Source organism: Amblyomma maculatum, chromosome 2 (assembly GCF_055883805.1).
Source record: "Amblyomma maculatum isolate TAMU_Amacu chromosome 2, ASM5588380v1, whole genome shotgun sequence".
NCBI lineage: Eukaryota > Metazoa > Arthropoda > Arachnida > Ixodida > Ixodidae > Amblyomma > Amblyomma maculatum.
Genome location: NC_139345.1, coordinates 48,574,503 through 48,646,591, shown reverse-complemented (window position 1 = coordinate 48,646,591; position 72,089 = coordinate 48,574,503). Strand labels below are relative to the sequence as shown.

Sequence of the window (72,089 nt, the reverse complement as noted above, 5' to 3'; positions counted from 1 at the left end):
ATATGCACACTGCGTATCTTACACTGATCTGTAATAAATAAAAAAGGAACGTGGTGACCACGACTAGGTGGATGTTTGTGCAACAACCTTAATGTGGGAGGATTCGAGAGAAAATAGCAGGGCATACGCTTCACGGGGTATAATATGACTGTTCAGTAACGGCCATATTAGCTTTGCAGATTGAAGCTTGCTTACGCTCACTTTGGAATAACAGGGAGGTCTGCGCAGCAGGCTTTCTCCACCGAGGACGTTTCGAATCTGATGCCGGAGGTGTGTTCTGCAGTAACTGGGGGCAAGGCTGGCGGAACGCAACCGTTTCCCAAGGAGTCGCTGTCATTGCTTACGGGCACCCGATCGACGAAGATGCAGCCAAGAAGCATGTTTAGTTCCAGGGCGCCCAATATGAGTAGCACCGTTTGGAATTCGATGGCTTTCCGCAGTGCTTCGATGATCAGCGGAAACACGAAGCCCGATGAGGCGGCAGCCACAAAGACCAGTCCTAGGGCCACACCCCGGTAGCGGACGAAGTGGCGGGCCACGATCGTGAATGGCAACAGTTCCGCGCAGGCCAGGCCAAAGCCTGCGCTCAGAAAAAATCATCAGAGACAGCAGCTGTGGCCGCCAGCGTTGGGAACCTGACGACCTGACGAATATACCAAGCGTTTCAAGGAATGCGAAGCAGAATTTTCAAAAACAAGCTATTAGAGCGATATATATATATATATATATATATATATATATATATATATATATATATATATATATATATATATATATATATATATATATATATATATATATATATATATATATATATGGGTTCTTGAATAGGAATACCATTCCTAGTTGACATCGTAGGCGCATGATTGCAATAAATGTTTTTTTCAGTCATTGGTAAGACAAGCATATTTTTAGAATTTCAAAAATGCGGTTATCTTGGGCGCCGTGGCGGGGGATTTTTTTCGCCCCCAACACGAGCCTTAAAAACAAAAACAAATAACAGACGGGCCCTTTAGATGTGACGAAAAACGACGTCATTCACGTCATGTCACTGCGTAGCGAATTTGTAAAGTAGTCACATTTAAGGTCCACAAGGACCGTCTGATCCGCACTGGCTGCTACCAGTCATTAGTCTGGGTGGCGTCTTGTGCGGCATGGAATTCTTCGGGTTTATTATGCAGCCCCAACTGCAAAAGTCATACCTGTATACAAAAGCAAGTTATATCGCCTGAGTGGTCAGACTCCTTCATAGCGAATCCCCTACACCGCAATATACATCCTCTGTTTCATCAAGGGCGCCGGATGGCGCGAACCAAATATATCTAGGAAAAATACGGGCAAGACAGTGAGGCAGATGCCGCACATCCAGAGACGGGGTACACGGTGGAGGTAGTTATTCGGCAACAGCAAATTGCTGAAGTCCTCACCGTCTGCGAGGACAATATAAAAGCGGCGGAGGAAGTAAACATAGATTTATCCACCACGCATGCATCCTGCGCCTGTATAATCACATATTCTATGGCTGCCTTCCACAAGTATTTCAAAAAAAGAAATTCTCTCCCTGGCTGCCAGAACATTAAGGAATCATGGCCCCCTCGACACAGATAAATGCCTTGTATGGAAACTAGGTCATCAAGGCGTGGAAGCGAAAGGTTGCGCCTGTGCCGCTGCCCGAGCTCTCCTCCGTCGGCAATGCGACCCCATCATCCCTCCCCACACTCTATATCCAGGCCCCCTGACGTAGAAGGAGAGGCGCCAATACTGCAGACTCTCTTGTAGAAAATATCCGCCTCCAGCTAAGGAAATCTCAAAAGCGGAGAAGTTATATGGCGATGCCTACTAGCAGGTACATACAACTCCCCAGTCCGTTTATTCACAATACACGGCGGTCCTGCTACCCGAAATGTAAATACCCCTCAACAGCGGCACAATGAAGAGAAACATGTAGAGAGAAACACAACACAGGTGCACAGTACGAACTGTAATGCAAAACGGAACCCGAACTTCCTCTTTCAAACCCAAGCATGAAATGAAGCTAAATTTCTGAGAAGGCGCTTTAACTTTGACGGCGTTTGAAGCTGTGGCAAGATGTCGAACTGTACTGCAGCGTCATCACTGTAAAGTAAACCAGAATCAGTTGAAGGAGAGGTTACCTTGTCACGCTGACCCTTTTTAAGACAGGAAGCCAAGGCATCTACGGCGTTTCTTGACATTTGACACGCCTTTTAATATTTTAGCGACTCGTGCACATAGCTTCGCGACATGCATTTTGAACGGAAATGGCAAAACATTGAAATACCTTTCAGAGTGCATGCTGTAGGTGTAAATAAATATTATAGATATTTTTGGCTGCACATTTTTTAAATAACTTTATTTTTTCTTTTACTTTTTGGTTGTGCTTTCCATTGACAGGAGCGTTTGCGTCATTAGACTTACCGTAGAGGACGCCGTAGAGGAATGTGACCACACCGAGGCTTTGCGTGAGCGCGCAGAGCATAACTGGTAGGGCGCACAGCATGGCTCCGGCCACAAGTAGAACACGATCCGAGACCCAAATGCCCAAAACGCCGCACAGGGGGCCTGCGGCAAGCATAGTAAAACAGAGCTTTGTGCATTGATGAGCTCTATCCAGCGTCCTTCTTTTTCGAGAGGGATTTCGTCCGAAGCGCTGGTCTAGGTATAAGATCCCGCACTGCGAGAGTGCACTCATGTTTAAAGCCGGCCGGCCTTCAAGCTTTCAAAGCTTTTTAACGAGATTTATTTCTATTATGATCTCTGCCCTCGCCCCTCTTTCCTTCGCCGTTTACTTTGCTCTAGTGCTCTAACTGTCTCGTTATTTATGATGCCAACATTCGCGTTTTAACATTTTTCTGTGTGTGTTTTTTTTTTTTTTTTTTTTTTTTGTGGCAAGAACAGATTCGTTGGCTACGAAGGGTTTCACTGCCCAAAACTACTGAGACTTTACGATGCAAAAGTCTCCGGATAGTTCAAATCGCCAGTGGATAGTTTGCGATGCATTACTATAGGGTGGGGTTGTGGGTGGTTCCTGCCTTTTAATGAACCTTTGTTTTTATCTGTATTTTTTTTTGTTTGGTGCGAATCGAGTCACTAGGCTGCTAGAGTTTGTTGGCGTCGACGCTGCCATTTTGCTTCACCAACTTACACATCTGGATTTTGGCGGTACAGACACTTAGCTCCAACATGGGAGACACCTTTACGATTGCGTTCTCCGAATATCGTACTCGTCCGTGAGTATGGTTCATTTTGCACACTGTATACGCACTTAACCGGCGCGTGCTCTGTGGTAAGCATGCCCGATCCAGGCAGGTTGCGTCTCACGCTTTGTCGCCTGCGAGAAATGGTGATACGCCCTATCCGATGCAACCATGGGCCAGGTAAACTGTGTATGTGATACTCCATTAGCCTGCTGAAAGGCTACATCATATACGGGTACAAACCTGAGAGTTGCGATACGATGACAGCGACCGTTGGTGGCCACGAGGCTTTCTCCCGGTTGACCTTGAGCATGTCCATGAAGCCGACATACATGATCGGTTCTGCTCTTGGTAGCATCGTGCCGAAGAAGATGTACAAAGCTGCGGATGCCGCCACCAGCCAGCAGGCCCGAGAGTCCGGCAGCGCCATTGTGCACGTTGACTGCGGTGTCCACGCACAACCAAAGGTGGTGCTCACGCGGCAGAGGGAACGAGGTCTACTAGATAGAAGACGCCACAGACGGAGTTTTAAATGATAAAATGATGTCTACTTTTCATAGCGGATTCATCATGCCGCAATTTACGACACCTGTCATACAAAGAAACGCCAAGATGCCCAGCTAGGTAGGCAAGCACGATGTGCTGTCGCAGAACATCCTGTGAGGACCTACTTTACGTTGTTAGAGTCAGACATTTAGGCATATATTTTTCGAAAATTCGGCTAATTTGTGTTTGTTATTGCAGGAAGGAATCAATTTCTTTCCTTTCCAACAGGTAGTATTTAGTTCAGCTTTAAAATCTTTGTTCCCATGCTTTGGTTGCGCTCTGGGCAGAACGAGAGGACCGTACATGATATGGTTCACATGGAGACTCACGGCTGAACTCGTGGTTTAGTCTGCTGAATTATCGCTGATTTCATAAAATGTATTAGGAGTACATTTATCTGTGTTCCAGTCGCTACAAATACTCAATCCTATGTGGTCAAGTAAGCAGCATTCACTGTACACCATTATCCACTCACTAGTAAACGCATCCACCTAGCTTACATTCATTTGCCATCCAAGACTTGATTGGCCCTGTTTTTTTACATACTGGCACGACGCGCGGAATAGTCACATTTTCTGCCTTCGCTGAACCTCTGACGGCCTCCGTGATCATTAAAGACTACCCGATGCCTCCGAGCGGCATCTAACAATCCTGAAAAACGGATGCTTCGCGAGAACGCTTTGCGAGTGGATCGGGAAGACAAGCGTGTCCGCCGAGAAGACGGAACTGGGGAGCAGCATGCTGCTCGACTCGAGTAGAGACCGCACGAGGAAATGTGTGCAAAAGAAATCGAAGAGGAAGGGATGGCTAAGTGTGTTGAATAAAGTGTGAATCGATCGAAGCAAAGTGTGTTATTAATTTTTAATATTTTTTTTTTTTTTTGGCAACACCGCCAATCTCAATCGAGCTGAAGCTCTTAATCGTACGCCTGCGGCGGTCGAACTCAGTTTTTCGCTTCGACGCTGCTCTGACACACACTGTTTTTGTGTGCTGTTTTGCTGCTTTTTTTTTCTTGCAGTTTCTTCGTACTGCCGTCATTGCGTGCTCTTCTGTAGTGTGCCGTTCTTCCTCGAGACGATACGAATCGAGGACACGAAGAAAAATATCTCTTTTTTCTTGCGTCCTAGATTCTTACAGTCTCAAAATATGGTACCTGAACTCCTTTAAGATATATTACAAATGTTTATTGCTTCATTGTGAGTGACGCAGTGTTAACGTAAATGTAGTTCATGTTTCGCTTGTTGGTTGTACGTAAATGGTTATTGTAGTTTTAAGCATAATAAATAAATAAGAACAAATGATAAAATGGCGAATGTTAAACTGCGAGGACCGCTTCGGCCCAAATAGCGCCATGACAAAATGTATTAAGATACTCCCGACGGGGTGGAGGAACCATTACCCAAACATCTCAACCTAGATAAGCCGAGCACCAAGACAGAAGAAAGCTTGCTCATGTTGTATCACCCGTCGACGCTGGTGACAGTAGGGATCGAACCCTTCATCTTAAGTAAAAAACAGTCGTGGTATCGGCGGGACGGCTTCACTCGGTTAATGTTCTGCCAAGAGTATAGGTTGGACAAACGTTTGTCTGGCGGCCATCCAACAGCACGTTTCATCCGTATGGCTGTCCTCAACACCGGATCACTGCAACGATATCCGGTCTTCAGGCATGCTGGAGTCGTCATCGGTCTATTATTATTATTATTATCGACCAGGGCGTCATGGAAGGAAATATTCCGTGTGCAATTAGAAGAGGAGTGGGGATTAGAGCTAGCCATAAAACACTCGCTTCTAAGCCGATCTTAATGGTGCCAATAATATGAAATAAAAAGATCGCATGCACCATTGTTACCTATGCAATAGGCACGTCATATTCTGCAATATATCTGTCATGCGTGCGCAGCATACCTTGCGAATGCAGACGCGTTAGGTTGCTGTTGCGGGGAGCAGGCACTTCGTTTCGTCGTATAGCAATGGCTCACCTAGGAGTTCCGGCAGCCCAGCGGTTGGGGAATGAGGGCAAGCTGCGCAGGGTCAATCAGCGGTGCATCAGTGTCCAATCAGCTGGTTGTAGATCTTCTCCGATGGGGTTGCCTCAGTCTTTTGGAGAACCTGTTATAGCGTGTCCTTGCAGTAAAGTGTCCTAATTAGCTAGGCGCGTTGTCTATTGAAACAGTGCTCAAATAGCTTTCGCCGTGTCTTAATCTCAGCTAGTCATGCTCAGTTGTCTTTTAGTGACATGATCGCGACGTTTTCACGGTTCTTCTAGCACGAGGCTCAGTTCAGATTCTGAGCAGATACGACCGAGTAAAAGGATACAGCGCAGCCCAAACATCGCGGCCAATTTATGTCACGGCCGCAATCTATCGCTGCCTCCCATGGGTTGAAACCTGTCATCGTAGTCCACAATTGTTCACTATACGGACTAGCTCTCGTGTGTTATCTGTAAGGAATCTCCGATAACAACTTAGGACGAAAGAAATGCGTTCGAGGTCAGGCCAACACTGGCAACGACAGTACAAGATATGAAATGGCACTAGATGAAGCGGTGCCAAAGGCAGGGTTACTATATCAGGTGGATATGAAATGGCACTAGATAAAGAGGTGCCAAAGGCCGGGATATTATACTAGGTGTTTCGGCGAAGCCCGATAATAATATTTTAAAATGTACTTTTGCAAGCCGTTTTCTAAAACAGACATCCCGCCCATCGCTGCTAGTCCTTCCACGGCGCGCATTCAACTTGACTAATCCCAATCTCGACAGAACATAAACAGAAATCGTGTGAATATGTTGGTCAAATATTTAGTGGAATCCCCAAAGGTGGAGCAGATTTGTAATAAGGGAGTAATTAAGGGGCCAGGTGAAAGTTTTTCTTTAACTACGAAGTTTCTGAGAAAGCTGTTAGCTTTCCTTTGTAGCAGTATGGCTGCGCTTGGGTAGATGTCAATGAGTAATTACTCCTTTATTACCTGCAAATATGTATATAAATACATCTTCCCTTGCTTATATAACAAATGTTCTCGGGAAAACCAAACCTGTACCAAATCTAGCGCTTTGATCTTGGTAAATGCGGGGTGTCACGGTATACATGGCGAGCCACTGGTATCCCTTCGCTACTGACGACATCTTCGTTACCTGAGTAGTGTGCGGTTAAGTTGGGGAAGGCCCTGCAGCTGAGTCATCGCTAGGCGCGAAAGTTGCGATTTTTAAATATCTTGTATAAATTAGCAGCTCGTATTTTGAGGCTTTGTATACGGCACGGTCTCTTAATATATCTCGCTGTGGCAAACTCAGGTGAGCAATGTGCCGAATTTCCGAAGGCAGTGATACAGAAGTCTAATATAAAATCGAACCTGAAGCTGAATCTTCTCATAACACTGCAATTATGCCGTTTCCAGCCGTATCCAGGAGAAATATAAACTTTAGGTGCCCAGTACATTGTTGCGCCTGAGTAAGCGTTGGCAGTATAATGTTTCCTGGGCAGGGCAAGCTCGCGCTGATACCACGAAAACGGCTGGCGCGATCTATATCAATCACTGCATAATATATGCCTTCTCCCGTTCCATTGACCCCGTCCCTCCCCAGTCCGTCGCCTCCCACCGTCGCTCCGTCCCCCATCTCCCACTTTGCACCATACCATTCAGCTCCAAAATGAAAGCCGAGAGAAGGATATCCAATTATCCGCCTTGCCGCCTGCAGGTCGAGGCTTCGTACGAACGGACGGGCAAACGGGAAATATTTTTCAACCTGGTCTCCCGATTGCTAACGTTTCAAAAACCGTCCCCGTCCCAACGCCTTGAGCGATGTTCCAGCCATCCGTTAGCTGTCTTAAAACACAGTAAGCTTTTCTAGGAATTGTTTTCTTGCACAAACCTACGGCTTTGACTACGACAGACACTGCAATCACCTCATAATAATTATTAGTATCCGGGCTCATGCTTGATGTCTGTTAGCAGAAGGACAATCGCAAAGATAAGCATTCCTCGGCTGCAGGTATCACGAAACGCGACTATGACATTGCAGAACTCAATATACTCGGACTTCACTCCAGCAAACGAAAGTCACCAGGTTGGCCAAACCGGGTCTTTCAAAGACGCGACGGGACGATAAGTATTCGTTGTTAAAGGGACGGTCAACGCCTGATGAGCGACTTCCTTTACAGACGGGAACAAAAGAGCGGTGTCGTTGTGCCTCGCTAGTGAGCTCGAGATAACGAGGATAAAGAGCCGAAAACGGTACGTTTATCATCGCTATGTAAAAAAATATACAAACAAGTTACGGTCTGGCCTTAGACATGTAGCAATGCCATTGACATTTTCCTCTATAGCGGATGAAGGTGAAAAGCCAAGAATGCGGTCGATGACGGCTGCAGTATTGTATAGTTGAGGTAAGGACATAATGGAGAGACCTAATGAAGCGACACCGCACGCACATTAGATGATTTGTCTGGCGCGGCCCTGTGTGTGTAATGAACAACGAAAACAGGCGTCACTTGGTGCTAAATGTAAGCAACTACACAGAACGAGCAGACGAACCGGACACGAATTCCTTCGTGTACGCTACGCAGTAATTCATTAAATCTTGTTCCTTGGAGGCGCTGTTATATATTGTGGATGTCTAATTAGATCCCTCCGCGTCCTGTGTTCGCATGCAGCCCGATAGTGGGTCTCTCTGCGTATCCCGGCGCCGTGCAGGGAGGGAGACCCACAGCAGGGTTCGAGCACCCAGCCGAAAGAGGTCCGGTTTGCTCTTGCCGCGCCATTGCACTCTCACTCTGAGGATATCAGCGACGTTCACGGCAGAGACATTAATTCGCCAAGAGCTACGGTACAAAACACTGCGCTGTAACACACTCCTATGCAACTCTTCCCAGGCGCCCACCACAGCCCGAAAACGGACCACCGCGACAGCGCGCCCCGGCAAAGGTTGGAGGCTGCAGGCTGGTGCGGCGGGAAAACCCTTCGCCGGGCCGCTCAGCAGCGGAGGCGACACGGCAGATATGAGGGAAGAAACCAGCTTGATAAAGTACGCGAATGGCCGTCGGCACTGACCTTTGGGACAGCGGAAAATGGTCGCTCACGTACCATGCCGATGCGGTTGGCTGCCATTACCCATGATACGAGCTCGTCGCCTCCACATCCGAGCTCCCCGCGCGCCCGCAACCCGGCTCCCCAGGACGTCACGTTAACGGTGCCCAATGAGAGGCCGGCATAGAGTGGCGCCCCGGAGAGCGCATATCCTGTAGGAGTACTCGAGCTGATGACGCCCTGGCGCGTTGGATGGATGGAATATAGGAGCGTCCCCTTTGAAACGGGGTGATAGCAGTTGCTATCATGCTCATTTTTCTCCCCATATCTTAATTATTGTTTTAGATTGGTTAACTATACAATCATTCTATTTATTGAATTTTTGTTTCTACATTACTAACATTATGTAAATTTTCTGCTTTTAAGCCACCAATCTTCCAGTCGTTTTTTGCTACCTTCCACCACCGGTTTATTCACCCGGCCACTGGTATCTCTAAACCCCAGAGCTTCAGGAAGAGTGACTGCGCCTGCATCGACTGCCGGATGGATACCATTACATTCGAGTATAATATGGTCAATTGTTTCACTGGAATTATCACATACAGCATATGCGTCATCTTCATTGTCCAATTTCTTTTTGTAGCGGCGTGTTTTAAGGCACACTGAGCTAGCTTCAAAAAGTAGGGCACTGCCTCTTGAGTTATCAAAGAAAGCTTCCTTCCTTATCTGCCTTTTCCACTTTCGGTATAATTCCACACTCTGTTTCTTTTCCATCGAATTTATGCAATTTTTACCTTCTGTGTTTTTCACCTGTTGCTTAACGCTCTTTATTCCTTTGTCCTTGTCACCAGCATGCTTACTGGTTAGTTTCCTAGTTCTTTTCCTCTATAGTGAGTCAACGCTTTTTAGGTGATTCCCTGAGGAGCGTCGCCTGGCGGCAAATAGTAGAAATATTGACAAAACGAATAAGACTGCATTTAAAGGCTGCCGGTCCCGTTGGTTTGCAGCGCAACGGATTAACACTGTTCATCACAACACTGATGCCACTAAAAAAATCTTGTCGAATCCTGTATTGCACTTCTTTTCTTTTGTTTACATTCATAACGTTAAAAATAACTTATCAACAACTTTCTTGACACCTTTCAGCAAGAATCGCCGCTTTCAGTGAGTGTATTTTACCTTTAGGTTGCGTTCACAGACACCTTGCAGCAAAAAATCGCCGCTTTCAGTGAGTGTATGGCGCCTGTAGGTTGCGTTCACAGACACCTTTCAGCAAGAATCGCCACTTTTAGTGAGTGTATGTCACCTTTCAAAGACGGGACGGGACAATAAGTATCCAGACGCACCTTTCAGCAACAATCGCCGTTTAAATCGCTGAGTGCGTCGTCTGTTTGAGTGCTCCTACGGGATATGGTTTGGCAATACGCGTCCGGGCAGCCGGGTAGAGACCAAACGGTGGGGGGTGGCAAAGTACTCCCGCTCCTCACGAACCAGGGTTCGCTTGTGCAGCAAGAACCGCACAGGCTGCGCCTGCAGGTGCCGCGTAACCCCACATCCCTCTCTGTTCAAATACATTGGTCGGTCTGGAAAGCCAGCCGTCTGTTCGCTCCAAAGAAGCAGTGGGCATTGTGAGGAGACCTAACTGCCAGCCTCAATTTCATCCCTTCTACCAACGCACAACAACAAAAAATGCTAATAAAAAAATCATAACGCAAAGATATTACATTAAAAAAACTGCTACTAGCACAAGACCTTCCTAGAGAAATTAACATCTTTCATATCGTATATAAAAACTAAAGGGAGGCATGCTACGAGTCATACGCTCTATTACAAAGCGGGAAAGTTATGTACGCAGGACGAATACACACACGCACAAAACTAATCAGCGTCAGTAATCGTGGCGCGGGGTGATGAAGTCACAAATGTCTCATGCACATCACTCGCGCCGTCCGCCCTGGGTAGGCAATTTTTCGGGATGAAGAGATGATCCCCGTTGAAATAGCTGTCTTCTCGACGATCTTGCGGAGACCCTACGTCTAGCCCTGGCAGGCGGGCCCATCTACCGTTGCACACTGCTCTGCAAGGGCATACTACATACTACATACATAAAGAACCATATCCAAAAGGCTCTTCGTAAGGATAGATTTAGTTTAGGTGATCAAGATAATGTGGAAATGTACATAGAGTAGCTGGCAAAGAAAGCACCAGGAACAAGATGTTGTTTTTTCGAGCCTACCATGTGAAGTCGGTGGAAAATGGTTTGGAAGGGAAAGGGCAACCACAGGCCGAGCTACCCGACTGTGATACTTTGGAAAGTGTGGCAAAGGAATGTGCGGAGACGCTGCTACTTTGCGTTCAGACTGAATTCAAGAGGAAGCTAATGCAGAGGTATAGCAATATGTGGTATGGCTTGATGCTGCCTACAAAAAGACTGATTACACCCTTCCACTCTTCCTGATAGTGGTCAAGACTGCAAGGTCTAGCGCTATTGCAGGTGCCTTTATTGTTCAATTTGAAACTGCTCACTGCTTTGAAGAGGCACTAAACATCTTCAATAATTGGAACCCAACTCCGAGTCCGAAGTATTGGATGGTGGACTATAGCCAGGCAGATTAGTGCACTTTCTGCTGCCTTCTCGAATAGCCGCCAGTCCTGTGTGGCTTTCACAGGAAACAATCTTGGCACAGGCGGCTTTCAAAAAAAAAAAAAAAAAGAAAATGAAGTGGAAGATATTCACGTTGTTAAGAAAATTCTGAGGCAAGTAGCAGTCATCACGAATGAAAATGACGGAATATAAGCAATTGAAACCTCGAAGGAGTTGCCACAATGGAAGAAAAATACGAAGTTGCAAGCCTATGTAAGCACTAAATGGCTTTCAGAAAAATAAATTTGCGTGGTCCTACCTTCCCTTCGACACAAACAACGGAACAGAATAAAACAACAAGGACCTCAAGACCTACTTAGCTGGAACTAGCGGTCGCCTAGCCTGCAAAATCTTTTGAGAGGGTCGATCGAAAAAGATTTTCCGGCTCGCACGAGCATCTGATTACAGATCTGAAAATGTGAAAGTTGCAGTGAAGAAGGAACTTTTCTCATTCGTTCTGTCAATCAGAGTAGGGGATTTCATGAAGTTAACTTCAGTACCTCAAGCCGTACATGCTTCGAAATTATAAAGTCGAAATTACCATGTAAGCACTTTGCTGCTGCTTTCCTGCTTGTTGAAGAGTGGGACTTCTCACGTCTGCCTGAGGGATACAAGGAAGGGCCGAAAATGACGGCCCATGCTGCCATAGGATGCACACTTGCTGACACAGAAGACACTGAAGCGCCAACTGATGTAGCCAATGAACAGCTTCAGTGTAGTTTGCAGAAAGCATCTGCACAAAGTAGGCGCCATTTCAAATCGAAGATAAAGGCTGAAACCGAGCGCATATTGTCTTCCTTTCACTACATTCATGATGGCACAGTGTTGCAGCAAGTATTTGGCACATTACATGAGGTAAGAATCCTCGCTGAAGAAAATGTTAGCACAAGCAATGGAATTGCTGTCAGAGGCTCACCAACAAAAGGGTGCTCTGGAGATAAAGCAAAAAAAAAAAAAAAGAAAAAGAGCTTCGGCACCACCAAGAAATGGAGTTGAACTGAAGAAACTGCTATTGCACAAGGACCATCTACCCCAGAAGGAACACTGGTCCTCACGGGGAAGGGTGTGCAGAAAGGCAGAAATTATGAGGAAAAGTTACAAATCAAATTACCCTTGTTGTGATTTGTAAGCCTACGGAAAATGTTTGATGATCTTGAGGAAAAATGCCAAAATAAATAAACCTCTATTTTGAAGATGCACCCTTCATAGTTCCTACATGCTAGTGTTTTTACATTTTGTTAGAACTTCTGTCTAATATTCTTAGCTTCAATTAAGTTTATGTGATATCTTTTGTTGGCTCGGCCGATTAGAATTTGTAAAATATGTTCTGGCAGGCAGCAAGCCTTTTGGTATGTGGCTGTTCTCATTCTCGTTCGTGCTCCATTTACTATGTTCACTCGCATCTAGCTGTCACACCATGCATTGCTTGATCCCATGATTTTGTTTTTCTTCACCTTTGTGCAATATTATTTGCTGTAAATAGTGTGCAATATTCTTTGTTGGTGCGAACTGCTAGAGTCTGTGAAATATTGTAACGGGGGTACCTCTCGCAATATTGTGAAATATTGCGAGAGGTACGAGGATCCATACCCCGTACCTCCACCAGATTTGTAACGTAACGTTACACAGAAGGCGCTCTGGCACTCTGGCACCGAAGAACACCAACAACCAGTCAGATCAGCACGAAAGCGGAGCACCGTTTCGCTCCGTCGTCTTCTCCGAATCGTCCGTTCAAATCTTCGTCGTCTATGAATGGCATGTGTCATTATTACGTGCTAGCGGTCTGCATAGTCCTCGAAAGGATAGGGAGACACAACTTTTAGTTTGTAATAGAGGAGTTATTACTCTGGCACCACCCAAGCGCTGCCATGCGGCAACAAAGGAAAGCTAAGCTATACAGCTTTCTTAGAAACTTTGTAGTTAAAGAAAAAAAGTAAGGAGTAATTACTCCCCTCTTAGAACTCTCCACCTTGGGGGTTTCCCCTAAATATTCGATCAGCTTTTTATTTTCTTTCTTTCCGTGCACTCCATTAACCCTTTGAGGGTCGAATGTTTTGAAAAACAGTTTCCCAGATAGTCAAATTACTTTATTGCGGATTTTTAAAGTTAAATATGAGTAAATTCAAGGAAAAGTTGTAGAAAAATATTAGGAAATTATTAGGAATATTAGGAGCCAACGTTGCTCCACAATGCAGACACAGGAACCTCAGGAAACCCAGTAAACAAGGAGAGCAGGAATACCTCGAGAGCGTCAATAATAAACAAGCTAACAGCAGCCCCAATAAAATGAAAATCGGTTTCTGTGGCCCCTGCACGGGAGTGGCCATAAAGATAATAATCACGTTTTGAGCGCCTCCGTTACGATCGCGAGGGAGGGGGTAACCTAAACCATGCAAGGGCGTTGCCGCAGACCGGGCCACACGCTGCAGCTAAGAATCACTTCTGTTTATCCCTTGTACGCTCTCAAGAAATCAAGTTTGGCGCCTCCGTTACGATCGCGTGGCGAAACCGAAACCGCGATAGGAAGGCAGCATGGGGCGGCAGCGTTGCCACAGACCGGGCGACACGTTGCAACTAGAAATCGCTTGCGTTTATCTTCGTAAGAAGGCAATGCAATATTTCAAGCACTTCTTGTAAGTCCTAGGAGGTGACAGCCCCTCCCATTAAGCATGCATCGTCATTAGGGCGCGAAATTTCAAACGGAGGATTGACCGGGGAAGGAAAACCGCGGCTGTACATTTACGACAAAAACCCTCAAAGTGTTAACAGTGTCGCTTGAAGTCAACTGCCGTTTTGCGTTGCAATTCCCTGGCACTGCCACACATGCCAGTATTTAATTTTCTTTTGTTTTTTCCGTGTAATTTTGTGGTATAAGTAGCTGTAATGTTTGTGTCATGTATTCTTTTATTGCTGTACCACCAGTGCATATTTTACCTTATGTATATTACTCATTGCTTTCAGATATTAATTTTCAAGCTGACTGAACAATTCCTGACATTCATATGCGGCACTGAAAAGTATTGTGTAAACTTTGCCTTGATGCAGCTTTCTGTCTTGCTGAGTTTGCTGACTGCTGACACCATGTCCTTGAATATGAGACCTTAAGTGCGTAGTGATGTGTTCGCAAGAAATAAAACTAGAGATATACTCTGCATCCTTATACTCAATGTGCAGCAGCCTGCCCACATTATATTGCACACCCGTTACCACTATAAAGAAATAAGTCTCTAAACAGCCGAAGCGCCAGTAGATTTGGTAAGGAAACTGGCCAGTTTGCTTTAGGTCTGCCAGTGTTCATTAAATGATCAGCGCGGCTTCTGGTGCTGTCTTAATTTTTTTCTCTTGTTCGAGTTGTTTTGCGTGCTCACGCTGAACGCGTCTTGGGTGAACTGGAGCCGTACCCGCGCTATACATACGCGCCTGCGGTCGCTACTTTGAGGAGACGCAGCGGCTCTCGTCTCTTTTAATTCTAGAACACTACACCTCCACAGCCGGATTCAAGCGCTCAAGCGATGCCGCCCCGCGCGGATCGCCGCCGCTGTCGAGTCCGGCAATGCTCTCCTGTACTTCGTTTTGCGCCAGGAGGAAAGATGAGAACGAGAGAGAACAACAGCGCGCGTCTCCGTTGCTAGGCAACGGCCAGGCATGCGCAGAGCAGACCCATGTGACACGTACTGCTGATAACCTCTCCCCGTTGTCGAGGCGGCAATGCGACGACTAGGACGAAGGCACCCACAAGAGATGCATGTCGTCGCATGCATGATATGGGAAGGCGCCTCACCCTTGTTTTCGCCTCTGACGCCATTTTCTCGCAAGGTTCACTAACGAAGCGCCACATGGTGCCAAATTTCGCCTCTCTCGTATCAAAATTGTAACGCAAACTTTCTTCGTGTAGTATTATGGTGGTGTCATACAATATAGCTGCCTAATGACGTGCGTCGGCTAGTCTATAGTTTGCGATGGGGACTCGAACCGAATTATGCACCTTCAATTCCCTAATCACTCACTGTACCATGTGACATTTGAAATCTGTCGCTATCTTGTGACGCCACCCCTGTTTGGTTCCGCGTCCATGCTTGCGCCCACCGTCTAGCGCCGTGAATCCTTTTTGGTGCCGGCTCATCACATTCACGCGCCACCCCTGTTTGGTTCCGCGTCCATGCTTGCGCCCACCGTCTAGCGCCGTGAATCCTTTTTGGTGCCGGCTCATCACATTCACGCTTCCTTGCTTGCGACCTTCAAGTACGCTGGGGTTCGTTCTCCACCCATGGATACGTGAGGCAACAAAAGTGGGCGCTGACCCGCACCTTTTTAGACTTCCTGACACTGCGGCAAGGCAGTGTTTCGCTTTGGATGACACCACCTGTGCATCGCCTAATCGGAAACTTGTTCGAATACGACTTAGATCGACAAAGGAATCAAATGCGATATGCAGAACATCCGACACTTTATGGGAGGCAGTGGATCGAGCACAATGAGAGGAGGGCACTTGGTGCTCTCCTCTCACGTGGTGGTTTGGTTTCAGGAATGTCGCGTTATTTTTAGAACACATTCAATTCACGTGTGAATTTTCAGTAAGAGAGATGCAAATATTCATTCACGTATTTGCGCACTCTCCTAACGCTGCGGTGAACACTGTTCACGAGGTTACATTCACTGCGCGCGTATGAGCGGGAGCGCACGCAAGATTCCTTTGATGCACTTTTTCACCTATTTTGCCATTGCTGCTGCGAGCTGGTCTCGCTCGACGTAAACAGTGTTTGGTTGTGTTTGGTGGATGTGTGCTTTCCGAATGTATCACGCCATGCGCGTGAGTGAGCTGCCTTTAATGTACTTTTTCGCCTACTCTGTCATTGCTGTTGATGGCTGGTCACGCTTGACGTGAACAGTGTTTGGTTGCTGTGTGCTTCCGAATGTCGCACGCCATGCGTGCGAGCGAGCTGCATTTAATGAAATTTTTCGCCTACTCTGTCATTCCTTCTGGGAGCTGGTCGCACTCGACGTGCGTTGTTCACGTCTAGCAGCATTCAAAGTCAGCGGGTTTGATACGGTGGGCCCATGTTTGAGACACTTAGGTCGCCCTATTTAACCTCATTAGATTTTTAAAGCGAAACCTTTACTAACCTTGCACTCGTCTCAATGAAAACATGAGTCTCTCACTGACATGGCGCCTATTTAGACTCCTTCTAGACCCCAGAAAATCCAAAACAACACAGAGTCCCAACCTCACTAAACTCATTTACGCTAGCACAGTCAAACCACAAGACCTCCTACAAGAAATTGAAGACCTCTACCTTCCACCATTCCCATCTCAAACGCATACCGGCTACCCCAGACTGGCAATTAGACCAGCCCATTGCGGAGGCTGAAGTATGGACGGAACTTCAAAATTTGAATACATCCATCCCCGAACTGGATAGGATAACGAACAGGGCACTACGAAATCTGACTGCCTCTCTTTCAAGCCCTGACAACCTACTTTAATGACTGCTGGCAAAATGGCACCCTACCTCCTCAGTGGAAAACAGCGAAAGTTATTTTATTCCAAAGCCAGGAAAGCCGCTCCACCAGACTAATATCCGACCCATCTCACTTCATGCATAGCCAAACTCTTCGAGCATGTTGTTCAGACACGACTGAGCAACTACTTGGAAGATAATGAGCTCCTGCCTACCAGGATGTTCGGTTCCAGACCAGGTTTGGCTGCACAGGACGTATTCCTGCAATTTCAACATTATATACTAGAATCCAAAACGAAGGGCATCAAAGCCATATTGGCGGTATACATCAATACGGTCTTTGATCAAATTACCCAAGCAGCTATCTTATGAACCTTCAATCCCTTGGTGTCGGAAGACGTATGTAAAATTTAATTCATTCGTGATTTCCTCAGTAACCGTGCCGTGCCGCTCATCTTTCATTCGGCCTGCACTCCCCCAGCGACAGTTTTCTCGGTGCACGAGGAACGGTCCACAGGGAGCGGTCCCCTCTCCGGCCCTCTTTAATATAGACATTTTGGGGTTACCCAAATAATTTGATTCGATACCCAACCTGCACTACCGCTTTTATGTCGATGACATTACGCTCTGGACATGCCGAGGTAGTGACGCGGAGATAGAGCAGCATTTACAAGCAGCGCTAAATATAATTTCCACCCATGTAAATGAGAGAGGGTTGTTATTCTCCCCCACGAAATCGGCACTTTTCATATACAAACCTCACCGAACGTCTGGCACACCACCCAATATTCAGCTAAATTTGGGCACAGGATTAGTTCCCACAGTCCCAAACATTCACATACTTGGCATGTTTCTCACAACCCACGGATCTCACACTGACAGAATTCACACAATCCAAAAGCACCTCCAACAGACAATCAGGCTGATCACACGCATGGCACACCGAAAAAAGGCTTACGGGAACCAAACACGCTTCGACTTACACAGGCTTACATATCACCAGCAGAATCACATACGCACTACCATACCTCCTCCTCCTAGCGAAAGATAAGGAACGCTTAGAAGGCCTGATTAGGAGCAGCACGCGTGCCGCTTTATGCTTTCCCCCCGAGCGCTTCCACAGAGCGCCTCCTACGACTAGTAATGCACAACACTTTCGAACTCTGTGAAGCGACAAAAACGGCACAACTAGCCAGACTCACGGAACCCCTGCGAGACGAGCTGTTTTGCAGTCGCTTCACCTATAGCTTGTTGGTGGAATATCCGGCACTGACCTAATTCCCATTACAAGACGAGCTGCACACCAGATACCCCCCCCTTCCAATACACAATCATACAGAACGCGATGAAAAACGCAGGAAGGTCCGGGCCTTGTCACAGCACAGACTGTATGTAGAGGATCCCAATGTTGTATACACTGATGCCTCGCTATATACATCAGGCGCACAGGCGGCGCTAGTGGTTATTCGCAGCGACGGCTGCCCTTTCACGCACAGCAGGAACGATTTACATCTCATCTATAACCACAGCTGAGGAGGCGGCTATCACTATAGCCATCTCTTCATCGGGCGCCACCAAAATTATATCTGACTCTCAAACAGCCATCCTAAATTTTAGCGCTGGATGCATCTCTCGGCAAGCCAGCGCCATACTCAGGCGCTGGACCCGAACCAGAAACGTAACGCTCATCTGGGCGCCAGCCCATGCGGGACTACCCGGAATCGAAGAGGCACATGCCCTCGCCCGAGACCTTACCCTCCGGGCGGGAGAGCGCCCCGTCGCCTCCGTCGATGTGGAGTGTCTGCTAAACTTCAGAGACATTCTTGAATACTATCACTTTAGCAGACAGATATACGCACCTTCTCACCCATTGCTATCTAGCATGCAATCAACTTTCTGACGGCAGCTACAAACACGTACACCCCCATGCCCAATAGTCATGCACGGACGCTTCCCTGAGCTTTTCTTCGCCTCTTGCCGACGATGAGGCAACCGGCCAATTTCCTTCATGTACTACTCACCTGTTCCCATACCCTCATCTTCCCTCCCCAGAGGTGGCACTCGCTTACTGGGAACAGCTCATGTCGAGCTCATTGCTACGAGATCCAAGATTCGCGATCGCCAGTGCCACTAACAGGCTGGCCCTCCAGGGGCTGGCACATCATTTGTAAGGGAGGACCCGTTGCACGGGCCCCTCCCATAGGCCATGACCTGCATTTTTTTATGGCCAATAAAGTTGCAGTTTAGTAGTGTCTGTTTCAGGTTTGAGGCATATCAGACAGTGACTAAATTAAATTGGTTCACAGGAAGGGAAAGGCGCAGTAACTGTCACACTTGCTCTGTGGACACCCGAACCGCGCCGTAAGGGAAGGGAGGAAGGTGGGAATGAAAGTGGAAAGAGAGAAAGAGGAGCCGTAGTGGAGGGCTACGGGGTAATTTCGACCACCTGGGGATCTTTAACGTGCGCTGACATCGCACAGCACACGACGCCTCTTCGTTTCGCCTCCATCGAAACGCAGCCGCCGCGGTCGGGTTCGAACCCGGGAACTCCGGCACAGTAGTCGGGCGTCTTGTCTGCTTCCTGAATGCATTTTGTTTTTAAGACCATCAACCGCAAAGAAAGGAAGAAACGGAAGAAGACGCAAATTTCAATATCAGTGACGAATGAACAGCGCGCGCTGCCCACGACAGCGGAGTGGATGCACGCCGTCGAACGTGTATCGGCCGCACTCACAGCAGGCATCGGTGAATTGCAGGTACGCAAGATCGTCACGAGCAACTGTCATGCCATTATGGTGTGTTGTGGGCGGGGTTTTGGGAGTACACTGATCTTCTAGTTTCGGAATGAGATGACAAAGCCTGAAATTTGATCTTCGAATGTCTAAAATATTATTGCACTTAGGCATGTGCTGTACCTGGGCTGTCTCTTATCTTCTTTAATATTTTTGGAATAACCTTTAGGCTTTTCAAACTATCGATTGCAACATGCAAGCAAAATGAACAATTACATGATAACGTCACATTGAAGCTTGTTAGCTGGATAATAATGACGAATACATCTTGATATTATGTCTGCCGACCTTAACACGTGTTCCGTGTCGGCCGCATCCAAGATATGATCATCTATATTTTATTATACATCAAGCGTCTAAACATCACTTTGTGTAACGACGGATAATTTAAGATATGTGTTCTACCAAGAATGGGTTGTGCGAGAAGTTAGGTAACGAGGTCAAGCAGCTAGTCAGAAGCAAGTTGTGTAATCAAATGGTTTTGATGGAATCTATAGATATCACATTGTCGTCATATCCAGAACTCAATACATCCGTAAGGGAGCAGTTGACAAAGAACCATTGTCATTGCGATTCATTTCTCGAGGTCGTATTTTTCAAAATAATTTATTGTTCGGAATAATAAATTAATTAATTTATTGCTTCCTGAATATGGAGTGCAACTGTATAAATAGTAATGCATTTTAGTAATCTGCTCTGCTATTGCTGAACAACCTTTCAGTCAGAAATTCACCCAAGGCACTATGAATGACCAGGATGGGGCGAAAAAAGAATAAAGTGTTAATTAATCGCCAATGTTCGGTGTTCTGATGCCACGGATACTTGCTTCTCATCTTCGCGTGCCCCTATCAGGTCGACCTGAAAGAAAAAATAGATTAGCTTTAACTACTGTCCACAACTTTCAAAGTGGAATGTAACTTTATAACATCGTACCAGTTTAGAAATTGCACCCCGAAAACCCATTTTAAATTAACAATTTCGCCAAAACAACCTCACAACTGAATCAGCGAAGCTGAGTCCAGTAGTGCATATTTACTTGCGCGAACTATCGGGATCATTCCGTGCCGCACCCCAGCAATGTCAACAATTTTTGATGTTGCTAATAAAATTCGTTGCAGTAGATGGTATGTCTATGCATTGAAGTCCGGCCCTAGGTTACCACAAATGCGCAGTTTTAGTTGGTGGAGGTCAACTGGAAGCTCTGTTTCCCAACAATTCTAATTTTGCGTAGAGATAGTTCTGGTGCATTGACCCTAAGACACAGGTTCGAGTAGAGGACATAGATGATTACGTAAACCGACCCCCGCACATGAGCATGAACATGTATGAGGTTTAAGCGTAAGTAACTAAGTTATCGAGATGTCTTATCCTTCATGTAAATGATATATTGAGACTAGGAAAGGTTTGGTGTTAAATTAATGTCCATATGTACGAGGAAGTCTCAGGCACAGGCGCATTATAAACAGGAAACAGAACTTAGCATTGTGAAGTTTACGACAGAAAGTCAGTATTTACCTTCTAAGGTGTTAAGCATAAACAGTCAGTTTCAACACCACTGACGATTGTTTGTAGGATCCCGTTGAAGGTTGGGACCATCTCCAGGAGATTTTATTTTACGGGACATTATGCGATAATCAGCAAGCATAACCCACGCGGGGTGATATATCAGTTGGCAGGTAAGTAACGCAAATCATGAAAAGAGCCGAGAACACAATCTTGTAAAACATTTGAGGTGCCTAAGCAAATGGCGAGAAGTAATTATCAACGAAGCAAAAGAAAGTGTTGAGGCTATGATAATGTTTGGGAATCTAAGGGCTCATGATATGGAGATTAGCGGCAATTGGTTACGTGATCTGGGTCCAATTCACTGATTTCACCGATATGTGTCGACTGGAAGCTAATGGCAGTACCTATCAACTTAGGCAACATCCTTGAGATGTGGATATAACCAATTAGTGCTGTTGGCTCCCCGCTCAAACACGCTCCCCTTAAGGCCGTGCAGGCACGCTCGTATGGCTTGGCTAAAGCCGGACTTCATATCCATGTCGGGTGGTATTTCCGGGTGGTATTGACAGCTCATGGAGATCCCAGATCAGCGATATGAGTTGCATTTTGTGGCGAAGTTTAGGTTTGGCGCAGTTGCAGCCATGTTTATTTTATTTATTTCTGTAGACCTTGCTGGATTCATATGCGCAAAAGACTTACCTTCGGATTGCGAGGTCTAATGCTAATGAACTAATTTATTTCTATCCTCAGATGGAGAAGGATAGGCCATGCGATTTACCTGTCAATCCTCTGAATCTGTTCCTTGTTGACTTTTCTGACATCGCCGCAAGCACATACTGACCGCCCATGTGACAGTGAAAGCCGCAGTGATGACGGCGAACACCGCGTACAGCATGCTGTACGAGCCGAGGACATCTCGTGCGTGACCTGCAAGCATGTCAAATGCGGAAAGGCCTGTAATCCAATCGCTGCTTATTTAGAGTTGTTAGACTTATAAGAGTGTTTACAATTCATTAAAAGCAGCACGAGGATTGTATATTGGTAGCGGGAAGTGTCACGTGAGACAAACCCATGCTTCTGCACGGCCTTCTTACATGCTGCAGAGGCTGGTAGCCGCACTTCTTTCTTGAGAAGCAGGCACATTTTTTAGCAGGACAGCGCGCTTTGCTTCGTTTGCTCTGGCCATTCGCCTGGCCAGAGCAATAAACGTGCCGAATAAGTGGCCAGAGCTCTGTCGCACACTGCCGCACTCTACCGTTGAAACTATTCGAACATCCGCATACTATTTGCTCTCGTACAGTAGACAGCAGCCCCTTTCTGACGGGGCACACTTGTCATTAAACCAAATAAAGAAAGATTATTACCATTATCTACCGCAATGTTTAGCTCCCGATGGCACCTCTTTGCACCTGTGCGGCGCGGACATCGGCGACGCGAGTTGCTACAGCGCGGTAGCGCGCTCGCGTGTTCTTCAGCAGCCCTCGCAAACATTCGTGGGGCCGAACGACTGGATGTCATGTTGTGAAGGCGATGATATGCAAACGCGCAGTGTGAATGGCTAAAATGTTCAAGAATGCAGGTCTCGAGGATTTGTATTTAACTAGGAAGCCCCACGAGAGTTCTGGCGCGGCTCTAACTTTGTTAAATTATGGGTTTTTGATTAGCTCCCTGGGACACAAAACCAATTAATTTAAGCAGTGAAAGCTTGAACCCAGAAGTTCTGCAGTAGCTCGGCGTTGTTTTAGAGCAGGTTCGTAACAGTGGATCTTGCCGGGATTCTTAAGTCTTGTCTGTGGATCGAGAGATGCAGGCCTGGACGGGTCTGGAGCTGTTCGTGTTTGGACGGTTAGGCGTTTGCAAGAACTTGGTTGCGAAGCCCACCTCCATGTTTTAAGCGCTGCATTGCTAGATAAATAAGGCACAAACACTGCATAATATTTTTTCGACGCCTGTCGGCGCTATGTGTTTCGTTCTGTGGAGTTTGATAAAAACTGTAGCCTTGTGCATTTGGACTTCATTGTTGAGCGCAAAAAATCACGAGCATGCTTCTAGCAAGTGGTAGGTGGCAGCTTACATGGCCGTGCACTGATTGATCGGCGGGTTTTGTGACGTCACGAGACCACATAACATGGTTCAGTTGGAAAGAGCTGCCAACGTGGACAAAGTTCTGTGGCTATGCAGCAAACAACCAAAATGAACAAGTTCACTGAGAAGCAGAGTATTATCCCTCTAGAAACTTCTCGGATCCTGCTCTGATTATTATACCATTGCAGAAAGATCAACCTTATCATTACATCAAGGTTAGATTACAATGCTAATCAGAAGTGTAATGCACCATGCTCGTGCCGATGGCTGCGCTGCCTGTCGGAGATCCCGTGAAGCGTATATGTGGGCCACGTCTTCCTGCCGGTTCCCTTGCGCTTTTGTGATACGCTTGTTTCAACAAATGGCACCGCAAGGGCTATTAGTCGGGAATATATGTTCATTTCGGCATCCAAAGATGTCAAGGAATTTATTTTTTCCCAGGTAGCAGCTCGAAAACTATTCAAAATAAAGGCAGAGCTTAAGCCTAAACTGTAACTGAGACCAGATATTGTTAACTAGTTGCTATAGTAACACTGTGAAAACACAAAAAGCTGCCCCAAAGTATAGGGTAGCTCCTTTGAGATGGGATCAAGGGCGACTTGGAAATCGAACCCGTGGGATATTTGGATACCGATCCAAACACTATAATGCGAATTGGATAAAGCGGGTCTTCTATGTATATCGGACGGTTCTTTTCACAATATGGCAGCTTACAACTCTATGCTACATGATCAATTTAACGTATTAATGATTTAGCAAGTAGCAAGGCGCATGTGCGCGAACGAGGATCTACAACAGAAGCCGCATACAGCAGCGATTAACACTGTCGCGCCATATTCCTAAAGACCCTCCAGGATAAGAAAAATAAGCTTTATCGAATGGCAAACATATAGCGAAACAATTGAATATATCGAAATTGCTTAATAGATAATGACTTAATGGTTATGATACAGAATAACACAGGCACTGCATACCGGACTTCAAGCGTGGTACAGCAACTGATGCTAGATATACTATTAGGACGGGAAATTTCAGAATATATATTTTAGACGCATTCGCCGCCATGCTCAGCATAATTAAGTTCCGCCTTATGTACGGCTCCTGGTTTCATGCGACTTCCCGACAATCCTCGATTTGAGCGCCAAAAGAGGACAGCTGAAATTTTTTCTTACCAGAAATGTCATTTTGCTGTGTGATTTTGCTGTGTGGCATATCACGAAACCCCAGTGGTCAACATTTATTCGGAGCCCTTCATTACGACGTCTCAAATGTGCAGCTTTAGAACGCCGAAATCCACACACGTCATTGTATGCTACCACCACATGCTAACACCACAACGGCTATAGTTTTATAACGACACAAGAAAGTTAGTCACGGCGTTTGTGTAGTCATGGTCAAACTCGATTACGGTGCTGTGCGCGTTTGTAAGACCGTGATTGTCGAAAGCAAGAAGGATGGCTTACTCACCAATGAGAGGCGGCCTTGCGAGGCAGAATAATCCTGTGACCATATTCATGACGCCCAGACTGAGCGGCAGAGACTTGTGGCTGAACAGCTCAGTTACCATGACGGTAGATGTTGATGCTCTGCCACCAGACGTGAGTCCTGTGAAGAAGCAGCTTACCAGGAGTACCCAGTACTTTTTCGTTTGAGTTATCAGAACCATGATTGCTGCTTGCAAGGCGAAGCTCCACATCATCAAGGCTTCACCGCTCAGCAACTGTACCAACAAGAAGCGTCACTGGAAAATGTGGCAAGTAGCAGGCAGTAAAGGTTGTGTAGAAACAAGAATAATCGCTGTGAGACGGTCTTACAGTTTTTTCGCAATCCTTGAGTGACTGGGACGCCAATGCGTTGAAGCACTGCTCAACATCAGGAGAAGATAATGGTGTACCAACGACAATTAAAAAGTAGGGTATTGTATTAAAAAGAGCTAGCTGTATTTATTACAAGTAGCCAACAGGCATTAGTAGCGACTCGACAGCAATTCTTGCTAAGATTTTTAAACACGCTCTTGCGAAATATTACCTTATAGTCCAGGAGCAAGCCGGTGGCCATCCGCGACACGAGGTCACCCACAGACATTGCAGTGACCATGGCAACAGCTTCGTAGCCGAGCAGACCGATGTCCGTGCCGTAGTCCACAATGGTCATCGCAAACGATGCAACCACGAAAATTGTCATTGCCCGTGACACAGCCAAGTGCAGGAACACCGGAGATGCCAAGGAACGTAGGTTTCCCGCTAAAGTCCTCCACGCCAGCTTTCGTTTCCCGTCGAGCAAAGGGAGCGCCTCGTTTGACTGCTGTCTCTCTGCAGGTCGCCTAGCAACACACAAACGCTTTAATGAACGTTGCACAGCCATCAGTCGTTACATATTATGGTATGCACACGCGCTTTGTGTTTTGCGGTATGTCAAGGACTCCAACTAACGGGAGTGGGAATCGTTTATCCTCACACAAAGACACAGGACACCTTAACATTGTGTCCTGTTTCTTGCATACATTCCTCTCCTTTCGGCGCTGCTAAGAAGTGCCTGTGATGTGCCTGCCTAATAATGCACTACATATACAGTTATGGTGTTCCATGACCTGCCTGCGAGTCAGAGAAATTATGGTCAGACATCAACGAAGAGAGCGTGGCTGTGGCGTAAGTAATTGACCTCGCTCCTGCTGCTGGGCCAGTGATGACACTGCCGGTCGAACTACTTGAGTAGGCGTTCACTCGTTCAACAAAAACAGGTTGATGCCCTGTGAGTGTATTTGAAGGTGGGCTATCGGTCTGTAAAGCAGTGCCGATACTTAGGGGTAAAAGCTCGGACGCTCAATAGACGGAAAAGCACTATGCTATTTACTTGACCTACCATTGTCAATGCTTTGTGTAAATGTTTCGCAGTGATGCTGCGCAAGATCAAATAGAAATCTTATTTTGCCCTGAGGACACAACAAGAACGTGCACAAAGCGTGGGATCTGTGACTGCACGACATGCACCTATGTGAAATAAAGCATTAGTATCTGTGGAGGGAAAGGGGCAAATATGCCAAAAGCTCGAGGAGCAGATGCACTGTACGGCAGTTTAAAAAATGCGCAAATAAGCTCAGCTTGTAACAAATCCTCAATCCTATAAGATAAACTGTGCAGCTTATTTAGCAGGTTTCCTTTTGACGACATGCCACTAGTTTCTTCAGTTGTCGAAATGGGCTGAGTGAATAGTAGTGAGTGATCCGTAAGCAGTACGCCCATGCCCTCAAACACCCTCATCGAGCACCAATCAAGCTTTTCACTCTTCGGGGCTCTCGAAAGGTATCCGCTAAGCTGGCTTGCCTTTCACTACTGATTATCCGATAGTAAGGCTTTTTCTGCAAAAAACATCAACACAATTAAAAAATACGTTCTTTTAAATTCTGAACTCTTTGAAATAGTGAAAACAGGTGCTTTTGAGAGAATCCAATGCTTCCCTGGTTGTGCTCTTGTGATCGAAGAGTACGTAACATGATTAGTACATTAGCACGCTCTCTTTTTTTCTGGTCGCGCTAGAGCGATAACTTCGCTAATTTATATTTTGATGTAAAACAACTGCAAACTATCACGCTGCAAATAGGAGCTATACTGGAGCTCACATAGCAGTGTTCATTTTTCATTTTTTAGCTGTTTTTTTTCAAATATACAGCCTCAGTTCAGTTCAGGCGTTCAGTCATGTCCGACTCTTCGTGACCCTATGGACCATGTCACGCCACGCTTTCCGGTCTCTCACTATCTTCTTAACATCACATAGCTTCATCTGCAATGCCTCGAGAATGCCATCTAACCATCGCGTTCGCTGCCTACCCCTTCTCCGGCGACCCTCAACCTTTCCCAACATCAAATCTTTCTCCAGCGACTCCTCTCTTCTCATCAGATGACCAAAGTAGCTGAGCTTTAACTTTAGAATTTGACCCTCCAATGAGCAGTCAGGGTTTATGGTCGACAATATCGACTGATTTGATCTTCTGGCAGTCCAAGGGACTCTTAAGAGTCTTCGCCAGCACCACAATATACAGCCTACATATCAGTAAATATGCGTGCCGTTCTGACAAACAAAGGTGTTAAATCATAAAAATGGTTTGAAATTTGCCTTCAGGATCGTTATTGAAATTCATAATATGCACAAATCTGCGTGTTTAAAACATATTTACGAGGGCTGTCCGGCATGACTCTCTTCAATCTTATTTCATTGTGCGTGTTTATTAGGGATTAATTCCAAACCTGGGTGTTCATTTTCTGAGAAATGACGCGGTGTCGCCTGTGAATCTTTTCCTGTCACTTGATACGAGTCTAATCTAGCGTATCCATCACATACTGACTACAGACTTAGAAAAGATGTTATACAGTGCTGTGTACCACTTGCATTTTTACGTACACCCTGCTTAAAATGGGTCTGCAGGGTCCTAAATAGTTAGCATGAAGCGGGTGCCCATGGTTAGGTTAATGCTTCTAGGCCGCTTGCATGGCAGGATTATAGAAAAATATTTCTTGCTCATGGGCTTCACGGCGACTTTGCGAGCCTTCCATAACCGGCGAAGTAGTGCAGGAGACTAAATCGGGTGGGCACTCACTTAGGAATAACGGGGAGATCCGCGCACAAGGCCGTCTCCACCGACACTATCTCGAAGCTGCTAATAAAGGTGTGATCGGCAGCAGATGTAGATGACTCTGGCTTAATGCAGTCGTGGCCGAGCGGGGCGCCTTTGTTGCTTACGGAGACCTGGTCGACGAAGATGCAGCCGAAGAGCATGATCAATTCCAGGGAGCCCAATACGAGCAGCACCGTTTGGAATTCGAAGGCTTTCCGCAGTGCTTCAATAACCAGTGGAAACACGAAGCCCGATGTGGCGGCTGCCACGAAGACCAGTCCTATGGCCGCACCCCGGTAACGGACGAAGTGACGGGCAACGATTGTGAACGGCAACAGCTCCACACAGGCCAAGCCAAAACCTGCGCTGGGGAAAATTCGAGGCTGAGGACGGCAGTTCTGATAACTGCACGATTGCTTTCTTACATTTAGAACAACAGAAGCACAAGGTGTTCGAGATAAATGTAACCAAGCTTGTAAAGAAAAAACACACACTGTCTTAGTCAAGTGATACCAATGAAGTGTTAAGAGTGTCCTGTAAGAAAGACGTCGCTTAAAAAGATGAGGAGTAGGGGCGGGGAAACACATACCAGGCTCCATCTGTTGGGCAGGACGGGACAGTTAATAGCTCCTCTCTTTGACTCCCGCTGGGGATCCTTGCTCGAGCTAATGCATTTTGCGACTCGCTTAATTATCAATCCCTTAATTTGTGCCCCTGTTAACTTTCAAACACACACACACACACACACACACACACACACACACACACACACACACACACACACACACACACACACACACACACACACACACACACACACACACACACACACACACACACACACACACACACACACACACACACACACACACACACACACACACACACACACACACACACACACACACACACACACACACACACACACACACACACACACACACACACACACACACACACACACACACACACACACACACACACACACACACACACACACACACACACACACACACACACACACACACACACACACACACACACACACACACACACACACACACACACACACTTTTTAGCATACAGTCGGGAATTACTGCACTATGCAAAGGCCAAGCAGCATAGATGCAAAGCCCCGTTTTTGCCAAGGGTCACGAGAGAAAGAGTGGTACAGAAATTGATTTATTGAAACGAAGTGAAATGTGGAGAGTCTGCCGGTGGTAGGTACTCTGTCCTGAGGCTCCACACTGGAGAAGGAAAAAAAAGAAAGTAAAGCAGAGGTAGTGGGAGAATGGAGGGTGATGATGTTATAGTATAATGAAATTATTACATGCTGCTTGTCCTATAGGGGTCATATGCTTCGGGATTCTATGGTCATAGTCGGTTTGATTCCCTTATAAACTTCCGATCTCAAACGAGTAGGCAGCTCCTTGCAATTAGGCCACGTTATGTGGTGTGTGACGTCACAAAACCCGATAATCAATCAGACTAGCAATGTTATGGGAGTGAAACCTGCGAATTGCAACCTGCCGTAGTGCTGTCCTTGATTTGTTCAGATACAACTCCAGAACTGCATTTTCTGGAAAACGTAGCCTTTAAGACAATGACGTAAAATGAATTGTCTATCAGATGGCACGCTATTGTGTGCTGCCAGGGTTTTGCAGTGTCAACGTGCAGAGAGAGAGAGAGAGAGAGAGAGAGAGAGAGAGAGAGAAATAGAGAGAAACAAAACAGATAGGCAGGGATGTTAACCAGGCGATGCCCTGTAGGCTACCCTAAACGTGTGTAGTGAAGCAAAGGAAAAAAAAAGGCTAATGGCTTCACTCAGCTAAGCCAGCTTACAAAGCGTCTGTAGTTGTTCGTCTCGCACCTTCTTCTGCATCGCCTTCCGTCGCTTTGAAAGCCTTTTTTCTCTCTATTTGGGAGTTTCCATCGCTCGTTCTCTCAGCTTCTTTTTTTTTTTTTATACATGCCGATTCTTCGCGGCAATCGATGCCGGCAGAATGAGTAGAACCGGCTTGTAGGCGAACGTAGCGAGCGCTCGCACTACGAGTAAGCGTTGCTTCCTTATCTATATAAACATAAAAACCATCCATCCATACAGATATGAGAACGGCCAAACTATTCAAAGTGTAGCATGGACAGTGTTGATTAAGGGCCAGCTCTGATAAATTAAATTTTTTTCATATCCCCTGAATAGCAAGGCGCACAACTGCGAGCCACAGACACCACACTGGAGAGCCAAGTATAGTGCTGCCAGAGGAAACTGTTTTAGGATGGCCAACTGTTGATTTTAGTTTCAGTGTATGGGTTTTAACCTCCCAAAGCGACTACGCTATAAGAGGTACCGGAGTGGAGGGCTCCACAAATTTCGCCCACCTGGGAATCTTTTATGTGCCCTGACAGCGCACAGCACCCGCGTGCCTTGCTTTTCGCCTCCATCGAATCCCGGCCGCGGCGGCACAGTAGTCGAGGACGACTGTTACGTTGTCATGACTCTTGCAGATATAGAATACGGTTTCTGCAGAGGCACAGGCGCTAGATTATGCTGTGGAATTCTTGAAATCTGACGTATTTGCATTCGTAATAAGCCTCGTAAATATACGTCGAATGTGAGGGGTATTTGCCGAGTGATTTTCTACCAATGTTGATGCGCTTCAAGAAAGACACCAGAAATGTTCAAATGGCTTGGCCTGGACAGTCTGGAGGGCACAGAAGTTAGTCTTGAACATGTTTGAAAGTATCGGTGCACTGTACCGCAAGAATCCCAAAAATAGCGCTGTAAGCAACCGCAGCCTTTCTCAACCCACCTAGCTTTATGTATGGTAGCGCATGTACTATCCTGTTCAGGACAAACGCCTGCACTATCCTACTGAGGTCTTTTTCGTTGACTCCTCTCCTACGGTTGGCAATTCTTCTGATTAGCCTAATTGACATATTAACTGATGTTTTCAGCTTTTGCAGAACATGTTTGAAAGTATCGGTGCACTCTACCGCAAGAATCCCAAAAATAGCGCTGTGTGCAACCGCAGCCTTTCTCAACCCACGGGCCCCATGATTTTTCGCCAAGAAATCAGACTAAGTAAGCAATAGATTTGAAGAGGACAAGCTGTCGGGCTAGTTGGTTTTCCATAGTAAGACATATAAGACGAACAGGCACCTGTGCGTCTTACATGTTCCTCCGTCTTTGTCCTTGCCCGGCTATGCGCTGCAACAACTAAGCAATAGATGTTTCTTTTTTTTTTTTTTTACTAGGGTTTAATGTGGGTCCATGGTATATTTTGATCTATCAGAATTCCTAAATAACGGTAAGATTTGCGGTAAGAAATGATGTGACTGTCGATAGATGTCGTACATGGAGTCATAATTTTACGTGTAAATGCCACCAGCGCGCACTTTTTCGGTGAAACGCTGAGGACTTGCTTCTCAAGATAAGAAAAACGTATCGTTGCAAAAGTGCATTGAAGTTAAAGGGAGAAATCGAGCAGTATACAGGAGTGAACGTGGTAAAATTAAAATAGTATTTATAAAAAGGACAAAAATTATTTAGCTTAAGTGTGCTCCTGAAGTACGTGTTGCAAACAGTCATTACTGCTATTGAGTAGTAATGAAAAAAATTACAAGAGTTCAACGCTGCTGAATCAAATATTGAGCGAAAGCATTCACTGCAGGTGACCGGGCGTTCTTCCTCTTCTCTTTTTCTTCTTCCTCAGCCCACATATAAAGCCCCGCTTTAACCAAGCCGTATGAACGTGCCTTAGTGGCCTATAAGAGTAACGTGAATGTCAAGATCCTAGCAGGCTGACTCTGGCATAACTATCCGTATGAATGTGCCTTAGTGGCCTATAAGAGTAACGTGAATGTCAAGATCCTAGCAGGCTGACTCTGGCATAACTATCGCTTTTGTGTCACGTGCGGTGTGACGTCACTGCGTCACGTGGGTAAGACGTGGCTACCACCGCGCTACGCTGAAGGCTCGAAACCTAGAATAATATTGCTTTCGCAATAAAATATTGTGCTCATCCCTTCGGTATAAAAAGGTCGTGGCAGCATAACGAACGGTCCTGCAGCGTCATCGCTCTCGAATTTGAATTTCAGTATGGCTTTTACTTGGACGAGGCAGTCGTTGTTTTAGACAGGAGGCCAAGGCGCCTGCTGGGAATTAGTTATCCTTCCACACGCGACGCACTTTTCCAAATTTTCACCAAGTCATGCAGGTAGCTTCGAAACATACGTTTTCGCCAGTATAATGCAAAAAAAAAATGATTATATGTAATTTTTAAAGCTGTGTAGGATGGTAATTCAAGAGAGCATGACTGAGGCCGAATCGAATGTCAGTGATGTTTCATTAAATTCCTCGCTGTGCAGTACTAATAAAGGAGGTGCTAAGTCAATAGGCTTACCGTAGAGGACTCCATAGAGGAATATGATGAGGCCGAGGTTCTGCGTAAGCGCGCAGAACATAACTGGTAGGGCGCACAGCAGGGCACCAGCCACAAGCAGAACACGATCCGAGACCCACATGCCCAGAACACCGCCCAGGGGGCCTGCGGTAAGCATAGTGAAGTATATATCGATGAGCTGAAATCAGCGTAAATTTTTTCGGAAGCTTCTTTGCCCGAAGAGGTCTTTTAGCTATAATGTGCCACACTTCGATAATCGAATTCTGCATTTAGTGTCAGCTTGCTTTCAGTCGTGCCCCTTTTCCGCTTCTTTCAATGTACCGCCGATGTGCACAGCTGCAACATAGAAGCTGCCGCGCCTTTTCTTAGCCCTAATTATAATTAATACACAGCAACTGCGCAGTCTCGAGGGGCCGATCGAATCACCACGAGTGGTCACGTGTCCAAGGCTGAGGGCACCCCAGCCAAAAATAACCAATGATGACCCGGCTAAGGGACGTGCTTGTGTCCGCAATACGGTTTCGAGCTGCCGTACCCTGGCTGATCGTGGCTCCCCATAGTATTTTCCTGCCGCTGACCTTGAATAAACTCGGAACGTGGCGCCCTGTTAGCTTACGCCACCGCGCATACGAGCACCCACCTGACAGCTGCGATACAGTGATGGCGAGCGTGAGTGGCCAGGAGGCTTTCTGGCGGTTGACTTTGAGGATGTCCATGAAGCCGACGTACATAATCGGCTCGGATCTTGGCAACATCATGCCGAAGAAGATGTACAAAGCAGCGGAGGCCGCAACCAGCCAGCAGGCCCGAGAGTCCGGCAGTGCCATTGTGAAGAGAAATGGTGGCTGCTATTATCCACGCACAACGGGAGGTTGTGCTCGCACAGCAGCGTGAACAGGATCTGGGAGAAGGGTAAAAAGGAGTTTAATTTTCGAGTGGCTGTTGCACTCGATCAGCGATGACCCCAGTGATTACTGCTTATAGCGGATGAATGTGCCGCCACTGACGGCACCAGCCATGCAAGCAAACTGCAAGTTTATAAACTATTACGTGGGTAATGTTACCCCGCAAATGCCGAAATTAAGACCGGCTTTCGCTGCAGCTGGTTCGGATTTGGGGACAAAGAAGGCACAATATTTGTCTTACTCCTCCGTAATTACCTATACACTTACAATAAGCGGCTTAGATGTGGAAGTACATATGCCGTCAGTACGAATCACCGTTGGTAACTAGCCTCCAACGTAACAACCAGATCGATGGCAAATGGAAAGCGAAATGTTATGGCACTACCCGGAGTGCAGCTTAAAGAACTGTTACATCACAATTTTGATAGGAAATCACGTGTGCATTCTTTTTACGATGCGTTTTTCTCACTTCTTGGTTACGGTGACGCCAATGCCTTTTCGACCGAACGAGCTGTAGATGCTATGGCGTAATAATGCAAACCTGCAAACCTGCATTATAGTACACCACCTCTCCACCTTGCCTTGAAATTTAGGCTATTGGCGTGAGCTTCGGAGCCGTGGCCACCTGGCGCCATCTGGCGCCTTTAATGTGAGTCAATGAATGTCGGGTCCACACTGTAAGCTATAGCGGACGTTTCAGGGAAGGTGTTCAAACCACAGTTTCCAAGAAGAGGCTTTTTGAGAAATCGAGATATATTCATCAGCGTTACAACATTAGTGCTGGTGAACAAGAGAAAACATGTAAATCATGCTTACTAGTTGATGTGTTAACTAAACTCTAATTGTTACCTTGATGTTGAGATAATCGAGTTTAAAAAAAAATATATAGTCGGCCATTATTAATATCCATATACTTTTTTTTTTGTCATGATCTAGTGGTTAGAGCATCCGTCTCGGCTCCGGAGGTGGTTGTTTCGAAACTGGCCGTCGGACACCCACCGGTAAAAAAATTGCGCAAACGTCCCCCGGCTTGGTGCCCGGCTTTCTTCAGGAATGTAAATTTGGTAGAAGCTCACGTAAACCTCGATGCCCCGTCAGAGGCAAAAGCCCAGCTTCGAGCAACCTCGCAGCCTACAAAAGTGGTTCCTCGTCTTCTTATTTCTCACACTGGACTTTGAAGCACTCTCAGCGTAAGCAGCATCGGTGACTTTTTTCCCAAACATTTCCCACCAGAAAGGTTGAGCACTAGGCTGTAGGAAGTCTTGTACCCCTTTCAAAATTGATGGGTACCGGGTGGCACCATCGGTCGAACCTGCTACCTCCCTACTGCGAGGCGAGTGCTCTACCACAAGGCCCCCACGCCCTTTTCGGAAAGCGCGCTTGATTTCAGGCGGTCGTGAAGCGACGTCAAACACGACAGGTCACTGCGTGGAGCACCTATTAGATGGCCTCTGTTCAGTGTGGATCACGTGCCAGGCGGGCTCCAGAATGGCGTGTAGTGATTGAAGATGCTAGTGATTGAACATTCGAGGTGCCGCCCACTGCCGGAGATTGTACTTGAGCCTCCTCGCTCACCTTCATGTGGTAAGGGGGAACTTTCTTGGTGGCGGTGGCGATCTGGCGCTGGAAATGAAGCACCAGCTTTAGACGGTCCGAGAAATCCGCGCCTTGCAAAGGTCACTTTCCCACGGTACTTAATTCACGGAATGTCGCCGGCAGTAATGTTTGGCGAAATGATGCATGCCTCTGCTTTTGTCAACATATAGGAAGACTTCCTCGTGGTCACACCACCTCAGCACGTAGTGGGCCGCAGGTTGCTCCATAAATGAGTCACTACGTCCCACATTTCCGGCACAGCGATGTGATTGACCGTCGCAACACGTGGTGGTCGTCGTTCCCGCAGCGGCTTCGATGGCTGCCGCTGGCTAGACCCGCATGGTTCCTGTCGTCAGCCGATCTATTAGATGGTGTTGGTGAACATCGGCTGTGACCCCAATCAATACAGTTCTCTCAGGAATGCGCCGATGCCCAAAGCTCTACTGATGTTTTCATATACTGTGCGCAGGTAGCAAATGTGTGTTCGATCGAAGTTAAGCGCAAGCGGCCCTCCGCTTATGCTAAATAGCATCTTCTTTCCTTCGTACGTTGCACTTGAACTTGTTTACGGATTGCGATAACTATGCAAAAATCTACGATAGTTTCACTCAACTGCATGTGTTCGAAGCGGGTCATAACTTGGTCGAGTACAGCGTACCATACCAAAACATTAACCTTGTTGAATATGCTTTATCTAATTTGATGATTGCTTCATTTTATATGTACCATCTTTGCCAAAAGTAATCAGGCTGCGTGTTTTGCTTCTCTCTTGTATTATAAAGCCAATAAGGATTTCCAGATGATAACAACTATTTAAGAAGTGAGGACAGGCGCTCGCCTTCACATTGCAAAGATTTAGAGGTTCAGATATGCTGTGAATTTACTACCACAGGGCTAAGAAGCAGATCCTGCAGCCTGGTTACCTTTGGCAAAAACGGTACACATATGTCCAGGTACGGTAGCAATGTTTCCCGCCGTACATCTGCTGCATTGTCCATCAGAGCATTTAAGACCACCTAGCAATAGCGCTCAACACTCATTTGTATGCGCCACCTGAGCTGTATGTATTCAGTGGGAAAAAACTACAGAAAATTTTCTGTCATCACGACAGAATTTCTGCGCGGTTTTTGACGGGAAACCTATTGTGACAACAGAATGTTCTGTAGTAACATCAGACATTTCTGTAGTTCCAACAGAGATGTGCTACAGAATTACAGACAACAGAAATATACTACAGAAACATTACAGAACTACAGAAAAGTGTCACAGAACTACAGAAAAACCTGACGTTCACGACAGAACTACAGAGTATTTTATCGTATTTCTGACATGGTTCTGTAGTTTTTTTTTCGACTGGGAATAATATATTTTCTGCCCATGCCAAAATTACATTCAATTCCCACTTGCATTCGCTAATTATATTCAATGATCTGGTGTACAAAATCGCTACATATTGTACACATGACCATAAGTTGCCAGACCTGCTCGCCGTGGCAGGGTCTGGCATTGAATAGAAATAATCTGGTCAGTTTCACCCCGAAAGCTATTATGAGAGTAGTGTAACCATACATCAATCCTGCATTCTACCCTTAAATGCGTAACGTCAGTTGTAGGACCTTATTTAAATTTTGAAACAAGCTAAACTGAACACATTCAATCATTTCACCTGAATTAAATTAACTGGAAGTTGTAATGAAAAAAATGCGGGGAACACTTAACCTCCGCCATTTTAGGGTATGGCGCCATAGCGTAGACGACTACCCGTCATATAAAGCCGCGTGAACGTGCCTGCGTAGTCTGTGTGTAGAGTGCATCCAAGAACACTGGATGTTATATTATTACTTTACCTTCTATCCTGAAATCAGCAAGTTGAGTTAGCGAATTCTTCTAATTTTTTGGCATCATGTGGTGTCGTTACGTCACACAGCGATCGAGGAATCAATGCCCGGCCATGCCAGCTGTCAGCTACAACCTGCCAGCGCCATGCTCGCGAGTGTTCGCTCATCGCGCTGACGCATTGATAAATATAGGACGCCAATCGTCCGCCATGATTGGCAGGCGGCAAAGTAGAGGAAGGGAAATACTTTATTTTCATGCGTACGGGAGAGAAGGGAGGTACTGGAAAGGGGCTGCCGCGGGAGAACAAAGAAAGGCCCAGGGAGCACAAAACATCAGCCGATACTGGGATTGTGCTGCCAATTGAGTGATCGCATTTAGGACAGATCATTACCATTACAGTGCCAGTATTAACGCGATAGAGTCAAAGGTTCACCAGAAAATACGGCGTCGGCGTTTTGAGCGACATGGCGCTGGCAGGCGACGTGACCACGAACTGATTGGGCGGAGGGTTGCCTGGCGTTAAGTTTGCCAGGAGCTGCCAACTCGATCGGACCTCTTTTTTATATGAGGCTGGGGGTGGGCGGGATATCAGTTAGCCGCCCAGACTCCTTGCATTCTGATTCAGACATGTCCCCCTTATAGCCACGGGGCAAATTCATACGGCTTGGTTAATGCGGGGTTTTGTACGTAGGGGGGGGGGGGGGGGGGGGGGGTAGCCTACGCTATCGCGTCTTTGAAGCGGGGCCTAAGTGTCCCCCATAGTTTTTGGGCCCATGGTTTGCGCTGCTCGGAGGGCTATCGTAGACGGATGAGGTTCTGACGGGGGCGGAGGATCGCGCAACTTGATTGCGGTTGTAACGAGAACAGACTGGCGGATCGCTACCGTGGAAGGTTGACGTACTATACTTCACGATGACGATAAATAAGAGGATGTCAGCAAAGAGCTAAGAAGAAAGCGACATAATTTAGGCAGTTTTTGTTTACGTTATATGCGACGTAAAACACGCGAGTAGAAAGGAACTTCGTCAGGCCGAGAAGAAACAATAGCTACGATTACAAAAATATTCATCGACAGCTTTTTTTTTTTTTAATCTGCAATCAGTTATATTTAGTAACGAGAGTTCAGGCAGTATAATGTAGGCGTGCAATGTATGGGTAAATATGTGGGTGAAACTGTTTAGGCCATAGTTCGTGCAAGATTCAGGTGCATGATGTTGAGATGTGGCTGTTAAACGTTTGTGGAGTAGGTGAAATTAATTGCATGGCCTAAGAAGTGCGTATGCTCTCTTCATAAGGTTTCTAACCAACAACTTGGTTTCTAACCAGCAAGCTGTAGTCAGTCGGGATAATATTGGGGCTATAATTAGAAAAGCAGAAAAGCGTGGTCATTTGCTTTTAATTAATTTAGATCATCAATTGGCTGCCCAGTCCTTTTTTATAGTATGAGTATATACGCAACTTTGGCAGAAGTAGTTGCGACCTAGACCAGCTAAAACTGTTTATAATGCAAAAATACCATAGAAAAATATACGCCAAAATGTACATTGAGGGTGAAAACGCAATTTCTTTATTATAGAAAAGAGAGGGGAGGAGTGGCTAGAATCGAGTAAATACCGTATACATCTGGTCCAAAATAGGAAAACATGCACAGTTTGGTCGTAGTAAATGACTTTCCTGCAGTTGTACAACGTCTTTTATAGTTCTGTAGTTCTTTATGTAGTATTTTCTTGTTATCTGTAGTTCTGTGAAACATTTCAGTTGTAACGACACAAAATTCTGGTGTTAATACAGAAACTTCTAACATTTTTCGTGGCAAAAACCACGCAGAAATTTTGTTCTGAAAGCACTAGTTTTTTTTTTTGTAGTTTTTCTTTAGAGTGGGATTATAATGGCTTGCTTCGTTCATTTCTAATACGGCCGGATTAGAGTACCGTGCAGTTGTTTCGGTTCTCGGCGCATCGGCTGATGGTTTAGCACGGCCAGTGATCTGTTGATGGGAGGTGGGACGACCGTTCATCAACCCATTTTGTCGGCGTGGCTGTCTGAAGCCAGTCACTTAAAGAAGATACCCAGTCGCTGTCCATCGTGGCGTTGTCGTCGGTCTGTTGCTATGCATAACGATGTATCAGCGAAGGAATTCCTGCCGTTCGACCCACCAACCTTTAGCATTGCTTGTCGCAACTGATAATACTGTTGTGTGGTTGCGGGTTTCGAAGCTGATATGCTATTAGAGGTTTGGTTTGTGGGGTTTAACACACGAAAGCGACTCAAGCTATGTATGAGAGATGCCGTAGTGAAGAGCTTCAGAAATTTCGACTGCACTTAAATTGCACAAAAAATTGCGCCGACCTCTGGGTCTGCATCGCGTGACTGAGCATGTGAGGACCAATGGGAAAGCAACAACAATATCATTTAAAGTACTGCTGTGTGCAATACTTGGTCGTGGGCGTCCTTGTAGCCCATGAAGCGTATAGAAATTTTTCTAAGCCTGTGCACATGGTGTCACAGTACTTGCATGCCGGGAATGACATTTTCAGCTTGCTTCTTTGCGTTTCATTGCTAGTATACAATTAGCAGAATATGAATATGTCTGTACATAATTTTTTTACGATGCACGTTAATTGTGTGCCTTGTACGTTGTAGGTGGGGCTGAGCGTAAGAAAGCGAAGTGTTCTTTTCGCCCTTAATCTATATTGTTTACAGTTTAAATAAAAAGAAACAAAAAATTGGGAAACATTTAAGTTCCGCCTTCACGGTTACTACAGGACAGCATGAATGTCTCCCGCTTACGCCTTTACTTGCGGGTCTTCGCTCGCGCACATGCCATAATTGCTACTCGCTTAATCACTAATCACGTAATTAACGCCTTCATTATATAATCCGTACTCATAACATGCAGTAATCAGGAGGCACGCTACGTGGAAGACGCCTCGATATAGATATAAGGCTCTGCTTTAAGCACGCCGTACGAACGGGCCTGCGTGTCTATTAGCAAGCGCCTAACTCGGGATCCAAAGATGTGCCAGGGTTCGATTCCCATCTCGAAGGAACTGCATGATTTTGCAGCCCCTGCCATGTTACACATACGTGGTGTCCTGACGGCAGACAACCCGCCTACCGGTGAGTGCCTAACCACGTAATGTGCCAACATCCACCTGCCAGATACACGCTGTTTTTTTTTTGCTCACAATACCAGCGATGCCGGATTGCCCGCAGAGCGGGGCCTTTAACGCTATCACGTTAAACCTATCACAACACTGCTGCCCCCTACGCGATGCGTACCACATCTTCTATGTCTACCTATAACTCCGACGCAGCTTACCTTGCGGTGGAGACGTGTTCAGTCGCAGAGCAGGCACTCAATTTCGTCTTAGCAGCGGCAGATCGAGGATCTTGATCACCACGTCGAATTCGAAATTCAGAAATCCCGCGTAGGTTGTATCAACGAAGCATTAGTGCTCAGTCAGCTTTCTGCGATAGTCTCGGATGGGGCTACCTCTAATCTTTTGCGGACATCTTGCAGCGCCTCACTGCTATTAGAATGTCCAGTAGGCGAATGGTTTGTAGACACATTTCTCAAATTTCAACCTCATTGGCACCCGGAAATCCGTACGTCGGGCTCACTTCCCGGTATACTGCGTGACCGCGATTATTTTACGGTGCCATTGAGATGAGCCAGACCTTATATTTATGAGCTGAAGCAAGCAGATGAGGAGTACGAACGAAGCCTCGAATTAAAAGTGACTACCGGACTCACGGATGCCAAGACTGCGATCTGTTCTCTCTCTCCACCTTCCTCAGCTGAGTCGACAGGAGACCTAGTTCACTCTTGTCCGCTGTTCGAGCTAGCTTTCGCACACGTGTCTAAACAAGCGAGGAAAGGCGATAACTGTTTAGAACAAAGGAAATGCGTGTGGGGTAGAGATAACTGTGGCAACAACAGTACGAGATACGAAATCACCTAAGTTGGAGTGACCCTAAAGGCAGGGGCACTAAACTGTGAAGGCGTTTCAAGGCTTATCGACTCGTTATGTACAACAGAGGTTTTTAGCGAGTACCATGGATAATAAAGATGCGTATTTAGAGCAGTGCATTTGGGCACCATTCCGCCTATCCTTGCGTAATAAAACCTATAAGAATGAGCGATTGGAATTCTTGGTACAACGTGCCGTAAGCTCTGGATTTCATTCAGGATCTCACTCCTTTTGTGCGCCAATTGCACTTCTGGCTATAATAATCCCCTAAGCACTCCTCTATAGGCACAGCATGCTTGGTGGCGCTGTATCATCGCTCGCTCGCTCACTCCCTCCCTCCCTCACTCACTCACTCACTCACTCACTCACTCACTCACTCACTCACTCACTCACTCACTCACTCACTCACTCACTCACTCACTCACTCACTCACTCACTCACTCACTCACTCACTCACTCACTCACTCACTCACTCACTCACTCACTCACTCACTCACTCACTGTCATCTACCAAAGCCATTCACATGATTTTTGGTTCACAGTGCCGGCTCCGAAAACACCAACGCCGGATTTTCTTCAGGCTGGTCGTTAAAAATTATGAAAACAGGCTCCGTCAAACTTATAAAAGGGGAAAAACCAGGCGATAGGTTTCACGCCTCGCTAATGCTGCGATTGATGTACCGATCAAAAATTGGTAGGTGTTATTGCCGCGAAGCCACATCACTGGAATATGAAATTTCGATACACATATATATATATATATATATATATATATATATATATATATATATATATATATATATATATATATATATATATATATATATATATATATATATATATATATATATATATATGTATATATTGAGTTGCAATAACCTCATAAAGATTTTCCTATACTAAACTCAAACAAATGTCATACAATAACGTATATTTATCATACGTTGAATGACATTTGAATGAGGATATGAGATTTGTACGCGCTTAGTATGAGTTTAGTGTCTGTATGAGAACCCATGTATGAAGTTATTGATATCTCAGAGCTTTCTCATAGCTTTCTCATAGTTTTTTTGGTAGGATTGTTTGTAAAGAAGAATATGACACTGCGCCGATACAAACGACGATGAAAGGTTCATCACGATCAGCTGTCGCGCGCACTTGAAGTTCGTGCTACCATGGTCGGGCCAGAATTGTGCTTCGCAACACGAGCGCCTTGTCGTACCGGTCGCCGTCTCAAGACCTCCGGACAACCCAATAAGCCCCTCTTCACGTGCCTGAAACCAATGCCTTGTTAAGGTGATCGCGTCCTACCTGTTAAAGTATCTGTCTCGTGGTCTCTTTCCGACCCTTATCTCCTTAGTGATTTTGAGGTAAGCTGGAATAAAAAATAAAACATTACAAAAACCGGGCCACAGCAGCAGTGACGATTTGTTCTGTTTGCTCTCCCATTGGGAGCCTTTTCATGCGCGCAATACAAAAGGTACCAAAATTTCCAGTATGACAATGTTCAGAATCACAATCTATGCTTTTAGTGGAACTACTCGCTTTGTACGACTTCTCTCCAACGTATGTTGAATGCGATGGAAGCGTGTATGGGCAGACGTCTGGTGTATGTATCGGCTCCTGAGTCGCTCCATTGCTAAGCGGCATCTTTTTCAGAATTGACCGGATGTTCGAACCTGTCATATCTAGAATAGTGTTAAATGTATATATGCGCATTAGTGATTACTTTGCTATTACTGAGAAGAATAAAATCAACCGTCTTCTAGTAGGTGTGTTAAAGGTGTTGAGGGGAAGAGCACTTGACCTGAAGTTCACTTTCGAGATCCCGAAAGCAATGCGCTCCAGTTTTCGACCTACTCCTTAAATTTCAATGCCACCATATGTGTTGGGAACACAACATGAAGTAAACCAAACCACATCTACACTTCGCATCAGGCCATGCCAATCTTGTCAAGAAGAGCATCGGCCAGCCAGGAATAAAAGCGGCTTAAGCCGTTTCACTTTGCGGTAGTGACGAGCCTTGAAGCTCAGGTCTTCCGGCTGTTAACCTCTGCTACCGTCATCTACTTGGCTGCCGAGATGTATAGAGTTGTGGAAAAACCAGCGGACAAGTTCAGACATGGCTCTGAGGATATAAAACGGTGGAAACTTGCAGCTCTTCATCATATTCACAGCGCGGCTCATGGGCCTAGCAAGATGGCTGCAGGTAACCAAGTTTCAAGAATCAAAGTTTTTATTCAATGATACAAAGAAAAATTTATGCACAGATATTTGGATCGAGAGCCAATGAGGCTAGTCAGTGGTCTAATATAAAATAAAATGTAGGTCAGCCATTGCAAACACATTGAAGAAAAACTAAATTTGTAGCCTTGCTTCGATTCCCAGAAGATGTCTCTTGCATGTCAGTTTGAAATTCCTAGCTTGTTTTATTTCAATTGGCTACGAGTTACAAATTTTGGCACCTCTTAATGCTATTCGTCTTTATCCGTACCCATTGGGACAAACGGGAAGATTAAAATTGCCATTGCTGGCTTGCCTAGTGCTGCGGACGGGAATACTGAATGTACTAAGATGTAAGGGGTAGTTGGTATTTATGATATTATTAACAATAAGGGATATATTGTATTCACACAAGGTTGTGAACAACATGATTTGTGGTGCGTTAAAAATGTTATTAGGACTATCCGAAGTAGGTAATCCCAGTCTCAACAATGGTGAGAAATACGTTTTGTATGTAGTTCCCCATGACTCACTGCAATAACTGAGATGACTGTGGCATAATGAAAAGTACAGTGATCTAAGAAAAACGCGTGTGAAAGGACCGGAATGCCTTTGCCAAAGTACAACAACCGCAACCTTTTTACACAGACTGTTCACCAGTTCCTTCCAAGCCAAGTGGCAATCAAACTTAACACCTAAATATTTGAAGAAAGGCACAAGTTCAGTAATATCTTTATCAAAACTAATAGAAAAAAAAACACTTGAATCAATACATTTTTGTTTCGAACAAAAAATAATATATTTGGTTTTTCCAAAAGGACCGGAGTGCCTTTGCCAAAGTACAACAACCGCAACCTTTTTACACAGACTGTTCACCAGTTCCTTCCAAGCCAAGTGGCAAACTTAACACCTAAATATTTGAAGGAAGGCACAAGTTCAATAATATCTTTATCAAAACTAATAGAAAAAAAAAACATTTGAATCAATACACTTTTGTTTCGAACAAAAAATAATATATTTGGTCTTTCCAATGTTTAAAGCTAGACGGTTATTATGAAACCGAGTGGAGATACGTAGGATTTCACTGTTTATAGCATTTTACATTGACTCAAGCAAGTTACCAGTAAAGACACGTGCAGTACCATACGCGTACATAAAAATTTGAGAACACTGATGCATTCAGGAGGTCATTAATAAAGAGGGAAAACAAAATAGGTCCCAGAACTGAGCCTTGGGGTGCAGGACATGTTATGTTTTGGTATACAGACTTAAAATGATTGTAAACGACTTATTGCTGTCGTGAGGACAGGTTGCTTTTAAATAATTCAATAGCCCTGCTACGTACACCATATGGTTCCAGATTTACTAAAAGAATGGAGTGTGAAACAGTGTCAAAAGCTTTCTTTATGTCTGTAAATATGCTTACAGCTATGTTATGGTTAGGAAGAGCAGATAAACAAAGTTTTGATAGGGCTTATACAGCCGTGGACGTGGACTTGCTAGACAAATGCATTATGCTGAGGACAAATGATATGATTAGTATAAAAAAAAAAACGTTTTCAGTTGGGAGGCAATTACTTTTCGAAAATTGTATTGACGATACTCAGTGCAGATATTGGCCTGTAGCTAGACGGATTGTTAGGATCACTGATTGATTGAATTCCGCTTTGCATTCATATTCTTTCTCCCTAAAATCATCACAGGACTAATTCTGGTCAAGATCAACTACAAATCCCTAAATAATAATAATAATAATAATAATAATAATAATAATAATAATAATAATAATAATAATAATAATAATAATAATAATAATAATAATAATAATAATAATAATAATAATAATAATAATAATAATAATAATAATAATAATAATAATAATAATAATAATAATATCCCCATACGTTTACCTTGATTTCGTAGACTGTTGGCTCCTTTCATTATATATATTGTAATCAAGCGGATTAAGCAATTCGCACTACAATAGTTTTACTCACACGTTGCTGCTGCCAAAGCCGGCGTTTCTTAAGCGGTCACGAGCTTTTTCTTCTTCGCCACTTTGTCGTCTTCTTCATCTTCGCGTTGTCCTCTCCCCCGCGTGAAAAGACGACACCCTGGCGGCTTAAGGGGAAGACATGATCGCGGGGTTTTAGTAGGGCTTGAGGCGATCGATGTGGACGATTTCGCGTCCTCTTCGACGGAGAGCTGTAGAAGGCATGAGGGGCGCGACAAGATAATTAACGGGGAAAGTTTGTTGAAGTACACGATAAGGGCCCTGATATCCACTAAGAAGCTTTGTCGACCGGCCTGAGCTTGAAGAGGGAACCTACAGCCACACCAAGGAGTCTTGACGATAAGCAGGCGGTAAACATGTAGAAGAGGATCGGTTGTTTTTGTGGTGGTGCTGGTGGCGAGCAGTGAGCTGACGGGCGATCTGGCGGCACTCTTCGGTATAGGCAGCGGCTTGAGAAATGGGGGTCATTTCAGAGGCCTCGAGGCGGCAGGGGAGGATAGTGTACATCGTACAAGAAGGCTCTCGGTCATACAGAAGGAAATAATGGGAGAATCCGGTAGTCGTTTGCGTGGCAGAATTATAAGCATAGGTGATAAATGGCAGTGCACGGTCCCAGTTCGAGTGGGTAGAGTATACATACATGGTCATCATGTCGCCAAGGGTCCGGTTGAAGCGCTCAACCATTCCATTTGTTTGTGGAAGGTATAACTACGTCGTACGGTGAACAACATGACACTCATGAAGAAGGGCTTCGGCGACGTCAGATAAAAATACGGGACCACGATCACTGAGCAATTCCTGGGGCGCACCATGAAGCAGTATGACATTCTGAAGTATGAAACCAGCAACGTCACGAGTGGTCGCAGTAGTTTCTGCATATTGGGTAAGATGGTCGATAGCAACAATAATCACCTGATTGCATGCAGAATAGCAGGGAAAAGGCCCTTAAAGGTCGATTCCAAAACGTTTGAAAGGTCGATTTGGGCACGGTAAAGGCTGCAGAGGAGCTGGAGTACGTGTGTGGTGGGGGTTTCTTGCGACGCTGACAGTCGATGCAGGATCGTACGTATTGCCGAACACAATGATACATGCCTCGCCAGTAGTAGTGATGACGCAGGCGAGTAAAGGTTTTCAGCAATCCAGCATGGCCGCGCTGTGGATCATCGTGATAGCTGGCGCAAATGACGGAGCGGAGATGGCGAGGGAGTACGAGCAGCCATTTGCGGCCGTCGGGAAGATAGTTTCGGCGGTAAAGGAGGTTGTCGCGCATTGCAAAGTGATGTGCTTGACGTCGGAGTGCTCTAGAGAGGGAGCACGGTGACTGGTTCGCCAGAATGTCCATTATGAAAACAATCCAGAGATCCTTGCGCTGCTCATGCGCCATGTCCATGGCTTCAAAGGGACAGGGAGCGAGGCCGGTGACAGAGGGTGGTTCGTGATCACAGGACACAGGAGAGCGAAAGAGAGCATATGCGTCGGAGTTCTTGCGACCAGAGTGATAAGGGACCCGAATATCGTAATCCTGTAAACGGAGAGCACAGCGTGCGAGGCGACTTGAAGTATCTTCAGAGACGACAGCCCGCAGAGAGCATGGTGATCAGTGATGACATCGAATGGCCGTCCGTATAAGCAAGGGTGAAATTTAGTGATGGCCCAAACAATCGCCAAACATTTCTTTTCGGTGACTGAATAGTTAGTCTCTGCTTTGGTCAGTGCTCGACTCGCGAAAGCAACAACGTACTCAGGGAAACCAGGTTCTAACGCCACCGACGCCGATGCAGTCCGTGTTGTTACGTTTTGTTGTTGTTGTTACGTTACGTCAGCTGTCACCGACAAGTGTGACAGCTGATGCGGCCACCGCGTAACAACAGGCAAAGCAGCGAGCGTTTCGGCCATTTCGGCGCCGTCCGGTCGGCCGCCCAACGCTTCCTCCCGCGGGCGTGTCTCGTCGTGTTCGTGCCACGCGCCGAGTGTGTGTGCAGCGTATGTGTGCAAACGCTGGCCAAGCCTGGCGGTCGAGACAGAGAGCGTCTTTCTCGCCCGTCTACAGGAGGTGGAGGAGGTTCGGTAGCGCCACCAACGATTGAGTCATCTCGTCTTGTTCGGACTTGCGGGCTCTCCCTTTCCCTCTGAACTGACAAGCCTATAAGCAGCGGCAGACTCCGCTGCGACAGTTTACTGGGAAGACGTCGCAGTGGCGACGCCAGACACCAGCTGTGTGAGCGTGTCGGTATTCTCTCCTGGTCAGCTTCTCTGCCCGTTCCTTCATGATGTTGTATTAAACGTGGTTTTGTTAGAAGCTGGACCGTTGATGTCGTCCGCCGAGCCACGGAGCCGCCATGCCAACGCTACCGATGGGGCCGCGAGCCGCATGTAACAACTGGCGTCAGCGGTTGGATGAGCCACGCGAGCCCCAAATGTAATAACGGGTGGTAGCGGTGGTGTGAGTCAGACGAGCCAGGTGAGACCGTCGTCCAACAACTGGTGATCAGCGGTGGAACGACGACGACCAAGCCGTGGCAGTGGTTGGTGAGATGAGCCAGGCCTGACCGAGGTGCAACATCTGGTGGGAAGAGCGGAGATGTCCCAGGCGTGACCTGTGCAACAAGCAGCTCAGCGGAAAGCCGGGAGCAGCGCAACGAGCCCTGTGTGATGACTGGTTGCCTGCAGCGGATCGAATGCGCTGGATTCTTGGCTGCGAGGTTTGTTAAGTGCGGGACTTTCTTCTACTGAGTTTTGCCAGGCTTTTGTTAGGTAGAAAACGGAGCTGGTAATTGTGTTTTCGTTGTTGCTTGGTTAATTTGCAGAAAGGCAATAGTGGGCAGTAGAGAAGGCAGCACTCGGAATAGCCATGGATTTGGATTTGAAGTCGTTGCGCAAACCGAAATTGCTGGAGCTTGCGAAGGAGTTGGATCTGAAATTGTCAGACAAACTCAGAAAACCAGAAATGTTAAAGGTTGTTCTTGCGTTGGAAGATGAAGATGACGAGCTTGCGGAATGCCTTGAGATCATTGACGAACGTCAAGAGCAACGTGAACGTAAGGAACGTCACGAGAAAGAGGAACGTGAACGTAGGGAATGTCACGAGAAAGAGGAACGTGAACGCAGGGAACATCACCAGAAAGAGAAACGTGAACGTAGGGAACGTCACGAGAAATATGACCGTGAACGTAGGGAACGTCACGAGAAAGAGGACGCCCGCGTAAAGGAACTGAGGCAGCTGGAGATTTCAGCACATGGAATGAGCGTGGAAAAGCTTAAAGCTTTCAATGCCATTCAGTGTAACGGTTCGAAAATGCGAGACGGTCTGCCGCCGTTCCTCATCGCCGAGGATGTTGCAGAGTATTTGGCACACTTCGAGAGTGTCTTCAGAAGTAAACGCTTCGAGCGAGATAGTTGGGCGCAGAAGTTGGTAGCTTTTCTCTCCGCTGAAGCGTCGGAAGAAATCAGGCGCTTGGTTGGCGATCGCTTCAAAAATTACGATGAACTAAAAGAGTCATTGCTGATACGATATCAGATAACGCCTCGTGATCTTCGGAAGAGGGTATGAGAGCGAGAAACATTGTTACAAGTCGTACTTTGATATGGCGTATCAGTTGAAAGTCGCTGTAAGCGAATGGCTAGACAGTGCGGAAGTTTCGGAGCAAATCGAACTTGCACCGGAGTGTGAGAAATAGCTTGGGGAAGCGGCTGAGCAACAATACTGCCGCAGCGAGCCGACCGAACCTCAAACAGAAGAGTACGGGGTTAACATGGTTGAGCCACTTGCATCTGAGACGGTTAGCGCAGGCTCAATCGGTGAGAAATCATCAGGGAAACTGCGCAGCCCACGAGCTGCGATCAGCCAGGGCAAACCGTCGATGTGTGCGCGTCCGCTGCAGAGAGCCACACTTGCGAAGGCGACAGCCAGCGACTAGAGCAAAGTCAGAATCGTTCGTGCCCCAATACCACGCTAGGTGTATACGCCGTTCTTTTGGAGAGCGAGTGAGGTTGTTATTTTGCTTTTGTTCTGTGGATGAGGATCTGCTAAATGGCTGGAACGGCGATTCTTTTGAAAAGCCGGTTCTCTCTCGTTCAGTGAGCCTTGTCTGTAGGAGCCGGGTGAAATTTTTCTAAACGCAAAGCGAAAAAGCAACTATAACGCCCTTCCTTGTCGATGTCACAACCAACCCAATGCCTTCGGATCTTCCCGCGGGCGCACTGCTGCTGGTTCCCGCTCTTTTTTTTTTTTTGTCTTACCGCTTTTTGGTTTCGTTCCATGCCGACGAGTGGGGACCGGTACTCGTACTCGTCCACTTTGTAAAGTGATCCGTGGCAATCTCTTTGGCTCTGTATGCGTAATATAGTGTGACACCCGATGCCACTGAAAGGGGGGAGTAAAGAAGCCTTAATTGGCAAAGAATGGCGCTGTTCATTGCCATGCTGCTGTTCGAACGATGTCTCACGACACTCATTGGTCGTGCATTGTTCGCTGGTGCAACAACGCCATTTGAAGACGAAGTCTTTCGTGTCTCAAAAGACAATCGAACGTGCAGCTTAATCTTTTGATGAAATAGCGCGTAGGACGAGGACGAAGATAGAAGGGGACACAGAGAGCACTGACTACAACTATTATACATCTGGTCGGAAGAGAAGTGAACGAAGTCAGTGGGAGGTAAGAAGAGGGAAATAATGACAATATGCCCGTCACACAACTGCCGTTCGCGCCAAACACAAAGGAGCATCGCACCGGCAGAAACACGACAGTTGCCGTTCTGCCATCCAATGCCTCCTTAGTGACGGCGCGTGAACAAGGCCAGGCGCCGAGAAGCCGGCGTGCCGAATCTCAGTGAAAAAAGAAGAGAGAGAGAGAGATTGCAAGCCAGCGTTTGTCCTCTAGGGATTTTTGTCGGGACGAATGTAACAGACTGTTGTTCATTAATTCTGGAGAAATAATACTATAAGAAAGCGTAAAAAGAAAATGGGCCCGCGTGTCCGTCACGCATACTGTGGTGGTGCTTTGTGATTGGTCGAGACCTCTATGACGTCATCCCGCCTCGGTCAATCAGAGCTGCCGCAAAAACGGAACACAGTTTGTCCACGACAGCATGAGCCATTAAAGGCTTTCGCCTTAATATAAGCAAGATAGGCCGCGTACGCAGCAACATGGCGATGAGCGTTTCATGTCAACACTGAAAAATGAGATGCACTGTCATTTGGACTCAAATGCTGCAGCGCGAGATGTAGCCGTCATTCAGACGGCCGCCGTTTCTTCGACCATGCGTGGTAGATAGCACTGACTAAACGTCTTTTCGTGTCCTCATGCAATCAGGGCAACATAGATGGTTAGTTTTACGATAGCGTACCTAACGTTTGCAATTTCTGCGCAGTAAGGGACGAGAAACACATCTTGACGGGTCGTTTATTGTAAAATAAGTTATAAAGCCTTCCAGGCATGCGCCGAAGATCATATAAATAGCACATAAATATGTAAAAAAATCCGGATCACAGATGCTGTGGATGCCTCCGGTGGGACCTCAATTCTCCGTTTCTTCGTAATTTCCACCTGCAAGTAATAAGGAGGAAACGTCACTCACCTGATTCCCTTTCACTTCTAAGCAAAGTGCGAGCAGACGCATTTTGTAGATCTTCATTTAATCGTGTAGATCTATTCTATACTAAAAAAAAAAAAGAAAAAAGAAATCTGATGCGTTTTTCTGGCTAGGCTTATAGATGCGTCAGGTGTACACATATTGTTGTCATCCAGCAGTGCTAACGAATTTGCATTAATTTAAGTCTGCGTCTATTACGGGCTTCATTGTTTCGCAACCTAACGCACTTTTCACACCACAGCAGAAGATTCCTACTTGCGTTCTTAAAAACAGCGCAGTTAGTCAGTTTATCAGGCAGGAAATAGTTTGCCGTTTTGGCAACTTTGTTGAAAAGCTCGAGGAGCTGGAGTATGGTGCTACAGATACTTTAAAAACTGTGAGCAAGTGCTAGTGTGAATGAACTAAAGAAGAAATAGTTAAAACATTGTGAGCCTGTAGTATTGCACAAACACATTATGGGAAACAACGTAGGTTGTGAATTTTATCTCATTGAATCAATAGTGCAAAAATTCGCGAAATGAAGTGTGACGTGGACGCAATCACAACTGATAACTAATTTATTATGGGAGCTAACTGACAAAGCAAACTCTTAAAGCATTCAAAACATTGTAATTTTCAATCGAACAGCGTATATTTATCATAAAAAAAAGAAATCTTCCAGACAGGATTATTTAGGTAGCAGCTCAGATGCCCATACCTTTCGGATTTTTTTGTGCAAGCTTAGTAATGCAAGCAAAACATGATGGTTCAGTTTTATGCAGTTGCCCGAATCCTTATGATGAAGCAATCAGACGTTATTTCTGCAGTGCAGAAATTTTGTATCGGGCTTATTTCAAAAAGAAGGATTAACGATCCACTCGCTCATCATTTCCTATTTGTTGTTAGTCACAGAATGGTGAATTTATTTCCTCTGATTGAAGAGCCACATTTTGGGGAAGCTCAGAAGTCGGATTATCTCTATACTCCTACAGCATTCTTCTGGGGTCCACAAGGCGCATGATGTAGGGTTAGCTGCGTGTTTGACTGCTGGCTCCCGACAGCCAGACATGAGCCAATTGTGTGGGAAAAGTGGGACGCGTGCGCGGACTCCTAGTCACAAAGATATTAAAGTAAAAAGAAAAGGCAGCTGATGTCGCAACCAAAGCAACATCGCATCACGTAGCCCGAAGATTACGAGTTCATTATTAATACTCTGCTCAGCCAGCTTAATGACTTCCGGGTCATTTCCTCCATTCTCGTTTTTGACGCTGCAATGTTCGAGCAGATTAACGCACAGAAGTTTAGTGGAAGATATTTTTGCGCATAAATTTCACTAGATGACAGAAGTGGCTTTGGGAGTTCAAGTTTGCGGCTTTGGTAAAGCAATGCAAATGAAGTTGTTGTTTTTTTCTTGTTTTCTTTTTGCGGGTGCGTAGTACGATAGTACAAAATAAACAAACTGACAAGGAAAAGGAATTTCTACCGACATATACAGTAGTGTCGCTATTCGTAAAATGTATTTGTACTAAGCAGTCGGTGGGACACCTTCCTTATGTAGCACCAGAGAATCATTTATCGACTGAATAACCTGTAGCTACGAAGATGTAAGAAATATATAATTTCTGTTGAATTTGATGAAAAGCGCCAGCAATTGTTGAGAACAAGAGGCCACTGGGTGGGAATGCAGTAGTGTGCATAATTAATCACCATGTTGCTCGCAACGGCGTGTGCTCACCTGGGAAGCTATCGACGAGTTTCCATTCTCGGCGTCTCCGACACCTTTTGGAACACAGGGTGATTGCCCACGTTGCTGTGAAAACAGCGTTGGTGGCGGCGAAGGCAATGTACAGCGGATCGTAGGAGCCCAACGCATCGCGAACGTAACCTGCAAATGTTAACACAAGATGTGATGTTATAAAATTGAAGCAATAGAAAAAGCATCTGCTCAAGCAGAAAATTGAGCGCGTATAAAGCGAAGAATTTAAATGTTTAAATGCTTTTTTTTTTTTTTTTTTTTACGGAACTAAGACTGTGCACTATAACAATTTCCGACCATCCGAACAATCAGTATAGTATCGTTTTCGATACGATGGGAAATAACGTCCGCTAAGCAGTCTTAAGGTAGTACAGGAACAAAACCTTGATGCTAAACTCCCGAGATGTTTCATTTAGTCACGAAAACAAATGAAGTGGTGCTAATTCAGTCACAATCTCTGGAAAGGCGACAAGCTCGCTTTGGACAGGCGACAAACACTCACACGCACACAAGTGAAGAACTACAGCATATCGATGTCATTTATCATGTTCGTCTGGAATCTGCTTTCAAAGGGCTGCTTCTCGCATTTCGTAGTGACGGGATGTAACATACACTTTCAAAACGTTTTCTAAATTAGGCCTAAAGGATACCTTCTACTATGCATGAATATTCTAGTATGATTGCTGAGGCATATTGGTTTGGCTAATATGAGCTTCGCCAGTGAAAAGGCGTAGATCCATGTGCTGAAGAATTACAATGCAAATAACAAAACTCTTCCTAAGACATTGATATGATGGAGATAGATTTTAAAAGCTGATTCATGACTTGTACCATCTTTGGTGATTCAGGAAGGGCATTCTTGAGCTAAGCAAGACGCCTTTGCGGTAACTGATGGGGCCGTCAGACATTTAATTGCATTTGTTTGAAGTGCAGCTATTCCAGCCACCTGAGTAGACAGGCGATCAGTGTCATGACATTCACAGTACATTCACAAGTAGAAGACAGTGACCGATGTTACACAAACGTTATGAGAGCATTTCGACATCCACCGCGATAGCCCAGTGTTGATGTCGCTGTGCTGCTGAACTCATGCCACATTTCAGACGATGGCTTAAAATCAGCTCTAATACGTCTACTTCACGACGTCTCATAGCACACTATGTTGTTCTGGCTTGGAAAAACGTAGCAACAACAATGGGTTCACCTTACACATCGCGTGATGGGTCGATATAATCGTAAGCAAACTGACTGCGTTACCTCTAGGATGGGTAAATGAAAAACAAAATACCACCGCGAAGAGGTATATTGCTGTTCCTAATGCCGCAAACACTCATTTGTTTCTAAGAGTTTATTTGTTTCGTATTATATTACAATATATGAAACCTTAGGCAAGGGCAAGCTGGCGATGCTTGGATAATGTCGTTCTTGACTACTTGCTTAAGGCAGCCCTTTCTCTCTAAAGTACATTTTCATGTGCATTTTCGGCTATTTCCCAATTCAGGTTTGTGCTCACCGATAAGGGGTGGTCTCGCGAGGCAAATTATGCCCGCGATGAAGTTGGTTACACCCAGGCTGAGGGGAAGGGAACTGTCGTCAAAAATCTCGGCCACCATGATTGTGGAGGCGAAGATACGGCCTCCACCCATGAGTCCTGTGAAGAAGCAACTAGCCAGGAGGACCCAGTATTGCTTCCAGGTCGCCATGACGGCCAAAGAGACTGCTTGGACGGCAAAGCTCATGAGCATCAGGGCTTCTCCGCTTAATATCTGCGAACGAACATGCATCGAAACCAATACGCTGTTCTATAATGAGCTTTGAAGAGAAAACAAAAACAAGAAAAGACAACACCCCAAACCAAATTATGAGCTGAATTATGCTTTTATAGTTTTTGTAACAAAGCATGTGTGAAGCGATGGCAAATACGCAGGAACAAACATGTCCAGGTACAAAAATCATAGAAAACTGCAGTATTGTCAGCTGGTCATTGATATTTCGGGCTTGCGGAATATACGATGCGAGATTTGCTACAAAGTGAAACCCCAATTTAACAATTAAGCACAAATTCCAGCGGTGAAGTCGTCACCTAATTCCAGTCACGCTGGACCATTGGTGCTATAATATAACCACGATGCGCTTTAAAAGTAAATATATTCGTTCAGTTATTTTCCTGAAGTGTCTGATGCTTGTCCTCTGCCTTCACACTGAGGTTTGCTCATGCACCACAAACTAACAGATAAGTGGCGTTTTGTAAATTTGTTCCGCGTTTCTTAAACCCTTTTTCAAGAGGCGTGAATCATATTCATACTCGCTGTAAAACTTTTAGCGCGTCTGATGCATGCAAGCTTTTATGCAAAATACGCAATCAACACACTGCAGCAACTCCTTATCATGCTTGATTGCCAGATTACTGAACTATCTAGTCTTCTGAAAATGTTTCTGGTTTCAAAGAAACCTTTTACCTAAAACTAACTTTATGTAAACAGCTTTACTCGTAGAAAATAATACATTTGACTCACAGGCATCGAACAGCGAGTTTTATAAGCACAGGGTAATTGGCGCGAATTGCGTGTGACGCGGATGTTTTCACGCGGTGCTTAATAAATGTGCTACTTCGGCAAGATGCGATAATAAAGTACTTGTAGAATAATTTATAGTTTGAAAGCCAGTTTGTTGGCAACATAACAATACTGTGTGAAGCATTGGTTTAAAAATTGGTTATCATTATCTTCCATCACTGCGGACTCACTTTCGTTTCAACGTATCTATTTGGACCTTCATTAGATTTCACGAGCATGAAAAATGGCCCAACACTCGATAGTTGTGCAGGTATTCGTGTGTCTCTGAGTCTGTGTTTCTTCTTGACATCCAGCTCTATGCAGCATTAAGGCCGTTTGTAACAGCAGCCTAAGTAACTGCCATATTTCAATATGTGAAAGACTCTTTGATACTTTCTCATTTATACAGTAGTGAATTCAAGCTGTCGATTCTCAACTGGTAATACATAATTTGGCGTTTACGGAGAGAGAAGCCAGGGAACATAGCATACGTGATCCAACAAATAGTCAGAAGGGCACTTAAGTTTTCTTATGTGTTTTGCTAACTTAAGTGCCCTTTTTAAAGTTCTGGCAAGGCGAAAGCATGAATATCTATCTTATCCTGCATTCTGTTCGATTTTCTTGTTTCCTATCAGAACTACTGACTGTATAGCATATTCACTAGGTCACCTTGGACCAACTTGCCATCGTGGACTACGCATAGCGTGTCTTCCTCGCAGTTTAGAGGTCCTGGACTCGCTTCTCACCATTACCTTTTCTTTTAGGCTAATGCTTTCCTTGTGTTGCAGGAATCTTGCTAAGAAATTTGGCGTCAATGCACATATTCTTGACATGTGACATCGCGTGGGCAGAAAGGTCTTTTCGAATTTAGTGCCGTTATGCTGAAGTCGCAGTCAATTTAGGCCAATCGGAGGTTTTCGTGTCATCCCTTACGCAGGAAGCCAAATTAGGTGCTGGTGAACCATATGAGGCTTTCGCCATAATTAGCAAGGAGCGGCAGAAATCTTCAGTAGCTCGACAACGTTTCGACCAGAACACGTAGCATGATGAATACTATCGAAGCTTCAGGTATCAACTTGATCTCCTGCCTGCCGAAACTGTTCCGTGTAAGAACGTCATCTCAAACTAACCTTTATTCCCACTTCGAGCTCTATAGTCTATATGAAGCGTGCGCGCTGCTCACCTTAAAGTCCATAATTAATCCGGTTCCTATCCTGGACCCGAGGTCGCCCACGGCGCTAACGGTCACCAAGGCGACTGCTTCGTATCCTGCTAGTCCGTTGTCGGAGCCGAAGTCCACGGCTGTAAGCAGGAATGAGGACAGGACAAAAAGCGAGGCAGCCCGTGATGCAGCCACGTGCAGGAATGGCACGGACACCAGTGAGCGCATGTTGCGCGCCAGCATGGCCGAAGGTGTCGCGGTCTTGCCAAGCAGCGTGTCTGCCTCGTGATGCCGCGGGACGACTGAGATGGGCCTGCGCAGTAGACGTCCAGCTTTCGACTAGCATTCTTGCATTGCAATCTGACCAGTGAAGACTTGCATTCATTGTTCAGATTATTAATAATAATAATAATAATAATAATAATAATAATAATAATAATAATAATAATAATAATAATAATAATAATAATAATAATAATAACGTGCACTGACGACGCACAGCACACGGACGCCACTTCGTTTCGTCTCCATCGAAACGCAGCCGCCGGTGGTCAGGATAGAACCCGGATACAGTAGTCGGGCGTCTTACCACTGCACCACCACAGCACGGCTGCTCAGATTCAGCTGGTATCACCGGGCACCTCTATAGGCATTGAAGTCTCTAGCTTTACATTCAGCTGGTATCAATTCCAGGCCCTATACGGGGCTGAGACTAATAAGTCATTGCCGCATGCGGCGGTGGCTAGCTCGTCATCGGATTTGTATCTGTTGTAGGCCATCACTGCACGCGCCACCGCTTCGGTGGTGGACGACAGCTGTTGCCGACGCGCGTCTTTCTCTCCCTCTCCTTTTGCAGTGAACCCGACTACTGTGCCGGAGTTGTGCCGGAGTTGCCCCGCCGGGGTGGTGCAGTGGTAAGACGCCCGACTACTGTGCCGGAGTATCCGGGTTCGAACCCGACCTCGGCGGCTGCGTTTCGATGGAGGCGAAACGAGGCGTCCGCGTGCTGTGCGATGTCAGCGTACGTTAAAGATCCCCAGGTGGTCGAAATTACTCCGTAGCTTCCACTACGGCTCCTCTTTCTCTCTTTAGACTTTAACTCCCACCTTCCTCCCTTCCCTTACGGCGCGGTTCAGGTGTCCACAAACTCGTGTGACAGATACTGTGCCTTTCCCTTCCTATAAATAAAATCAAATCAAATAAATAATAATGTGCCGGAGTTCCCTGGTTCGAACCCGACCTCGGCGGCTGCGTTTCGATGGAGGCGAAACGAAGAGGCGTCCGTGTGCTGTGCGATGTCAGCGCACGTTAAAGATCCCCAGGTGGTCGAAATTACTCCGTAGCCCTCCACTATGGCTCTTCTTTTTTCTCTCTTTCCACTTTCACTCCCACCTTCATCTCTTCCCTTACGGAGCGGTTGAGGTGTCCACAGAAAACAAGTGAGACAGTTACGGCGCCTTTCCCTTCCGATAATTCAATCAGTTTTTTTGGCCACAACTGCCCCGCCGGAGTGGTGCAGTGGTAAGGCGACCGTCTACTGTGCCGAAGTACCCAGGTCCGAACCCGACCTCGGCGGCTGCGTTCCGATGGACGCAAAACGAAGTGGCGTCTGTGAGCTGTGCGATGTCAGTGCACGTTAAAGATCCCCAGGTGGTCGAAATTACTCCGCGGCCCTCCACTACGGCTCCTCTTTCTCTCTTTCCGCTTTCACTCCCACCTTCCTCCCTTTCCTTACGGCGCGGTTGAAGTGTTCGCAGAGAACAAGTGAGATAGTTACCGCGCGTTTCCTTTCCTATAAATAAAAGTGCAAAGTGGAAAGAGGAGCAGCAGTAGGGCCAAAGAGTAATTTCGACCACATGGGGATCTTCATCGTGCGCTTCTTCCTCGAACGCCATACCCCTGAGCTGCCTCGTTGTGGCTGTGGGAAGAAGGAGGAAGGAAAAGGAAATGCACGGGCCTGCTACTGGCTGTGTAGTTGAGCCACCTCCGCTGCCTCGTGCGGACAGTAAAGCGGGAGAGAAAGACGGTGCGCTGCAAAAGCTGTCGTCCACCACCTAAGCGGTTGCGGGTGCAATGACAGTACACAAAATGTGTCCCGCTTTTGCGGCGTTCTGAATGGCCGAGGTGGGATGATGTCATAGATGTCTCGACCAATCACAGAGCACCACCACAGTATGCACGAATGCGTGGCTTATATGACCATATGTCAATCAATGATCAATTACTGGCTAATAAATTAAATAACGACAATTTACAACTAATTAAGTAACTTGATTATTATCTAATTATTGATTATTTCATTGCTAACGCAATTAATAATTATACCTAAAAATTAATAATTAATTCGCTAGTTAACTAATTAAAATATTAATTACTGATAAGGGCTAGTTGCGTAGCAGAATGCGGCACTTAGGCTTTCGCCTTTCACTACTTTAGTTGCTAAAGTCCCTCGTAATTTTTTCTTTTCCTTTTTCCTACAGTCGCAACAACCGACTTCATGATTCATAGCTACAAAGGCAAAGTTCGTGACCGCTAGGTCACAGCCATTTTTACTTGACGTCAGAAACAAAGCTTGCCTCAGAAGCACAGATTCGTGGTCTAAGCGAAACAACCTCAGTAGGAAACTAGCTGAAATTAGACAATATTAATGGTAGGAAAAGTACAGTACCGGTTTCATCATGTATGTGCTATAGGCCGAATTTATTGCCTACTGCCTAAGTGCTTAGCAAATGCACTCACACATTGGTTGGTTGGTTGGTTCATAGGAAGGGAAAGGCGCAGTATCTGTCACGCTTGCTCTGTGGACACCTGAACCGCGCCGTAAGACGCAACCAAATTACGCATAGCATTCCTGTGGTTATAGTTGAGTCCTTCTGTACGGGCGGACGTTGCTTACCTGGGGATCGTAAATGACTCCACAAGGCTCTTGGAGCAAGACTGCGCAAATGACGCCTTCTGAAAACTGCTGCCCCGGGAACGCTTGATGTTTGGTAGTGGCGGCATGGAAGCCCCGGAATCGTCATCAACAGGGGTGCTGTCAGCGCCACGCGGAACCCGGTCGACGAAAATGCAGCCGAAAAGCATGTTCAGCTCCAGGGCGCCCAGTATGATCAACGCCGTGGGGAACGCGAATGTCTGCCTCAGGGCTTCGACAATGAGGGGAGAGACGAAGCCGGATGCGGCGGTGACCACGAACAGCAGCCCCATGGCCGTGCCTCGGTAGCGCACGAAGTGACGGGCCACCACTGTGAAGGGCAGCAGCTCCTCGCAGGCTATACCAAGACCTGTAAATGATTCGAACCCGAGATGTCATATACCATTATGCATCAGAGTGATTTGTGGCATATATATTCAGTTAAATCCAGGCACATAGTAGGGATGAAATGAAGGAAGTGAGTATAGCGGCGTCATAATTATACGGATACGCTTTAAAATGTGTTAGAGGGGGCGCCGATGTCACCGCTATGACGCCAAAAGTGATTTTAACTCCTTTTAAGAGCGTAAGCTCTCTTTTCACATTTGGCGATTTCTGTCGGTCTGTCGAATTCGAGGTGCTGGACTACGATGAGGAACAATTTGGTTCAAAATTGTGGTCTAATCGCTGGTCACATGAGGTCTGGACAGTGTTAAAACGATCTGATCATTGGGTTCATGCACAAAAAATTGCTAGTCGAGGAAGTCGTATTCTGGTTGACGTCTGGTCATTAAATCCGTAACAGAAGTGTAACTTCCGGGTTTTCTGCCGCGGTGAAACAGGGGTTAAGATGCCAGACTTCTATGTCAGAGTACTCGGGTTCGATCCCGACCACCGGTGGCTGCGTTTCGATGGAGGCGAAACGAAGAGGCGTCCGTGTGCTGTGCGATGTCGGTGCACGTTAAAGATCCCTAGGTGATAGAAATTACTTCGCCGCCCTCCACTACCGCTCCTCTTTCTCTCTTTCCACTTTCTTTCTCACCTTTCTCCCTTAGCTTACGACGTGGTTCAGGTGTCTGCAGCAGCAAGTGTGACATATACAGCGCCTTTCCTTTCATGGCAAGTAATTATTATTAACTTCCGGGGGTAGTGGCAAAATTGTTGAATGGGAAAGGTGCATGTATATGTCTCACTTATCTGTGGACACCTGACCCGCGCCATAAGGAAAGGGAAGGAGGCGGAAGTCAAAGAAGAAAGTGAGAAGTGCTTTAGTGGAGGGCTACGGAATAATTTGAAAAACCTGGAAATTTTTAACGTGCACTGGCAGGATCGACATGTATATGGCTTAGTTTAACTAGCGCATGCAGAGCGTTGTGTGGCTCGCTTAGACACGTCTAAATACTTGGCATGGCTGAACTTCTGTTTGACTATCAGGCAAATTTCAGGCACTCAACAGTGGCATTTACCGAGCGACTACGTGTAGTTTTGCGCTCTCTCGCCTTTAATCTTTGTTTTTTAATTACATTCGTTGCTTACGGCTTTCACTGTTTTTTAAAACAGAAGACAGTGGCTATTTCCTGCATGCTGCTTCATGATTCAGAAATTCAGTTCGGTAATTTCTTCCGCGAGATTGCACGAAGCTTTTGCGAAGCGCAGCGCTGGGTCTGAACATAGAGCGAACTTCACGCTTACCAACCTTGCTTTTGCCTATTGCCTCAACACACACAACACAACCATTGAGTGACAAATACGACTGTGCTCTTTCCGTTTGCACATCGCTGCTGTCCTCCATACTGATTTGCGCGGCGTTAAGAAAGTCGTAATCGAAAACTGTCATGGTAGATGTTGTTTAGGTGTATTCTTGTGGTTCATAAGGAGCATTGCTGTATTTATTTATTTATTTTTATTTTTATTTATTTTCAGTACACCCTGCAGCGCCGAAGCATTATAGCAGGGGAGTGGGTACAACATTAAAGTGACGAGCAGATAAACAACAACAAAAAAAAAAAAAATCACACGAGAGAAAAAACAAAAAAAGCGGGGGGGGGGGGGGGTAGACAAAGGAGTAATGAATTAAAAAAAATACAAGAGGAACAACAACAATAATAGTTAGAAGGAACAGTAAAATCACAAATCATTGATTAGCCGTAAAAATAAATCTCGGTCTACACTCACAACCTAAGCTGGCAACCTGTTCCATTCAGAAATAGTACGTGGAAAAAATGAGTACTTTTTGTAGTTAGTTTTACACGCCATTTCTCGTATTTTAAAACTGTGGTCTGTCCTGTTAGAAATATGGTGGGCTGTTTTGAGGTACTTTTCCTTGTGTCGGTGTATATTGAGTGCAGAAGTTTGAGCCTTTGCTTCGGGCGCCTTATCTGTAGCGGTTCGAGATCTATGTGTTTCTTTATCTGTGTTATGCTGGCTTGCCAGGAATACTGCCTTGATATAAATCTGACTGCGCGGTTTTGTATAGCTTCTAATTTATCAATCAGGTGCCGCTGATGCGAATATCCATATTAATGTCAGCGCATTTGCAAACGCCTCTTTTAGACGACAGGTAAAACACGAGGGGCAGTGGACTATCATTAAAGAGGCCTTTCAAAGCTTTCTCGCTATGCATTAAACGAATTCTTTACGCTACGCAGCTGCCGATTAAAAAAAAAAAAAAAACATGAATTGTTGCACTTGAACGAAATTTAAAGAAATTTCCAAATATAAGGAAACAAAAAATTGCCCTCAGGACAGGTGGCATGGAATCCATGTAGCAAATACCCAATCGGAGAACACGAATTCGCCAGTATGTATACAAAGATATATGAGGGGAATTCAAGAATGATTGTCTCTGTTAAAAGCAGCATATATCAGCGGAAGAAATGCTACCGAGATCTCTACTCCGCGGATCTCAGATGCCACAACTTTTGATGAGAATTTATGCGTTTTGGTTTGACATCGGTTAGTAGGGCGCATAGATATTTATGAAAATACAGATAAGTAAGAATAAAATATGGCACTAAACAAGGCCCAACCCTGAAAGTATCAGATGCGTGAAATTTGAAAGCATAAAAGAGTGCACGGTTGCCACGCGGATGTAATTAAATCTATATCTGTCACGGTGCTCTAGAAGTGCGACAAGAACAGCGCAAAGCTTTGCGAACCGACTTACCGTACAAGACGCCGTAGAGAAAAATGACGAGCCCGAGACTGTCGGCCAGCGCGCAGGCCATCACAGGCAAGGCGCATAGCAGAGCACCGGCCACCATAAGGATACGGTCCGAGAGCCACAGGCCGAATAGGCCATACACTGGACCTGCAAGAATGAGTCACGATCAAAATTTCAAAAAGAACCTTGAGAAATTTCAGCTACTTGATGTTTCTCAATCAAAGTCTACCACAGTACTGAAACATCAGTATATATTACACTCAAGATGACATTCATTCGCAAAAAAGACTCCCGCCCATATACGATATGGATGCATTGAGGATTTTAAGCGTGCACTTCTTTATGACTGAATGCGGCAACTTAACTCGCCGCGAGCGAGTTCCCTTCCGGAAACTGGGTTCGTTTGCTTGCATTAGGTCTACACGCGCAAACGTAATTAGAGGCTCGGGAGGAGCGCGATACCCTTGATTTATTGCCAGTTGCACCCTTCATTTCTGCGCGATATTGGCTGACTCCAAACTGGTGGTCTTGCACGTTTATTCGCTCCCTGGACATTTTCTGGGGTGGCAATATAGTTCATGATTATGTTCCTCAAATGGAAATTCAGACGCCATACCGATAATGTTGACACATCTGCGTGAAGTATATCGAGTACGGGAGTCATGCGCAGTTAGAAGCTGGCACTGAAGAGGAAGGGGGCGGCTGGCTCTATATCATGGGCCAAGTATCTCATTTTGCCCTATAAATTTAAACTGTAGATTACGTTTTTGAACAGGCTCCTTTATATGCGTCGAATCAGGACGTTTGTCGGGGCTAGTTGGTTCATGGCTAATTGAGGAGAAAAAACCACGAGAGAATGTGTAGCAAAGGAACACACAGCAGAAAAGGAACCCACAACAACACAGCGATAGTACTGTGCTATTGTGTATATGCTTGGCCACGTGCTTTTGCGAAGTTGTTTTTTGTCAATTTGAATGTTTGTTTTAATTCTGTCTGGTCTTTTGCAGTGAAAGTCAAAGCCTTAAATAAAATAAAAGCAAGCCAAGCTTAATTCTTGGCGATCAGTTGATTAGGGAACACTGGGAACTGGATTCCCTGTTGGCGGAAAACTCGCAATAACATTTCAAAAAATGTCTAACTCCATGGCAACAAGATGGTCTTCGACCTTCAGTTCGTTTCCCGAGATAACCGGCTGTTGTAACTTCCTGCCACTGGAAACATCCGTCTCAAGTGTCTTTCGGAGATACTCTGCCCCATCGCATACTAGCTGAATTTTGAACGAAACATATTGCCTACGTTCCCTTGAATATACAGCCCAGCAGAAAAAGACCAGTACTGTAAATTATGCCCTGTCACATCAGAGTTTCTGGGTGTTTTGCCATTAGCCTGTAGTGACTACAGTAATTTCAGTACTGGCATATCTTTGCCTATAGCGGTCACAGAAAAGCGCTACAGATCTAAAAGCTACAAAAAGCCCTGCCCAGAGGTTATCCAGCTACAAAAAGTACTTCACAAGTATAGAAAGATCTGGCTATGGGGAAAATGAAATACAGTTTGTCGTATTTCGCACATGATTCTATAGTTTCGCTTTGAACGGAAGAGTAATATGAGAGAAAAATAAAGCTCATTTTCAATTGGGAAACCTCTTCACTTCCATGTAGAGGCAGAGTTTCACGTTAGACTTGGATAACGATTTTTGGTTGACCATTCTTTATCTGTTGACTTGCGTTAGGTTATCACAGTATCCGTACCTAAAAGTTGCGACATGATGAGTGCGACCGTGAGCGGCCACGATGCTTCCTCTCGGTTGATGTGCAGCATGTCCATGAAACCTAAGTACAGGACGGCCTCGGACTTGAAGAGCATCATGCCAAAGAAGACGTACACGGCTGCACAAGCAGCCACAGGCCAGCAGGCCCGAGAGTCAGGCAGAGCCATTGAGCGATCGGGTGCTGCGAATGTCGCAGTCAAGCAGATTAAACTAGAGGAGCTATTTGCCTGCAGGAGAAAATAACAACAGACGATACGGTTAGCGAGCACCCGTAGGTGGGTAGTTGGCACACATATTTGAAGGCGCACATTTTCACGACTTAACAGTTGTTAGCGGAATGTCCGATGAAGAGAATACCCGCTTTGCATGAAAACTTGGTAGCGGTGATCCCCGTGATTCGGCACATTTCGCATACATTTAGCTTTGCACCCACTACTGCAAGAATGTCATGCTTGAGGCACTCTAGGGGCGGCGTGATACAAGTAAAAATTATCATTCTGAGGAGGAGGAACGTCAGTGGGTACAGCACTCTGAGTTATATTGTAGCTATCATTAGCTTGTACCCCGCCGGGGTGACGCAGTGGTTACGGCGCTCGAATACTGTTCCCAAGGACGCGGGATCGAATCCCGGCCTCGGCGGCCGCTTTTCGATGGAGGCGAAAAGCTAGGCGCCGGTGTGCTGTGCGATGTCAGTGCACGTTAAAGAACCTCAGGTGGTCGAAATTTCCGCAGTCCTTCACTACGGCGTCTCTCATAGCCTGAGTTGCTTTGGGACGTTAAACCCCACAAACCAAACCATTAGCTTATAGATCATACCGAACTGGAGTTTCCAAATCAGTGCGGAAGCCATTGTGTAATGAATGCGAGATATGTTTATTTCTTTCTAAAAGTAATATCTAGCAAAAAACAGGTACATCTAAGATGTATGGCAGTTGTATAAATTCAGAATATCGGATTTCGTTATTAGTTTATAAATTATTGCGGTAAGTACATCGTGTAATATACACTTCCAATTTGTTTATATGGTTTAACGTCCCAAAGCGACTCAGGCTACGAGAGACGCCGTAGTGGAAAGCTCCGGAAGTTTCTGCCACCTATGGTTCTTCAACGTACACTAACAGCTGAGATGACTCATGCGCCTTGCCTTTCATCTAAAAGGCCGCCGCGCCAGTCATTTGACCCCGCGTCCTTGGATTCAACCGTCGAGCGCCCTGGATTTGACTCCTAGGCTTTCGGCGGGCGGGATCCGGTTGAAGCCGGATAAGTAAAGTCGACGCCGCGCCCACAGCTGGAGAAGCCCACTCCCATAATGCAAAAAAAAAAAAAAAGCAAAGGAAAAAAATATTGAGCCGCGCGAAATGCAGGGGGCTACATTCAGCGCCGGGCGCCGTAGAACCGCGCCAGAAGCCGCCGACCACGCTTGCGTCTCGTGGTATTGAGAGTAGCGTTTTGATCGAGGCATGTCACCATGCTGGGCGCGCATACGCGCTACGTCGGAGTAAAGCTGGGTCGAAACAACTGAGCCACCACTACGGAATCTATCACTGTGCTGTCATATTACGTCTGGTCATAAATGAGAATTAAGCTCACTTCAGAATATAAACATACTTTATGCATCATATTTGCAACGTTTTTGCGCACGATACAATACAAATGAGAACAAAGAAAACAATTACTTCCACTCCTCCCCGCTTCTCTTTAAAGCATAACAGACAGGAAAGAACACCAAATAACGAAGAGCACGGAAGACTCCATATTGGAGCAACCTTTTTTTTTTTTTATTCTACATTTAGGTCGCCTGTTCGTTAAGCAGCAGCGGTGCGACGTAGTACACCATTCGTCTCGTATTTGTACTTTACTTTCTGAATGAGCGTATACTTTTGCTCAAACAATTGAACAAAAAAAAAAGCAAATAGCTTGTGCTGCATGCGTTAAAAAGTAAATTATGCAGATAAACTCTTGCCGTGCTCTTCCACTATTTTGTGATCTTGCAAGAAACCGACGTTTAAGTTTCAATAGTATTTAAGAGCGCGAGTGTTAGTCTGGTCCGGTGAAAAGAGCTTTCAATCCAATTACACATTCGAAATGAGAGGCGTACGCTTTCAATCGGCGCTATATGCCGCCGTCAGCACTAACTGCCCATGCACAGTACCAGTTGCGTGTGTTTACAACCAGTGGAGCTCTTGAGAGAGCAAAAGTGTAGAGGCGCGCTTACGCAGAGCTGCCGTGTGGAAAAACGAAAGTATTTGGGGCGAAAGCCTTTCTCGGTTCATGCGCGGCGCCGTCTACAGAAAGTATGACCAGAAAACGCACATCGCATTGCCATTTAAAGGAAAAACATTAGTCGTCGCCAGCGAGAATCGAACCACTATCCCTCATATCCCCATCCTAGCGCTTAAGCCACTACGATTTCCCACATTTTATGACGCAAAATATTTCACAGAAATTAAGCCCAATCTTCATGTTGTGATTGGTGTTACTACGCTACGCCCCACACATGAGAAACACATCGTAATTCTCTTCGCCTAGCCTGCCGCATCCGTGGCAATGTAGGGGGCGCCACAGTCAATGGGCGTGCCCTCGCGGAGAGCTCCAGTATAGTGCTTTTTTCTAAAGCGCTATAGACCATAACACGTAGGGTAAATTTAGCCGCCACTTTGAGAGCGCCGTGGCATCATCTACAGGTATCGCAGCCAAACGACGGCTCTGCAACTGACCAATGAGGTGTCCACGGATATACGTGCGCTTGTGCTTTTACGTTTGTTTCAAAATTTTCGCGACCGACTGCTCATAAAATCATCATAAGTGAACTTCAGCCTCGTGGCAAGGCGAGATCTGCAGGAAAGCCCATCTCGCGTTTGCAAGGGCAAGCACAGCCTCCACAAGTGGAACGAAAGTATGTCGCAGCCTGCACCTCCAAAACAGGCAACAAGCCGCAAAGACAAGTAAACACGTCCAATGGCGCTGGCTAACCGATGTCTTCGTTTTTGCTTTAGCGGGGCAAAAGAAGCAATTAATATTAGATCAGCCTATCTGGGCTACGAGTAAGCGTCGTCTTTTAACAACCGTCACCGGCGCGATGTTCCGATTCCGTTATGATAAGCGACATCAACCATCTCGCGGAATTTCGTGACAGCTTTCTAACAACTGGCGATGGTTGTTTAAGAAGAAGAAAAAAAACGACACTTCCTCGTAGCACCAGCTTGGCTGATGTGGTGCTAATTTCTTCTTCTGGCCCTGGTGAAGCCAAAACGAAGACACCAGGGAAAAATCGCAAATATGTGTTTGCACGCACTCGCGGCCCGATGCTTCTTTGACCTCCGAATAGGAAACTAGGCATTCCAGATGTGCACGCACGAGCCGCCGCACCAGCTGCACTTTCGGTGTACTCACGGGACATCGGGTGATTGGCGCGGTATTCTATCAACGTCATTTGACACGTATAAATATAAAGCGGAATGTCGACATTGTATACATATGTAATCATGGATTCTAATTCTGGTGGCGGGCAGAGTGCATCGATGGTTGTATACGGAGGCGCCGCGCCGTTTCTGATAGCTGTTACAGATGAACTAAATCAATAAATGAAACATTTTAATCAGATTTGTGTCGTATATTAACAGAGCTGTCGCTTGACGTTCGGTACAGTAGTGTTGAACGACAAAGTGTGTCTAAAAAATAAACTATTCTATCAGACAGTACAGTCGAATTAGCCCAAAGCATTTCGCCTTATCCCTCTTAATGGATCCTAAGTGCCTCCTACGATGTTTTGAAAAGCTGATTATTTCCTGGGCTCAGAACGTTTTACGTTTAAATAATTTTGATGCCGATTTACAAGATTTCAGATTTAACAACTTTTCATTTTTCATTATTTTCAATGATGCCTAGTCTATCAGGTCTAAATTTAAAATTACGGCTTACCTCCCATTTCTGTATTCATTGTGGACAAATAACAGTCCTGGAAGTGAATGCTAAATTAGCCAGAAAGGGCATGGCACTGGCGATAAAGAATCTGCAAAGGGTTTTTAACAAAACTGTTTACGAACGATATAGTTCTTTCCTCGTCGCATTAGGTTGTGCTGCACCTGAAATAAAAACAGCACAATTTTTTCCACAAAGTCGTGAGGACACAGATAATTTATTATACTTCATGCTTATCCAAAACGCTGCCCCCTTTCTTTTGCAAGGTATATACACCTGGCACTAAACACACAGCAAAACTGTGAAGCGCAGCAATGAGAAGGCTTCGTGCTGTCGTCTAGCGCGTTGTCAGAATATTCGCGAAACTTAATTTTAGCAAAATTACAAAATGAAAATGACTGGATTGAGCCTACGCAGTGCGCTTTGTTGTCTTAAGGTATTACTTTGTCAGTGTTACTGGCTCCAGCTTTTCGCCAAATAGCTAATTTGCTTTTGTTTACAACATTCGGTACTTAGAAGCGCTCAGCACTTTAGGGTTGTCATCCCGCTCAGGTCGCGAACGCAGAGAAAGCGCTAATCCTGCAGTTACTGATTATCAGTGATATGATAAAGGAAACAACAAGAACAGCAACTCTCAAAGGCGGATTTTCTTCCACCTTTCCATGTAGACGCAGTCGTTTTTTTTATTATTATTGGAGCGCTTTCGGGTATTGGGAAGTTGACCGATCAAATTTATGCGCTGGCATTCCTGGACGCTGGGGATCAGAATAAAGCATTTTTTTTATTATTTTTGTTTTTACATTTCGGTTTAAGCCTTAAAGGGGCGAGCTCTAGCTCAGCGTGAAATAAAAAAAAAAATAACAGGAAATGCTAAGACGGACATGCTGTTTGTCGTGCGCATGCGTCTGGCTCAAAAAGTACAATGCCGGTCGACAGGAACCACTGGCGTTCTTCGAACATATACCTAAACTTAGGCGCTTAATGACAACGCTTATTCAGAATAACATTTTGCTTTGGCTCGCTTGACCAAGTTCAGAAGTGCACCGTTATCAGAAAAAAAAAAATTTTCGTGTTGAACAAAGAAAGATTCCAAAAGTGGCAAACAAAATAGAAACCTAAACATCAGGTTTCTGGCAAGATTGCACGACATTGAAGGAGTGTTATAGATTATAAATTAAGGGTACCTAAAGACCACACACGCGCACAATAAAAGAACGGGACAGAGCCTTTAATTTATAATGAATAGACACCAACTAGCCAAAAAGAATTTCTCTTGAGTACTATAAGAAATCTAATCTACATAAATTTACCTTTCTACGCATCTAACAAAACTTGCGCGCTTTTTTTTTTTCAAATGTTTTGAAGGCAGATTACGTTCACTCAAAAACTAAACCGCCATACACGACAAATGGCGCCTTGCACTACGTTGTTCATAACAAAATTTACAGGAAACTAAAAGTTGATGCTTACATGTCAAAAACTTCCGAGTACATTTCATATTTAGTTAGTTTCATCACCATCATCATCAGCCTGACTATGCCCACTGCAGAGAGAAGTCCTCTCCCATATTTCTCCACTTAACCCGGTTCTGTGCTAGCTGCATCCACTTGACCCCTGCGAACTTCTTGACCTCATCCGCCCAACTAACTTTCTGCCGCCCCCTGCTACGCTTTCCTTCCCTTGCAATCCAGTTTGTTACCCTAAGCGACCATCGGTTATCCTCTCTTCGCACTACATGTGCTGCCCATGCCCATTTCTTCTTCTTGATTTCCACTAGAATGTCAGTAACTTGAGTTATTTCTCTGACCCACTCTGCACGCTTCCTATCTCTTAATGTTACCCCTACCATTTTCCGTTCCATAGCCCTCTGGGTTGTCCTCAACTTAAGTAGAACCCTCTTGGTTAGCCTCCACGTTTCAGCCTCATAAATGAGCGCAGGTAAAATGCAACTTATTAGTTTATGGTTGATTTATAGGGTTTGACGTTCCAGAACGACGCAGACTCTGACGGACACCGCAGTGGACGCTCCCAAAATTTCGACCGCCTGGGGTTTTTCAGTTCGCACTGAGATCGCACATTACGCGCGATTTGCTTTCTGTCAGGGTTGAAATGCGCTTGCCAGTGCCTGGATTAAATGCCCGTTTTCTGAGTCGCCAATATGGGCGATTGAACACGTTGATAATTTAGCAGGAGGGTACAGAAAAAAGAAGAAGCGTTAATCTTAGAGAACGATGATAGTTATGTAAAGGCAGAGCCAGGCTACCGGTTGTTGGTGACAGGCGCTGCATACTCAGAAAAGAACGAACTCGTGAGCCTTACATCGTGCGATGCATTAATTGACAAGACTGCCCAAAACGCAATGCTTACCCCCCATTATCTATCAACGTCTCATATATATGGCGTGCGGTGGTAATAATGCTAAATATTAAAAAAAAATTGAACGAATCTTCTACATCCCAGCACCATATTTAAAGAAAAATCGCAATAAACGCTTACATACCAACACTGATTACTGCTTGACGAGCATCGGCGTCAAAGTAACTCGCAACATACCTTAAGGCGGCCGTGTTACTGTGGGGTGAAAACTGTTGTGGTGGTACCCAGGGGACCACTGCCAAGAACGTGCCACAGGGACTGGTAGTACCCTGTCGTAGTTATTCCAAGGCAGTAACGCGAGCCGTTCCTGCGTGCACGCGGTTTATCGACGACGCCACATAGCAATTTCGACGCTAAGTTACTCCGATCACGTCTGGAGCTGCCTTGACCGGGTGAAATGCAGGTTGCGTTGTCAATCGTCGAGAAGAGAACAACTATATGCCTTACAAACAACTTGGCCGTTCGAAGAACTCGAATTTGACGTACGCGCTGCAAAAGGGCGTTTGCCTCTGGGCCGAACTAGTGGCAACTCATTGGTAGCACACGGCCCAAGTACATGGACGATGTCTGCGAGCCGCGATTGTCGAGTCGAGCTCATTTTATCTCACCGAATGACCCTCAAAAACTTTAGACAAGAAGCGTCAGAAAGAAAAGCCAGTCGACATGTCAACAACAGTCTAGCTGGATCCAGCTTGGTCCGAGCGGCCAGGCACCCCTCCGCTGGATGAACGTAGATGGCGCAGCTGCGCGGCGATAACGGAAGCCTGTCGGATCCGATTTCACCACTTATCACCACGAGATGCGTGTGTACGAAAAATAGGGGCCTCTATCAAAGTTAAAGTGTCAACGCATGGCACTGCTATCCGGCGCCCTGGCGCCCTCTAAGGAAAAAGCAGCTGGAGCGTGTCGCTTTACTCGGTAGCACGGTGGTCGGTAGGCCGGCAGAGGTGCCTGGTGGTACGGTTCTATCGAGCGGCCGTATTGGTGGCTACTCGGGAGTGCAGTTTTGTTTTTCGTAATAACACGAATAAAAACGACAATCGAGCAATACCTTTCATTGCGACTTGAAAAGTATTTCAGATCATACATCTCCAAGTCGTAAGTAAAAATTCAGGACTAAGACTGTTCCCACAACATAAGGAAACAGCGTTAACAGTTCAGTGTGATGCATGGCAAATGCATTGGATGTGCAGTAACGTTCAGTGTAAGCTGCAACAAGTGCAGTGTTGGTACAACTCAGTTTATTAGCTATTAAACAAGTTGAAAAAAAAAGCGAAAAGCGAACTAGAAGAATTGTAGTTTATTGAGGCCTACGTGAACTAGTGCCTAATGTGAAAGGGAATATGCCCCACGGTGAGCACATCTGCGTTGCTGGCCACACTGTGTGCAGCTGTATTAATTCACATGATAAATTACGCTCATGTCATTTGAGATATAGGCGATTATGAAGAACGTCATTTTATGCCGCCTGTTCGACGAAAGGTCAATGGATGATGTCTGGCTCAATTAAGGAAGCGCGCTGGAAACCAGAACAGCGAGGCTGCTGTGCCCCAAATATGAGCCGAATATAGAGGCGGTAGGGCACCGCTTCCGTAACAGTTATCGCTTTAAAAATATTAGATTAGGTAAATAGTACACAGCCTGATTATTTATATGCAGATATGACATATATATATATATATATATATATATATATATATATATATATATATATATATATATATATATATATATATATATATATATATATATATATATATATTTTATCCCCAGTAAATACGAACGTGAAGCTGTGTTTTCCGAGTTATTTCAGACTTAGCAGAAATGGGGTATTGCATGCTGAGATCCAATTTATTATCGCTGCTCTAGAAGACCTATTATTAAAAAGAAAAAAATTGAGAGCGGTTCAACGCTGCTGAACCGAAAATGAAGCGAAAGCTTTGGCTGCGGGCGACCGAGCGTTGTATCAAAGGCAACCAGCGTTCCGTTGAACGCGTCAAAATTCACCGGCATTCTATGCAGAATCCACTTTTATGCCGTGACCATGCGATGCCGGCAGA

At 45.7% G+C, this 72,089-nt stretch overlaps 3 protein-coding genes across 6 annotated transcripts in view; all 3 read right to left on the bottom strand.

The window, feature by feature from the left end:
• The window catches only part of LOC146198574 (monocarboxylate transporter 13-like), a 14,559-nt gene extending 10,912 nt beyond the window's left edge, over nt 1-3,647 (bottom strand). Inside the window, exons 1-3 of the mRNA XM_084592619.1 lie at nt 3,459-3,647; nt 2,437-2,580; nt 202-580 (exon numbers count right to left, since the gene is read on the bottom strand). Of these exons, the coding sequence (XP_084448745.1) occupies nt 202-580; nt 2,437-2,580; nt 3,459-3,645 (710 nt within the window). The 5' untranslated portion in view covers nt 3,646-3,647. The remainder of the gene's footprint in view (nt 1-201; nt 581-2,436; nt 2,581-3,458) is intronic.
• Nucleotides 3,648-21,971: 18,324 nt separating this feature from the next.
• Nucleotides 21,972-33,117, bottom strand: LOC146198573 (monocarboxylate transporter 12-like). The gene is made up of 6 exons (XM_084591934.1): nt 32,931-33,117; nt 32,291-32,434; nt 27,870-28,248; nt 25,304-25,598; nt 24,743-24,995; nt 21,972-22,117 (listed from the first exon to the last, which is right to left on the bottom strand). Exons 1-6 carry the CDS (start codon nt 33,115-33,117, stop codon nt 21,972-21,974), a joined length of 1,404 nt encoding a protein of 467 aa, XP_084448060.1.
• Nucleotides 33,118-50,230: 17,113 nt separating this feature from the next.
• On the bottom strand, nt 50,231-70,803 carry LOC146198572 (monocarboxylate transporter 12-like). 4 transcript variants are annotated; one of them, XM_084594066.1, is made up of 8 exons: nt 70,516-70,803; nt 63,713-63,913; nt 61,965-62,108; nt 58,781-59,168; nt 55,906-56,197; nt 53,681-53,933; nt 52,147-52,296; nt 50,231-50,386 (listed from the first exon to the last, which is right to left on the bottom strand). In XM_084594066.1, exons 1-8 carry the CDS (start codon nt 70,625-70,627, stop codon nt 50,358-50,360), a joined length of 1,569 nt encoding a protein of 522 aa, XP_084450192.1. In that variant the 5' UTR covers nt 70,628-70,803; the 3' UTR covers nt 50,231-50,357. The 4 variants fall into 4 exon arrangements, with proteins under 4 accessions (XP_084450192.1, XP_084450193.1, XP_084450194.1 ...); XM_084594067.1 differs by having other exon boundaries at nt 63,713-63,959; nt 70,207-70,802; XM_084594068.1 differs by having other exon boundaries at nt 70,207-70,802.
• Nucleotides 70,804-72,089: the final 1,286 nt, after the last annotated feature.

Excerpts from the sequence above, each read along its gene's own strand:
- LOC146198573 (XM_084591934.1), bottom strand. The coding sequence starts at position 33,117 with ATGGCACTGCCGGACTCTCGGGCCTGCTGGCTGGTTGCGGCCTCCGCT. Across the intron at positions 24,996-25,303 it reads GCTTGCTCCTGGACTATAAG|TTGCTGAGCGGTGAAGCCTT; the intron begins GTAATATTTCGC and ends TTGTTGGTACAG. Across the intron at positions 22,118-24,742 it reads CGCAAGGCCGCCTCTCATTG|GTCACGCACGAGATGTCCTC; the intron begins GTGAGTAAGCCA and ends ACATGCTTGCAG.
- LOC146198572 (XM_084594066.1), bottom strand. The coding sequence starts at position 70,627 with ATGAGCTCGACTCGACAATCGCGGCTCGCAGACATCGTCCATGTACTT. Across the intron at positions 63,914-70,515 it reads CAAACGCCCTTTTGCAGCGC|CACCCGATCGCTCAATGGCT; the intron begins GTACGTCAAATT and ends CGACATTCGCAG. Across the intron at positions 56,198-58,780 it reads GAGTCATTTACGATCCCCAG|GCCCATCTCAGTCGTCCCGC; the intron begins GTAAGCAACGTC and ends TCTACTGCGCAG.